The sequence below is a fragment of the Haliotis rufescens genome, unplaced genomic scaffold (assembly GCF_023055435.1).
Source record: "Haliotis rufescens isolate VD_foot unplaced genomic scaffold, xgHalRufe1.0.p SCAF_11, whole genome shotgun sequence".
In the NCBI taxonomy this organism is placed as follows: Eukaryota; Metazoa; Mollusca; class Gastropoda; order Lepetellida; family Haliotidae; genus Haliotis; species Haliotis rufescens.
This window is the reverse complement of record NW_025963791.1, coordinates 979,787-1,051,875: the sequence shown is the minus strand read 5'-3', so window position 1 is coordinate 1,051,875 and position 72,089 is coordinate 979,787. Positions and strand designations below refer to the sequence as shown.

Sequence of the window (72,089 nt, the reverse complement as noted above, 5' to 3'; positions counted from 1 at the left end):
GCGGGCCTGGCCACCCGATCCCGTTAGTCGCCTCCTACGATAAGCATAGTCGCCTACTACAGCAAGCACGGGTTGCTGAAGATCTGTTCTACCCCGGATCTTCACGGGGCTGTTCTTCGTAATGTCTTGTCTTTGTAGCACTTTGTTCCAAAGCATTGAATTGGTGCATTAGAAATGTGCAATTATTATCATTAATGTTGTTGTTGTTATTGTTGTTGTTGTTAACTTCGAATGTGTTGCTCACGCTGCAGTGTATGTCAGAAAATCGATGAACAATCATATCAATCCGTAAATATGTGTAAAAATATGCAATGTCAAGACGTGCGATATGCAGGTAATCAACACAAATGCATGACGTGTGATTCTGGTTTTTGGGTACCGGAGTATTTGATGTAGGTCAAACAGAAGTTGTTTCTGCTGCCTCAAGATTCCCTGAGTGCGGAGGGCCTTTAGCAGATGGGGCTGCCGAGAAGAAACAGTTGCTGATCATAAATATTTATAATAATATATGCCAGGGATGAAAATTAACATGAAACATTTACCAGCTTGAACATCGTGTTGCTGACAACAAAAGAACACCCCTGAAATTCTACGAGATTCTAGCACTCAGAATGCTTTGAACATTAGACATTGGTACCCGGTCCATGTGCACTCAAATAACATTATCAGCTCCCTTAGGAATATACAGATCAGGATGTTTTTAGGCACTAAAATGTTTTGCAAACACTTGCATACTCATTTCCAACCAAAACACTTTCCTAAGGAGACACGATGTATAACGTGTGTGAGGCAGAACCGAAGCCTTGTAGAGGCTTTTAAAGGTCAAGTCTTCCGAGCTATGTCACATCCATCAAGCCATTCTCCGCTGTCCGCGTTGTTGAACTTCATAATACTGTTATTAATACACACCATTTTCAATTTGAATTTGTATATTATAAAATTGGGGTCATTTCGCTGAAGTGCAAAAATGTCGGGTATAGATAATATAAAAACATGGCATTCATAATTGTTCTCAAAGAGGGTTACCAACAACTACCTCAGTTGTAACGTTAACATTGAATTCAGAAATTCAATTAATAAATAGTAAATAACACGAACTTATTATACGGTACATAATCAACAAAGGGAATAGGTTCGCCGTCGCTCGTGATACAATTTTAATAACGCTGTTCTTCCTACAGCTCGACATTTCCGGTACTGCATTTCACGTTGCTATGGTGACAGGCCCAGATGAGGAAATGACACAATATGAGTCGGCGAAGAAAGTGCGTGTAGACTTAGAGAGATAATTATAAAAGCATGTTCGTGTCGTGTGTGTCTGTTTAATTTCACGTCACTAACTGACTGCGTTAATAAGTGTTATAACGTATTTTCTCGTGATTCACAAAAGCCAATCAATCACCTATCATAAGATTTTGATGAAGTTTCAACTGTCAGCCAATGCGCATACTGTATAGTGGTTAGTTACCACTAAATAAATACTACACCAAAACGTTAATGTTGTTTTACCCTATCAACAGGTATGTTGCTACAAGAGAAGGTATATGGTTTTCTTCTCGCAGTTTTTAGAAATTATAATGACTTTTGTAATTTTTCATCCACGTATGACAGTTTCATGCAAACATATCATGACATAGTTAAACACGCGTACCGCTGAGATGTTTTGTCAATCTCCTTCTGACAAAAAAATTCATAAACCTTCAAGCCCTATCTTCACCCACACCATCCTGACACCACCAACCCCAGTACCACATCGACAACACCATACACCAACCCTACATCACCCACGCCATCCCGACATCACCTGGCCAAGTACCACATCGGCAACACCATACACCACCCCGACATCACCCAGCGCCAGCCCCGACACCAGCCCGAGTACAACATCGGCAACACCATACACCAACCCGACATCACCCACACCACCCCGACACCAGCCCCAGTACCACATCGGCAACACTATACACCAACCCGACATCACCCACACCACCCCGACACCAGCCCCAGTACAACATCGGCAACACCATACACCAACCCGACATCACCCACACCACCCCGACACCAGCCCCAGTACAACATCGGCAACACCATACACCAACCCTACATCACCCACACCACCTGGACACCAGCCCCAGTACCACATCGGCAACACCATACACCAACCCGACATCACCCAAATCACCCCGACACCAGCCCCAGTACAACATCGGCAACACCATACACCAACCCGACATCACCCACACCACCCGGACACCAGCCCGAGTACAACATCGGCAACACTATACACCAACCCGACATCACCCACACCACCCCGACACCAGCCCCAGTACAACATCGGCAACACCATACACCAACCCGACATCACCCACACCACCCCGACACCAGCCCCAGTACAACATCGGCAACACCATACACCAACCCGACATCACCCACACCACCCGGACACCAGCCCCAGTACCACATCGGCAACACCATACACCAACCCGACATCACCCACACCACCCCGACACCAGCCCCAGTACAACATCGGCAACACCATACACCAACCCGACATCACCCACACCACCCCGACACCAGCCCCAGTACCACATCGGCAACACTATACACCAACCCGACATCACCCACACCACCCCGACACCAGCCCCAGTACAACATCGGCAACACCATACACCAACCCGACATCGCCCACACCACCCCGACACCAGCCCCAGTACAACATCGGCAACACCATACACTAACCCGGCATGACCCACACAACCCCGACACCACCAGCCCCAGTACAACATCGGCAACACCATACACCAACCCGGCATCGCCCACACCACCCCGACACCACCAGCCCCAGTACAACATCGGCAACACCATACACCAACCCGGCATCGCCCACACCACCCCGACACCAGCCCCAGTACAACATCGGCAACACTATACACCAACCCGGCATCACCCACACCACCCCGACACCACCAGCCCCAGTACAACATCGGCGACACCATACACCAACCCGGCATCGCCCACACCACCCCGACACCAGCCCCAGTACAACATCGGCAACACCATACACCAACCCGACATCACCCACACCACCCCGACACCACCAGCCCCAGTACAACATCGGCAACACCATACACCAACCCGACATCGCCCACACCACCCCGACACCAGCCCCAGTACAAAATCGGCAACACTATACACCAACCCGACATCGCCCACACCACCCCGACACCAGCCCCAGTACAACATCGGCAACACCATACACCAACCCGGCATCGCCCACACCACCCCGACACCAGCCCCAGTACAACATCGGCAACATCATACACCAACCCGGCATGACCCACACCACCCCGACACCACCAGCCCCAGTACCACATCGGCAACATCATACACCAACCCGGCATCGCCCACACCACCCCGACACCAGCCCCAGTACCACATCGGCAACATCATACACCAACCCGGCATGACCCACACCACCCCGACACCACCAGCCCCAGTACCACATCGGCAACATCATACACCAACCCGGCATGACCCACACCACCCCGACACCAGCCCCAGTACCACATCGGCAACACCATACACCAACCCGGCATGACCCACACCACCCCGACACCACCAGCCCCAGTACCACATCGGCAACACCATACACCAACCCGGCATCGCCCACACCACCCCGACACCAGCCCCAGTACCACATCGGCAACATCATACACCAACCCGGCATGACCCACACCACCCGGACACCAGCCCCAGTACAACATCGGCAACACCATACACCAACCCGGCATGACCCACACCACCCCGACACCACCAGCCCCAGTAACACATCGGCAACACCATACACCAACCCGGCATGACCCACACCACCCCGACACCAGCCCCAGTACAACATCGGCAACACCATACACCAACCCGACATGACCCACACCACCCCGACACCAGCCCCAGTACCACATCGGAAACACCATACACCAACCCGACATCGCCCACACCACCCCGACACCACCAGCCCCAGTACAACATCGGCAACACTATACACCAACCCGACATCGCCCACACCACCCCGACACCACCAGCCCCAGTACAACATCGGCAACACGATACACCAACCCGGCATGACCCACACCACCAGCCCCAGTACAACATCGGCAACACTATACACCAACCCGGCATGACCCACACCACCCCGACACCACCAGCCCCAGTACAACATCAGCAACACCATACACCAACCCGACATCGCCCACACCACCCCGACACCACCAGCCCCAGTACAACATCGGCAACACTATACACCAACCCGACATCGCCCACACCACCCCGACACCACCGGCCCCAGTACCACATCGGCAACACAATACATCAACCCGGCATCACCCACACCACCCCGACACCACCAGACCGAGTACAACATCGGCAACACCATACACCAACCCGGCATGACCCACACCAACCCGGCATGACCCACACCACCCCGACACCAGACCCAGTACAACATCGGCAACACCATACACCAACCCGGCATGACCCACACCACCCCGATACCAGCCCCAGTACCACATCGGCAACACCATACACCAACCCGGCATCGCCCACACCACCCCGACACCAGCCCCAGTACAACATCGGCAACACTATACACCAACCCGGCATCGCCCACACCACCCAGACATCAGCCCCAGTACAACATCGGCAACACCATACACCAACCCGGCATGACCCACACCACCCCGACACCAGCCCCAGTACAACATCGGCAACACTATACACCAACCCGGCATCGCCCACACCACCCCGACACCAGCCCCAGTACAACATCCGCAACACCATACACCAACCCGGCATCACCCACACCACCCCGACATCACCTGGCCCAGTACAACATCGGCAACACCATACACCAACCCGGCATCGCCCACACCACCCCGACATCAGCCCCAGTACAACATCGGCAACACCATACACCAACCCGACATCACCCCGACACAAGCCCCAGTATAAGATCGGCAACACCATACACCAACCCGGCATCACCCCATCACCCCGACACGACCAGCCCCAGTACAACATCGGCAACACCATACACCAACCCGGCAGCGCCCACACCACCCCGACACCACCAGCCCCAATACCACATCGGCGACCCGGTAACAGACAGACTCTGGAAATAATACTTAAGAAACTTTCTCTACAGAGGAGAATAAGATACTCCGATATCTTTGTGGCACAATTTATTTATGAGCAGCTTCATGGCTCAGGGAGACTTCATGGATACAGGTGGATGCATAATATAATTAAATGTATTCAAGCGGGATTTCCTGTACTAAGGGACCACGTTTATCTCCCTCTTAAAACACGTGACCCTGGAGGTATTAAAGCTCGTAAAAGACGAAGACTGAAAAGGCGACAAAATAGAAGCAAAGGCCCCAGTTACGTTTGGATCTGGATTCGTATAAGTTAAGCCATTTGGAATATGTACAAATGGCTGTATAGATGGAATTCCGAGAAAATGTTTTATGGCTGGAAGCAAACAGGACCAACTTCATCGCTGCAAAAGGAAGGATGTCATTTTGAAAAAGGGAGGATGTCCGCAAAGGATTCGAGCGGACATGGGAACCGAGAATAGCCATGTTCAATAAATTTATATTTGAGACGAGACCATGAAGATCATCTTGCGGGTGACTCAAGTTTTCGTTATGGCCAAAGCGGATAGAATGGTTTGGGGGAATAGTTCGAAAGCACTGGATGGATTTGCTACGATCACTTCAGGCAGAGGAATAAACACTGTGCTGTGGCGACTTTTCTGACAAAATCATTGTACAAGTTTGCTTCATGAAGCTCATTCGGGTAACAAGAAGAATTAAGGACCAAATGTAACCTGACATCACACTTCTACATCTATTTTAGCTATTTTGTAATGAATGGTTTTAAAGATGTAGAATAATGCAAGATTTAATTACAGTATGGGTAATGACGAAGTCTGCAGTGTTGTAAATTCTTCATGGTCTCTTGAAGGGCATGACTAGATCTATAAGGCAGCTTTCAGGCTGCGTGAGGTGTTTGTTAGTATCCTTGGGCATGATGGCCATTAGAACCCCACATGCTACATTTTGACGATTACACTGTAATTATTATAATATCGATACTTTGTTAATTGACCAGGACAACCTAAGATACACTTTGAAAACCCTCATCACTTCTCCTCAAGGAACTCCGGGAGTCAAGGCAACCGGCATCATGATGTATTCACGTCCAGAACTATATGACAAGGAAGACTGTTTGTGTCAAGTTGACATGAACGAGCTTTATTTGTGTGAGGAAGAAACAACTCCAAAACGTGTTTGTGATGAAAACGTCAAAGAAGTATGTTTGCTCCTCATGGAATACCATGGTGATATCCAGTTCACAGCTGTCTGAAGGTGAGGTGAAATGGGATTTAACGTCGCGTCCAAGATTATTGCACTTATATAGCGACGTGCATGTACGTGCACGTGTTTGTGTGGCTGCTTGTACTAGTCCGGACTGATGCCGATTTATAGTGCTAGCTCACTGAGATACCATGCCGCAGTTTAACATGAATACCCAACTCAGACACAGTATACTGACTCCGAGCCGACCAGTCCTTGATTTAGCCCCTTAATGCCGAGCGCCATACAGGGTAACAACAAGTACCATCTTTTAACGTCTTTTGGTATGACGCGGTCGTGGATCGAACCCCGAACCTTCCGCTCTCCGGGCGGACGCTCTACCACTAGACCACAGAGGTGGTACAGCTGTCTGAAAGTTCCTCATGGAATAATATGGTGATATCCAGTTCACAGCTGTGTGAAAGTTCCTCATTGAATACCATGGTGATATCCAGTTCACAGCTGCCTTAAAGTTCTTCATGGAATACCATGGTGATATCCAGTTCACAGCTGTCTTAAAGTTCCTCATGGAATACCATGGTGATATCCAGTTCACAGCTGTCTGAAAGTTCTTCATGGAATACCATGGTGATATCCAGTTCACAGCTGTCTTAAAGTTCCTCATGGAATACCATGGTGATATCCAGTTCACAGCTGTCTGAAAGCTCCTCGCGGATACCCGCAATTTCCATTGCGGTTGTTAACAAATCTTGAGAGTGTGTCACTGATGGCAGGTTAAGGATTGTGTGAACATTATGTTGAGCGGCGGATGAAAGTTCCACGGCGATGTGTTTATTAGAGGTGGATGACGTATCAGTTGATGAAATGTCCTGAGGCGTAGATAGGTATGTTTGAGATGTAGATGATTGATATAAGAATCTCGGGTTGATGATCTGGTGGAAGGTGGATATCGCCTAGTAATGTGGACCTCGGGTAGGTGTCCATGTCAGTAGCAAAATAAATACTAAGCATAGTCATGTTTGTTTGACTATACATGTCTCCAATGGTTTAATCATTGCTGACAACTCGCTCACCAAAGCCCCATATCATGTGTGAAGTCGGAAATATACCGTCAGGAAAGAACAGCTTTTTTCGTTTATTCATAAGCTCCACTTTTGTTGCATCTTTCATTACGTTTATCTTTTTTGTCCCCCCCCAAATTCCTTCCCTCGAATCTGTTTACCTCCGACTTCTGTCCGATAGATCCACCCTAGCTAGATATCTCATTTCTTCCTCTTCCTCTTCCGTTTCTATTTCGATCCTCCAATTTCCTCTTCAAAATAGACAACAATCAGCCGTTTTTAGTTTCTTGTATACTGCTATCCTGCTTATGTGTAACAAAATGCTGAAGCCTCAATCTAGCTCCGTGGACGGGGATGTACTTAGCAAGAGTGAGTGAGTGAGTTTGGTTTAACTCCGCTTTTAACAGTATTCCAGTTATATCACGGCCTGACAGCTCAATGTGGGAGGAAAGCCCGAAGTGATGCAGGTCTCAGACGTTTACCACTTCGCTGAAACCCACGAATACGGGTATGGTGCTGACAAACCTAGAAACATAATCGGGGCGAACCGGGATTCGATGCCACAATCATAGGTTTCTGGCGTGCCCAAGGGACGCAACTCTGTACAACGAATTGCGGCGCCTTAGACGACTGGGCCACCCGTGCCCCCACTTAGCAAGATCTTCATCTGACGTATGATTGATAATATCTGGACTAATCTGAAGGGATACTAACTTCCCTAAAAGAAGTTAATCTTAAACTGAATCGTCAAAACTGTTGATGGTGAAGTATTACTCGGCGCCTTTAAACTTGCCTTGGTGTTAAGTACTATGATAGCTAAAATGGATAGAATTATCATTAAACCGCCCGCACGTTATCAAAAATGAGCGGGCCACTGTAACTTGATAATGCCCTCATATTGCTTGACGACGGGCCATTATCAAGCCCGTTGTTAGGTGACGTCATATGGTAGAGAAAATGACGTCACGTATTATAGTGACGTCATCTGGTTTGTTCTATGACGTTTCCATATTTTTATAAAAACTTCAAAAATCAAAACTATCAAAACATTTTTCATTTTACTACATAACAGAAAAAAATATCTATAAAATAAAAGCTCATGTTGTCAAGGTGATTGGTTCATCAATATGTTTTCATTAGAGATGAACTGTAACCAGGGATCTTTACACATCAGCGCCATGACAAGGTCTTTAGGTGTGTCATTATCAGCGCAATGACAAGGTCTTTAGGTGTGTCATTATCAGCGCCATGACAAGGTCTTTAGGTGTGTCGTTATCAGCGCCATGACAAGGTCTTTAGGTGTGTTGTTATCAGCGCCATGACAAGGTCTTTAGGTGTGTCACAAGGCAGTATTGCATTCGGGCAGTTAGCAGCCATAGCGTTATTATCACCGTTTTAAGAAAAAAATATCGGAGTTTTGCTTCAAAACGTTCCCACAATGATGGTAGATATCGACACCCTAATACCAGTGTAAGTGACATTTTGTGATAGCGGCTTTGCTGTTTGAGGTGTTCGTCTTGACGCGTTATTTCTCGCTTCGTCACCATTGTTGGCCATTGACAATTTCTTCGAGCAGGATGAGATAAAGAACGGAACATAACAAATTTCAAACTGCATTATTATCTTTTTAAATCGCGGTTTTGATGGAATACTTGTTGGAAATACTATTTTTAAGTTATACTTTTACCTTATTTAAAAAATAATGTTTGTAATAATTGTTCAGCTTATCTTTAATAATTCTTTGGGATATACCTTTTCTTCTTCCATTTGGACGACAACGTCTTCAGCCACCAAGGCTCGAAAATGCTTTCAAAAGTCCTCCATATTGAAGAGAAACGTAGCAAAAGACCCGACTTCTGTTGACGTATAAATAAACTCGTAATTACGAGAAATAAAATCGTAATTACTAATTACGACAAAATGAAGTCGTAATTACAAGAATTTAAGTCGAGATATATATTTATATTTACCCAACGAAAATGGAAACACTAGGCTTTCGTAAAATAAGAAATTTCGATTTAAAACAAAATTAATGCTACCAAAATGACAAAATTAGGTTTTCGTATTTAACACACATTTGATAGCACAAGTTGTCGACAACACAATCAATACATCCTTGCGTCCATATGAATATCAATATATTCATTTGAATACAATTTTTCATTTACTTTAAAACAAACATTTGTAAAACATAAGCCACATGGGATACAAAACGTTACTTTGGTCAATGAGTATATCTTGTGTTTGGATATAAGCACAATTGTCCTCAGGACTCACCGTCTACAACTACCGCCTGGCAACATCAACCTTTTACTAGCGCTTCAAGTGCATGCACCCGCGCTGTTCACACCAGGCATCTGTTAATAAACAACGCCAGCTTAGATGGGGATATGAACTTGTAAACCGACCAGCCCTCATCGTCACCGTACAGATGGGCCTGAAACGAAACTGTCACTATCCCGATACCCGATATGTGTCGACTCGTACCCATGAAAGAAGTTTTTACCCATTAAAAATGACTTATTTAGAAAAAGGTTTAAAGATCCAAAATGCCGATGTGGCAGCCCATGTAAAAATATCATATCATTTTTTCATTTAATGTCCTTTATTCAAATCAGCTAGAAACGATTTGATGCACTCACTATTGTTAATTGTGAAATACACTTGTGATGTAAATATTGACCTAAAGCTAGTTGGCAATGCAGTTTTACCTAATCATGGGAACGAAAACATTTTTAGGAATGTACATACATATATAAAGAAAACAAAAAGAAACACACAATGTGAATGTACATAAGTTTTTCTTTTTCTTTCCATTCCTTTCTGTCATTTAATTTATTAACTGTAAAAAAAGAATACATGTAAATCTATGGGAAAGGGTTTCTAAGTTGTGATAACTTGTGCCCAATCCTTTTCATGAGAATAAAATATGTTTAAACTAAAAAAGAAGTTTTGACTTTGTGCATCCAGCTGAAGGAATGAGACACTCAAAGGGAGGTGCATATAGTCAACTCATATCTTGGAGAGAGTTTGTCATAGGGCTATATAGTTTTTCATAAGGTTACCATTGATTAATGAAAACAGGGAATCTATCGACTCCGTGGTGAAAATAATGTTATGTCACACTGTCCATTGTGTCACGAGATTAAACTGAAGTGTTAGTGCTGTTCTGTTACGCATAACCCGTACTGTGTCTCTTAACGTGGGGACAAGGATTCAGGCAATTAGTCCGGGCGTCCGTTCTGTTATATGCTTCTCATCTCCATGGTTTTCAAGAGGAAATGACAGATGAACCTGATCTCCCTGATTCAGTCAAGTTTAAATTTTACAACAAAAAAAGCAAAATATCCTTTCCTTGGTGAATCAGATTTCATATTTTAAAAGCATTCATAAAATAAATTCCAATAATATTTACATGGATATTTATATAAGTTATGGTTAAGATTGTCACAGCTGAAGAAAAACAGGACAACTTAGTAACATAATTTACATCTCACAGAGGTCTCGCACATTCCAGAACTATTTAACATTATCAGCAGCATTGATTAAACTGAGGTTTCTGCAGAGGAAAATATGAATCGGAATGTCTGGAATCTTCTTGAAATAAGATATTAGATCGAAGCACACACTGATGTTTATTTTTTATAGTGGTAACTGCCAGTAAGTTTTGGTCATCCTATCGGTTTTCTATATATTTGTATATTAAAAGACAAAATATGTGTACGAATAGATGGAATGTTACCACATTAATACATTGAACCGGGCGTAAAGGTTGATGTCGGGAAACATGTTGGCTGAAATCAGCAGCCACTTTAATTCTCTTATCGCGGAGAGAATCGCCGAAGGTCGTAGTCAGGAGGTTTTCAAAGGCTATTAAACTTTATGTCTGCTTTAGCGACCCAGGTTGAACCAGGTTAGCCCTGGTTACTTCACAAATAACAGAGAGGTCCACTTGTGTGATTGCCATTGTTGCATGTTTTCAGGCCATGTGCTTTCTCAAACAGCAACACTTTTCCGCGCTTTATATGTGAACTATAGTAGAAGTGAATCCTATGTGAAACACAGAAATAAAAGTAGCCAAGAGTTGCTTCCATTCCAAGTTCCAACAGTTCGCTTTATGTACGTCAACTGTCATTCATATATTTGACCGTGGTTTTCAAAACGTTTCAATTGTGAAACTTAATATTTTTTTCAAGAAGCGGCAAACAAATACAGATGGACCGTGGATAATAAAGCATTATAAAAATATGTAATTATATTCTTTCAGCGGAAGGGAAATTTACAGATGGCGGGAGATGAGAAACGCAAGAATATGTAAGCTGGACGCACTTGGCCCTGTTCGAGGAATTTGCTATTCACGGTACCGCTTGTTATAGACTTGATTTTAAAACGCACTCATAATACAACACAAGGTTAGTCTTAAATCTCAGCATCGTAGAATAGTAATAAAATTTGCTCCATGTATAGAGTAATAGAGCTCGTAAAAAAGATGATTGTTGTTTAACGCCGCACAATCCAGACATTCCAGTGATTGGCATCATAAGCATTGATCTACCTAATTGGGATACGATGACATGCCTCAAACCAAGTCAGCGAGCCTGACCACCCGATCCTGACTAGCACCGTCGCCCCTAATGACAAGCATGATTTGCTGAAGACCAATTAAATGCTGATACATTCATAATGAATAACTAATTAAATTAATATATATTGAGCCCGTGAGCCTAACTTTCGTAATTATACAAACAATTTTAATTTTGTAGCAGTCAGTAAACGAAAAAAATATCATTACTTACACAAAACACAGGGTAGAACAGTAACTCAAATTTAGCTTGTCTGGCAGTTCTTTACTGTTGAGTTTTTCTTCAGATAATGGAACAATGCAACGCAGTAACAGTGTGAAAGATACTCATTAAAGTTTAATCACTGTAGTTCCCAATTGAAATTAAGTGTTATTAGTGCACAACGTAAGCATTGTAAACAATATTTCACAACAATGTTGGCACTTTCTACCTAGATCTAGTAGGAATGCCTATGTATCGTTTCAAAAGCAGTCAATGAGGTTTGTTTCCGGTGAATTAAAAACTGTAAATTGTTTGAAAAAAAAAAAAGAAATGTGGAAATTGCAGGAAGCCGCTCCATTTGTTTACGAACGAACATGTAGACTTGGCACAGTGTGTCGAGACCCTGCAAGGTGTGAAGACTCGGACTCTTTGTATTTGTAAACAATTAGTAGTTTTCATAAGTAGCGAGGCTCATACAGTGGTGCCATGTTTGGGACTACATACAGACGCGCACCACCACCCGGGTACTCATCACAGCTTCCACTGGAGGAAAGTAGTTATGTTACACTAGACACTGAGTGTTCCCCTGGTAGAAACGGACAGAAGACTTAGCAGGAACTTGGTGTTATCCTTGCAGAAACTGTGAGAGAACTTGGTTGCACCTGGGAGAGAACCTGCTAGAAACTGGATGTGAACCTGCTAGAAACTGGATGTGAACCTGCTAGAAACTGGATGTGAACCTGCTAGAAACTGGATGAGAACCTGCTAGAAACTGGATGTGAACCTGCTAGAAACTAGGCGTTATCCTGGCTGGTAGTAACTGGGAGAGGACTGGGCAGAAACTGAGGAAGGACTAGGCAGAAATTGAGGGAGGACTTGGAAGAAATTGTGGAAAAGACTAGGCAGAAATTGAGGGAGGACTGGGCAGAATGTGAGGAAGGACTAGGCAGAAATTGAGGGAGGACTTGGCAGAAATTGAGGGAGGACTTGGCAGAAATTGAGGAAGGACTAGGCAGAAACTGAGGAAGAACTTGGCAGAAATTGAGGGAGGACTTGGCAGAAATTGAGGGGGGAATTGGCAGAAACTGAGGGGGGAATTGGCAGAAACTGAAGGAGGACTTGGCAGAAACTGAGGGGGGATTTGGCAGAAATTGAGGGAGGACCTGGCAGAAACTGAGGGAGGTCTTAGCAGAAATTGAGGGAGGACTAGGCAGAATTTGAGGGAGGACTTGGCAGAATTTGAGGAAGGACTGGGCAGAATTTGAGGGAGGACTTGGCAGAAATTGAGGGAGGACTTGGCAGAAATTGAGGGAGGACTTGGCAGAAATTGAGGGAGGACCTGACAGAAACTGAGGGAGGACTAGGCAGAATTTGAGGGAGGACTTGGCAGAAACTGAGGGAGGACTTGGCAGAAATTGAGGGAGGACCTGGCAGAAACTGAGGGAGGACTTAGCAGAAATTGAGGGGGGAATAGGCAGAATTTGAGGGAGGACTTGGCAGAATTTGAGGAAGGACTGGGCAGAATTTGAGGGAGGACTTGGCAGAAATTGAGGGAGGACTTGGCAGAAATTGAGGGAGGACCTGGCAGAAATTGAGGAAGGACTTGACCATTCTTAGAAAACTTCAAATGGAATAGTTTTCTCTCATTGTTGTTATTCAATACAATGACACACATTTTGCAGGTTACTATCCAATCGCTAGTATATACTACGGACAAAAAAAGGGGATTAATGATTTGAATGTAGTGATCGTTTAGATGTACATTTACAATACCGTAGCGTTGCGTCGGAACGCAACATCTAATCACAATGAAATTTCACTTCAGGCATGAACAGCGCGTGATTCACACAGAAGCCAAAGTGTGTGTGTCCATAGGGGTACTCACAATCATGAATGCATTTGCGCCAAGTACACACTTAAAATGCCTCCGAGACAGTTTCTCAATGAACAGACAAAATAGCGAATTGTGGGTACGATAGATAGGGAAACGTCCATATCCCAAGTTGCCTACATGTTTGGCAAATCAAAAAGTCATTTCACGAATGCGTGACAGGTACCGTCAATCAGGTATGGTTGCAATGAGACCTGAGCATGGCACCCAGACAAGATCGTCTTATAACATTAATTGCACTGCACAATATATGTTAATCTGCCCACGTTATCAATAGAGAATTTCGCGCAAAAACAGGAAGGCGAATTACAACATCTACCTTTAAGAACCGGCTCTGTCAAAGGTTTGCCTCCATTCACAGATGGCAGAAAACGTTGTTGGCGACGTAGCGGCTAGCGGTATGCCAGGGCAACAATTCCTGACCATGATCGGTATGGGGGCGGTTGTGTCATGGTGTGGGGCGGTATCACACATGACAGGCGGACTGATTTTGTGTTTGTGAATGGAGATATGACAGGCCGGCGGTATGTTGATGAAATTTTGCGTTCTGTCGTTCCATTCGCAAGAATTATCGGCAGAAATTTTGAACTGCATCGGCAGATTACAATGGCAGACCACAGGTCGTGCACAGTTCTTCACCGATTATCTCCGACGAGAAGGCATACGGACATTCGACTTGGCGGGCTGTCCCCAACAGAGCATCTGTGGGATGGGGGAGAGTGTGCGCCAGAGACCCAGCACACGCCCCGTGGCCCAGCTTGTTGCTCTTTATGGGCAATGGCGGGCAATGCACGTATCGACCGAAATAAGTTTACAGACATTTATCGTCATTACACATTCCCTACCATTTCATCAGTTCCCTTATTTTTTGTCGGTAGTATATTTCATCTGTTGGAGTACTGCTCCCACTACAAAAACAATCACCGCACATTACCACAGGTGCTAGTAATATCTTGAAGCGCAGTTTATGTTTTGTTTTATTTTGTAACCAAAATCACTCTTCAGTAAAATATAGTCTAAATAAGAAAGCAAAATATGTGTGCTGTTAATGTCGCGTTTGTGTGGGATTCGACTTTTCTCACTCCATCCAATGAATTCGAAGCTGTAAAAAGATAGAAGTAGATACTGTCAGTGGCCATATATATAATTTCATGAAAACTGAGCGATAGCCCCTCAGCCTCAGGAGCCCGCCCTTATACCCATTGGTGCTTTAACGGCTGTAGATCTATAGGCTCCCGTGAAGATCCGGGTTAGAATACGTCTTCAGCAACCCATGTTTGCCGAGGCGACTATATGCTTGTCGAAAGAGGCGACTAACGGGATCGGGTGGTCAAGCTCACTGACTTGGTTGATGCATGCATGTCATCGTATCCCAATTACGTGGATCGATGCTCATGACATCTATCACTGGACTGTTTGGTCAGACTAGATTATTTACAGACCGTCCCAATACAGCTGGGGTTAAACAACAAACAAACAACATATAAAGGTCATATTAAAAGACATCAGGTGAGGATAAATGGGGTTTACGTCGCGTTAGAGATTATTTCACTAATATATCCCCACAACGTACATGCACGTGTGTATGTGTGCGTGGCTGTTTGTGGTAATCCGGTATCAGAGAGTGGAATTTCCCCCTTGCCTAATTTCCCCCCGGAAAAAGGGCTATATAGCCAAATTTCCCCCCGGAAAAGGGGCTATATAGCCAAATTTCCCCTGGAAAACTGGCTATATTGCCATACTTCCCACGGAAAGCACACTATATGGCCGTATTTCCCACCCGGAAAATACACTACATAGCCAATTTTCCGCTTTGGAGTCAGATTTCCCCCATAATTAAATATATGTCTTTTATCAAAAGTACCTAGATGTACAGTTGGCTGATGGAGTAATTTACAAGAGAAACCATGACTAAAATCTTGTGGTTTTTTTGCGCAATACATTCTTAATTTTAATAAATAGTGGATAGATCATTTCGACAGTGAGATATGGCGGATCTGTCACTCCGCCAGATCAGCCTTTTGTCACTGACGAAATGAAATGTTTTATTTATTATATATTTATTTAGTAGGGTATGTGTTGTTTTTTGGTTTTTTTATTTTGTTGTTGTGTATTTGAGGTAAATCGGCGAATCTAAAATCTTCCAACTGTCTTCAGTAACAATACGTCACATTGCTGGTTGAAACACACTTTGCTAGTTGATTTCTATCAGGTCTGCACTGTAAACTTGAACGGCAGTCGTTCTCCTTATCATGGTTGCAGTGACATATCACTTTTCTGTCATCGAGAATCCTCAGTCGCTCACTGCCAAGTATATTATAAAGTATATTTACAACGTATATAGCGCATATATCTGTGCGTGCTCATGGCGTTTCTTGCCCCGATCAGAGGTCCAACCAAATCACTTTTTATACCCTTGTTATGACGTTTTACCATCTGGAAGAAGATATCGTGTACCTTGTTTTAAATCAAATAGAGCCAAATCTTCATTTGTTCCCGTTAGTATTTTATTTTTAAATGATGAACCAAGTCAACCTGTCACTTAATCATTGTTTAATTCTTATGTGCTAGTGTTAATTCATATTTTATCTTCTTTAATAGTGCATATTGTGTTGCTTTATGTTATACATGTATGTTCTGTGTGTATGTTTGTATGCATGGAGTGTTATGTAAGTTTGCATGGAGTGCTATGTATGAGTGCAGATATATGTGTTGGTCTGAATTGTATTGTTCGTAATGAGTGTATGTATACTCTTTTCACTTCAAATATACTTCCTGGGAACGTACAATTCGGATGAGGTTTGGAGTTCAAGCTGGTCTATTGCGCCAGAAACACAGGACAAAACTTTGTCCAGAAATTCTAAAATATAACTGTCTTCCACTGTTTTGCTGTTTATTGATTCCAACACACCCTTAATCACTGCATTGTAGAAAACCACTGACGTGAGGTATTTACTAGTATCAAGCAACAGTTCATAAATAAGTTCTCTGGCATGAATAACAAGTCGGAATCGTCTGTTTTCAACACTAAACTTGTTATACAGGATTGCTAAAAGCTTGTTTTTAATTGAGACACGTTTAACTCCAATTTCTCTGTCAAATATGGCATGCAAGAAGTTCGCTTTTGCCATTGCTGTTTGATCAATGTTTGTTAAATGGTGCAATAGGTTATGTTTTTTAATACTGCATTGAAAAATCTGAGGGATATAGGGGAAATTCTGCTATATAGCCATACTTCCCCCTTATGTTGAGGGGGGAAATCTGACTCTAAAGCGGAAATATGGCTAAATAGTCATTTTTCCCCTGGGGAAATTTAGCTATATAGCCCTTTTTTCCGGGGGGAAATTAGGCTATATAGCCCCTTTTCTGGGGGGAATTTAGGCTAGGGGGGAAATCCCACTCTCTGACACCGGCCTTGCACCGGTTTTACAGTGCTAGCAGTCAAACATGCAACGGTTGAACATGGATACCCAACTCAGACACAGAATCCGATCTGGCCTCCCCCCTTAGCCTGTTACCGAGCGACATATACTATTGGGCTGAATAACATGTACAAAATATTTTCCAAGTTTCAGAATCCCGCCGGGGATTCTGCCTGTGGATAGAGCGATCATAGCTGCGGTAACCGTATCTACATGTGGCGTCTGTGTTGCTCACTGTATTTAACGATTTCGATACATTGACTTGTCGCTGTGGAGCAGCAGAGATGCGGTTACCTAAACTAGGTCGGCAATAAATACCTTACAGGTCTTATGTTTTGTGGTTGTATACTTTTACGTCAAAATATGAGAATCGATGGCGACTATACTGTGCATACAAAGTCAGGAATTCAACCTTAATGTAACATGGAAACCAGCTATTTTCGACATACGTGCTTAAAAATACACTCACCTCACAGTAAGACGATACTAACTCTTAACTTCAAAACCGCACGTGTGCTCAATGATCGGCCTTATAATAAACATGAACTGACGAGACAACGAGAGTCGAATGATAACACTAACCGGTAGATGTCTCCACTATTACTGGAAATTATTTTAGAGACAAGTCACTTTAATAGTATTGGTCTCAGTTGTTGTTTTCTATTGTTCTTTGCCTGAACCATTTACACCATATAAAAGTAAACATATTTATTCCTGTCTAAAACGAGAGTACTTTAGTAGACCCCGGCTGACCAAACACATCTAGTTGTATATAATGTAGCACTTATGTTAACATATGTTTAGAATAGTATTTGAAATGCATTTGTAAAGCCTAGATCTAACTTTGCTTTTTATTGGCGCGTTTTACATTTCGGTTACATTAAGGATCTATGAAGTTGACATCAGTAAACTGGTGTAAAAAACAACAACATAGTAAAGAATTAAATTATATCTTAAAAATAACAATATCTCTACATATAAATGTAAATGTTTATAACTACTGCTGCTTTCGTTAATAGCATCGTGTTCAAGCACAGGAATTCGTAGCTGTACACAGTTGTTTTTTAAATCGACCCATGTAACCAAGGAGGACCTGAATACGGTACATGCGTCAATAAAAAAATACGTTTATTTGTCTACAGCTACGTGTCGTTCAAATAATCACAGTAGACTATAAATCACATGACACGGTGTGGTTTAATGCATTAGAACTTATAGTTCTAATTTGTGTAATATTGATGCACTTTGTCTCCTGTTTAACCAATGAAATCACACAGAGACTTATTATAGGGGGCTAGTTCAGGAAGGTCAGGAAATCTCTTATGGACTCGTTAACATGGTTGTTAATATATAAGTACACTTCAGCGATTCCGCCAAGACACGATGCCCTTCAGTAATAACCTGGATATATATTGAGGGGCTATGTTTAGGTTTGCCTACTATTTTCGCAAACAGTGCTACAAGAGATAGACAAGTAATACAGACCTATACTACTGAATACATCCTTATGGTTGGGTTATTGTGTTTTTTATTTTATAAAACTCCTGACAATATCGCGACCTTTTTATACAGTTACAAAATCAAAATATATTGAAAACCCAACTTAAATTCCAAACTTGTCTGGCTATATGAACATATGATTTCTCACTATATGACCCTCACGGTTGAAGTTAATGTAATTGACAGAGCTCCAGATAAGCTTTTGGTGTTGTGGGTATTTTACCCATGCATTTTAAAATCATTGGGTATCAGTAATTCTATCTGCGTATTCAAATTTCTGTTACCCACTAGTTTTTACACATGTGGGTATTTAAGTTAAATATTTAAAACCACTATTCATCTAGTCCCTGCAAACTGGTGTCGTGTGGGTTCGAGAGCTTTATAGGACTCAAAAATACCACGATGCTTCCACAAGAAAGTGTGATGGAAAATGATCATGATGTAACTGTCATCATGGAGTTTGGCAAGGTTGATGGAATGCCCGTTTATAATTTCAAAATAAGTTGCTGGTTTGCTAATCGAATACGCAAGGTTACTTCACAATATTTTGATGATACGCACAAGTTTTATTTTTGTAGCGTATCTGTAATGTTCGTTGCGTATTTGATACGCTTGGATTATATTTTACTGTGTATTTCTGCATTTCTGCTGCGTATTTCACGCAGATACGCAGCTTATCTGGAGCTCTGAATTGTAAATATGATTACGAATTATTGTTGCTTATATTTGAATATGAAAGTTATTGCTATGACGATTGAAAATAAAAACTTTGACCATTTTCGACAAGGATATGTTTAATATACCAAAATGCTAAAAGGCATCATAGACTCACGTGCGGTTACCCCCCGCATAGTTTTTAACTGCGATGCCTGTGTGTGCATTCTATCATTGTCGTCGCTTCGAGATGTCTATAGAGGATGAATTAAGCTGCAGGTGCCCTTCACAACAGTCATAACTTTCACAAACACAATAATAACCTGCCTGGTTGGTATTACATATAGTTTAGAGAGGATTGGAATAACGATTGTTCAAATGCTGTTTATGTGTTTGATACTTCCATTAACATATCCATTATATTTATTGTTTTATTAAGCAGACAGTCTACCATACAAAAACAAACTAGAAATGAAAGATATTTATTTTATGTTCTAAAATCATGAATAAATAAAAAAAACTAGTAATCCCTTGATGTCCTTATTTCCAGCTTGTGTATCCTACATGTAACACGTGCAGGAAGGTATGTGGGGAGTCATATAATATAACACAGGAGGTTAAATAGGATCATATACAGAGACATATGACAATAAAACATCAATAAAGAATTGAATATTTTGGTCAGCGACTGTTTACTGTGTCTTGCTAGTGTTGTTAGTTGTGTCTTGTTGATGGGAAAACAGTCAACTTAACATGGTGGTCAGTGACCGCCATTTATTGTCAAATTGTCAATGTTTTCCTTTCTTTAATCATTACAAATGTAAATCTTTTAGTCTCCTAAGAAGGAACCAATATTAACCCACTTCCACAAACTGTTTTTTATATTTATTTTGAATTTTTAAAAATTCTAGCTGCGTAACGTAAACATTAGATGCATACTTTGTTCAAATGTTGAACTGCAACACCTTATTCGGCTAATGTATCATCCGATTTCACCAGTGCTTTTTGTGCTTTTTGCACATGTGTCATGATATAGTTGGCGTTAAATTTGCCTTCCGTATTTATTTCTGTCATAATTAATGTAGTTAAACAATAGCCTAGTGTTTGACAAATATGATTAGTCAGCATATTAAGCCTACCTGGCGCTCACGGGGTCTGGCTTGATTATTTGCGACCCTAAATCTAGGGCTTGGCCGTGAGCTTAGCTAAAGCGAATATTATGCTAACTTTCGCCTGTTGATATAATACATTGGCAACGAATAGGTGTCCTTCATGAATATGCATTTTATGACAACTGTCCAATGAATGTCGTCGTACCTGTGACCACAATGTCCATAATGAATCATTAAAACCTGCACAATGGACGGAATTAAATACATCTACTCAGTATTTGACCGCCACACACACAAAACATTATTTTCACACAGAATACATACAATGTGTATTTATAGGGCATACCTGTCACTCAGTGTTCAATATCCACGACATGACTTGTCTTCGTAATCAGGTACGTTTCTGTGACGCTTGGGTTCAACAAGGTCAAATCAAGCTTTGATGTCACGTGATAAAAGACGGGGAATCACCTAAAACTAACTAGGTCGATTCTAACCAATCAAAATTGATTACGCTTGACGTCACATTCGCGTAAAAACGAGGAAGAGAGGTAGAGCGTTGTTTCTATTTTAAACAGAATGGCTTCATTAAAGCAGCAACAACGGTAGTATTATCAATATTATGATTGTCATGTAATAATTGTGTATCTAGTTTGGCAATATTGTCGTTTGCATTAATAATTAATATATTTAGCTTGTTCATTAGTAATCGTTTTATCATTGTTCTGTGAAATGTCTGGCAGTAAAACAATTGATCAAATTAAATTCACATATAGGTTTGCTACTGAAGTCAGTATTCAGTCATGTGTTATATTATTTATATCTAACTGAAGGATACCTTTCAACCATCTGATTCCTCTCAAGGCAATTACATATACTTAGAATTATTTTGAAAGAATTTAATACTTTCTGCAGACAATTATCAAATATAATACACTACGGATCCACAGAGAGAGAGAGCGTGCGCGAGAGAGAGACACACACAGAGAGAATCTATGTGTTCGGATAACATAATATCAGCACATAAATCGATCAGTAAATATAGTATATTCTTTACATACATGTACACTAAGAAGTGACTAATGAATCAAACGTGAAACGTTAACATTCAAACATAGAAAAGAGCAATAAATATTTGTTTACTGATGCTTGTAATATTTCTTAGTATCTACATACTAATAGAGGAGATGTTTTATAGCATTTGTGAACTTGCATAGGTGTGAGAGGGTAAATACAAAATGAGAATAGGTCACATGTAATCCGATCCTCAAGTCGACTTGATTAACCAGATATGTCACTTGTAATCTTATTGCCATTGTGGTATTCTGGGTATGTTATCAATACAGAAATAATGGATTATGTACAATATGGGATTGATAAGTAGTAAATTATAGAGAAGAAATACGTATTCACATATCTGAACAATTATAACAACGATAACTGACTAATAAATAATTGATGTTGAAAGGAAAGCACTCTGAACTATTGTGCGCTCTAAATAGTGCTTTCTAAATATATCGACTGTCTAGAAGTCCACAACTAACTACCCTTTACCTTCACGCGTTGCTCACTGCTACACGGGAACGATAACAAGCTGATAAATAAATACAATAGACAAAATAGTTACAATACACAAAATATATAAAATAGATAATAGACAAAGCTGTGATACCCTTCTGCTATATAGTTTCTGTAAATAACATTGAACTACTAAATGATACTATTTAACTATTTATCGTATATAGCAAGGTCACAATAAATTGTAAGTATGTGCTTTCCGGAAATGTAACGCAAGTTATCAGTCTAAATGAGCGCATTATTCATTTTCTATGTTATTTAAGTCTGAAAGAAGTTTCTCTCAGAGTATTAAATATTTCTTCCACTGACAATCAAGAGAGTCAGTGGTAAGATGGGACTAATTTAGTTACATCAGCGTCTGTATATTAAGTCTGTTCTTCCAGATGTGCATAAAATTTGCTAAAAGTAGACTACAAATATTAATGATTTCATCTGCCATGAATAATTCATTAAAAAGAGTATCCTTTCGAGTCTTGATCTTGCTATCAGTGTTGTCCACTGTCAAAACTTATTAATAAGTTGCGCAATTTAATTTTTAAACAAGATACGGGACACGCACCAAATATTCCTACAAACATATAGGCACAGCCATAAATTATACATATTTACAAAGATATAAGAACGTCTGAATTTTATAAAGTATCTCAATTAAGTATAAAATTTTAGTTTGGGGGGAAGGGTGAGGGAAAACGTGGGGAGGGGGTAAATACTACAAAACTGCTTTTATAATTTCTTTTATGTACAAATCAGTCTTTCAACTGAATCTTGGGTCCACAAACAGAATATATTCTGTGCGGTCCAAGCGTGTACAGAACGTACAGGTTATTGAAAAAAATTTTTTAAATACTTTCAACTAGAATCTATCCTCGAATCCTTATAGTGATAAAAGAATTTCTATTAAGGATTTTCTGAAAAATAATATATTAGTCCTTACTAATTACCTGTAAATAATTGTAATAATTTACACACAGGAATTGGAGGAACATTAATTAGTGATGTACATTTAAAATCATAGTTATATTGAGTTTTATTCATTTTTATAAATATTAAATAATTTTATAAAAAGTTTGTGGGCCAAGATTTAAATCGCTTAAATACCGTGATACATGATTTGGCATGGCCTATTGTTCAATTATCTGACATTGGTTTGCTTGTGAAAACTATTTAAAACATATTGTATCATTTAATATACAGCAATCCTCTAGATCTACGCCTGCGCAACCATGTAACAGACCATTGAACACAATATTGAGTTATGGCCATTCATTCATTCATTCTACAAGAAAACGTAGGGCCGCGAGAATCATATACCCGCCTTGGCCCTCCTCTCGACTACCAGATTAGCATTAAAAAATTGGGCTGTTAGTTTCTGAGAATAACACGAGCCGATTATCTTTATGAATGTAACTGCCGGTTGACTCACGCTGTTTCTTTGAAATATGATTGCTTTCGAACCAAACCTCAGCGTGCATGGACTGGGCATACCTCGTATAACCATACAGGTATGAGAAACTGGATAAATGACAAGGAAGATGGGGAGACAACTCCGTTTCATCGGCTGTCCTACCTTGTAACTTTCTTTGGATGCAACTTATGACCAGAGATATCTGTTTTGACGAAATAGCAAGATAGAAGAATTACACAATTCCAGAGCTCCAGACAAGCTGCGCATATCCATAGGTGAGCACCACAAATCTCCATTACCCAATTTATTTGGAGTCGCTTGCACACAAATACGTAGGAAGAAATAGCATACGTTACGTAACGTGTCTACATATCTTTATTGACTGAACGAATACATGCATGGCGTTTAATTCCCCGATGCAAATTATAAGTCTCCTCAAACCACGTTTTAGCAGATTTATGTTCACTTATTGGTTTAAAGGGGCACTGATCTAACGCAATTCCCCGGACTGGTTGTTGGCTTTGTTATTGTTTTTTCCCCCGTGAGTACCCGGATGATACGCAACGCAACTGAGCGTGACCAGAGACTGGGATACCGTCTGCAAGGACAGCTAAATAAACTTGGAGGCTGGAGGCTGGAGGCAATGTTTGTTTTACGCATTTTTGCATAAACACTGATTGGTTAACCGTGATCTATAAAGATTTCGACAAAGGGCGCATGTTAATTAATTTCTTCAGCCTAAACTAACAGACAAAAAGAACGGCGGAGCTCATCGGATGTCGTCATTTGGAAATACCCCAGATGGTTATAGTTAACACTAAAAAAAAGTATCCATGCAGTGAAAGCATTTTCGGTTTTTGGATTGCGTCGATAATAGATTACTACTCCCTTGATGTCATCCACGTTTTCTCGCATAACCCTATACTTGTGTATTTGTCGTCATTCACTTGATGCTCAGTTAATGAATTTATTACAGGTACAATTAGTGGTAGCACCACTTAGATTACCTGACAAAGGTTCCCATTTGGCATTTATTGTGTCTGGGGTAATTATTCAATCTAAATCCAGGTTTGAAGTGAGGTGAAATGTGTGTTATGTAATATACACGTGGCAGACCAGCAAGAGGTGAATGATCAGTTGATTTACTTTTTTTGTAAATCAACGGATCGTTCCTAGTCATCAAAGGATTAACAGAAAATACGTTGATTGATTAATCACTGTTATCTTGCAGTGGATATGTCAAAAGTCTAGGTTTACTAAAACAAAGGGAATACACACATATTCTTGCGTGAAGTGCCGATGTAAAAACAACATACTTTGTTCAAAGGGTTAACTGATAATACGTTGATTGATTGATCATTGTTATCTATCACTCAATGGATTTTTTAGGAACCGTCGACATTATGAAAATAGTTGTCACGTGGGCTTTCTCAGCTGACCCTTGAGACTTGACACCTATGTGAAACACCTGAAACAATCCAAGTGATCAGTTGAGAAACGAACACGGGTTATAATATCCCAAAACGATATATATCTTTTAAAATATGTGATTGTTACAGAGTCACGTGACATCAAATAGGTTTCTTTGTACAGCTGCAGACGAGTGGGATATTGTTCCTTTGTATGGATATTCACGGATACATTCCTCGAACAAGGAAGCTGCCTAAAATTTATACACATAAATTTGGTAGGTTGTAATTATGGTATTTGCATTTTGTTTTCCTTCATTTGCTGTAGCATTGAACCGATTCCTTCTTTGTTTCTCTACGTCTTGGTTGGGAAATTCTTCAATGCGCGATAGACGTTGTTTTCACAGGCCTTTTCCCTTGTAAGCGTGTATATATTACCGTCAATTTGTAAAATGTAATTCTCTCAGGCAATTTATAAAATGTGTAAATATTTCAGTCATTTTGACTAAAAAATCTGTCCAGATTGATTAAGGCGATCAAAAGGGCCTACAAACATCACAACAGATTATTATGTAGGATTAGAAGCCAAACAACGTAGAAATGTACTTTTCAACGTAACATTTTCAGTCTCTTGGTGATGACATTAAACATCAAAATGTTTGGAATTCGTTATCATAATAATACAGATGGAAATGTTTTTCAGTCACTTTGTTAAATAACTGAATATTAAGGCGTTGAATAAATTTGAAAATGTTACACATTTTGACAGTAAAAAATATACACACTATCAAAAAGCAATGCTCAGGTGAAATATTTACTTTGTGTTGCAAGTCAAAATAGTGTAAACGAAAATCGCAAAATTACCAAGCAAGTGACTTATCAAAACTTCGTCACCATTACCGATGCTAACCACAAAGATACCTACATTTCCTTATTATCTCCAAAACTGTATTTCATTTTGTTGATCAATGTGACCATACGCCCTCTATATTACTACCCATACAAGTGACTAATGCGCTTACGAATGGCGCAGCAGAGGTACGAACTAGTCTAGATTTCTGCTATACATCCGGGTACTCACTGGGAAAAAACAATAACAAAGGCAACAACCAGTCCCGGGGAATTGCGTTAGATCAGTGCCCCTTTAACTATACCCAATATAGATCTACTTGACCCCAAGGAGTAAAACTATAAAAGAAGACTACCCAAAGTGGATGAAAACATATGTCGTAAATACTCAAAACATCATCAGCAACCCTGACATTTGGTATGTAATTATGATGTATTAATCCAGGTCAGTCACTTTGGACCAGCCATTGACATATATAATTATACTTTGCGCCCATATAAGGGTAGATCTAAAAATGAAATTCACACATTTGATGTCATATAAACATGTGCATGCAGATCTTGGTTTTTATGATTTTGAGGTTGGTAACCGCCAGTTATATCTCTCACCATGTTCCTCTAACTGACATCAGAGTTTTCAGACTTTGTTATTTACTGGCTGCGTCATAGAGCAGTATTCATTATAAACATGATATGATGTATGGATATCATACAATACAACACCCCAGCCGAGAGCCGTCCGACAGCCAAGACAAGGCCCGCATGTCTCACAGGTCTTTGCTAACAAGGCCAATATAATGACTAGTGCATTGTGGTGGGATATGATATATAGCATGACAAATATATCTGTATGGCGTATAAATTATAAGTTGTAGCAGTAACATGAGGGATACATGTGGCTTTATGCGTTCCGCGTTAGGTTTTATACTACAAGCCAGAGGCAGGTGATATAAAACCTGATGCAGGACGCATAAAACCCCATGTACCCTGAGTAACACTGCTACATCAAATTTATCCTACCGACGTGTTATTATGACATTGTAATGGAATTAAAACAAATTCAAAATTGATAGAAAACAGCTGTTTGATTGAGCTGAGGTTAACTTGTGCAATGTCACATGACCTTCATTGACTTAGAAAAAGCATGCAGCGTTTTGCTTTGAAGCATGGTATAAATGATTTATTCTACCTCTCAGAAATCATATTTTATCAAGATCACAAGAACCAATCAGATCTTATCATTCTGACATGGAGATATGATAAGTATATTTATGCATACTGTCTACAGAGCATCAAGTGAGTTGCTCAGTTTAATCAAGTGACTTAGCCATGGTGGTTTCAAATGTGAAGCCCAGGTGGAAAATGTAAAAGATATGTAGAACAAGAGAGCCAATATCATCCCTAACATATTGTGTTGAATTTAAAACTTATGTTGATCTGAATGAAAAAGCTCTGTCAAAAGACTAAAAAAAACAATCAGTATCTCACTTACCTGTTTTACTCATTAATTTCCAGGTTAATGCTTCTTGAGGAAAAATGAGCCAGGAAATAGAACCGCTGAAGTCTTTAGAAGCTGTGTTGTCATGGCAGCCATCATCAACAACTGAGCTGGCCAGGAGCAGCATTGAGCTTTCCCGCTCCTTCAGTAGACGTGGGGATGCCCCCAAGACACTGGTGTGCCATGACATGAAAGGGGGGTACCGCAATGACAGGTGAGTAGAATGGGTTTAAACACAGGGGGGGGTGTTAGATGGAGGACAGGTGAGTAGAATGGGTTTAAACACAGGGGAGTGTGGTAGATGGAAGACAGGTGAGTAGAATGGGTTTAAACACAGGGGGGGTGGTAGATGGAAGACAGGTGAGTAGAATGGGTTTAAACACAGGGGGGGGTGGTAGATGGAAGACAGGTGAGTAGAATGGGTTTAAACACAGGGGTGGGGTGGTAGATGGAGGACAGGTGAGTAGAATGGGTTTAAACACAGGGGAGTGTGGTAGATGGAAGACAGGTGAGTAGAATGGGTTTAAACACAGGGGGGGGGGGGGGGTGGTAGATGGAGGACAGGTGAGTAGAATGGGTTTAAACACAGGGGAGTGTGGTAGATGGAAGACAGGTGAGTAGAATGGGTTTAAACACAGGGGGGGGGGGGGGTGGTAGATGGAGGACAGGTGAGTAGAATGGGTTTAAACACAGGGGAGTGTTGTAGATGGAGGACAGGTGAGTAGAATGGGTTTAAACACAGGGGGGGTGGGGTGGTAGATGCAAGACAGGTGAGTAGAATGGGTTTAAACACAGGGGGGTGTGGTAGATGGAGGACAGGTAAGTAGAATGGGTTTAAACACAGGGGAGTGTGGTAGATGGAGGACAGGTGAGTAGAATGGGTTTAAACACAGGGGAGTGTGGTAGATGGAAGACAGGTGAGTAGAATGGGTTTAAACACAGGGGAGTGTGGTAGATGGAGGACAGGTGAGTAGAATGGGTTTAAACACAGGGGAGTGTGGTAGATGGAGGACAGGTGAGTAGAATGGGTTTAAACACAGGGGAGTGTGGTAGATGGAGGACAGGTGAGTAGAGTGGGTTTAAACACAGGGGAGTGTGGTAGATGGAAGACAGGTGAGTAGAATGGGTTTAAACACAGGGGAGTGTGGTAGATGGAAGACAGGTGAGTAGAATGGGTTTAAACACAGGGGAGTGTGGTAGATGGAAGACAGGTGAGTAGAATGGGTTTAAACACAGGGGGGGTGGGGTGGTAGATGCAAGACAGGTGAGTAGAATGGGTTTAAACACAGGGGAGTGTGGTAGATGGAGGACAGGTGAGTAGAATGGGTTTAAACATAGGGGAGCGTGGTAGATGGAGGACAGGTGAGTAGAATGGGTTTAAACATAGGGGAGTGTGGTAGATGGAGGACAGGTGAGTAGAATGGGTTTAAACAAAGGGGAGTGTGGTAGATGGAGGACAGGTGAGTAGAATGGGTTTAAACACAGGGGAGTGTGGTAGATGGAGGACAGGTGAGTAGAATGGGTTTAAACACAGGGGAGTGTGGTAGATGGAGGACAGGTGAGTAGAATGGGTTTAAACACAGGGGAGTGTGGTAGATGGAGGACAGGTGAGTAGAATGGGTTTAAACACAGGGGAGTGTTGTAGATGGAGGACAGGTGAGTAGAATGGGTTTAAACACAGGGGGGGTGGGGTGGTAGATGCAAGACAGGTGAGTAGAATGGGTTTAAACACAGGGGGGTGTGGTAGATGGAGGACAGGTGAGTAGAATGGGTTTAAACACAGGGGAGTGTGGTAGATGGAGGACAGGTGAGTAGAATGGGTTTAAACACAGGGGAGTGTGGTAGATGGAAGACAGGTGAGTAGAATGGGTTTAAACACAGGGGAGTGTGGTAGATGGAGGACAGGTGAGTAGAATGGGTTTAAACACAGGGGAGTGTGGTAGATGGAGGACAGGTGAGTAGAATGGGTTTAAACACAGGGGAGTGTGGTAGATGGAGGACAGGTGAGTAGAGTGGGTTTAAACACAGGGGAGTGTGGTAGATGGAGGACAGGTGAGTAGAATGGGTTTAAACACAGGGGAGTGTGGTAGATGGAAGACAGGTGAGTAGAATGGGTTTAAACACAGGGGAGTGTGGTAGATGGAGGACAGGTGAGTAGAATGGGTTTAAACACAGGGGAGTGTGGTAGATGGAGGACAGGTGAGTAGAATGGGTTTTAACATAGGGGAGTGTGGTAGATGGAAGACAGGTGAGTAGAATGGGTTTAAACACAGGGGAGTGTGGTAGATGGAAGACAGGTGAGTAGAATGGGTTTAAACACAGGGGAGTGTGGTAGATGGAGGACAGGTGAGTAGAATGGGTTTAAACATAGGGGAGCGTGGTAGATGGAAGACAGGTGAGTAGAATGGGTTTAAACATAGGGGAGCGTGGTAGATGGAGGACAGGTGAGTAGAATGGGTTTAAACAAAGGGGAGTGTGGTAGATTGAGGACAGGTGAGTAGAATGGGTTTAAACACAGGGGAGCGTGGTAGATGGAAGACAGGTGAGTAGAATGGGTTTAAACATAGGGGAGCGTGGTAGATGGAGGACAGGTGAGTAGAATGGGTTTAAACACAGGGGAGTGTGGTAGATGGAAGACAGGTGAGTAGAATGGGTTTAAACACAGGGGAGTGTGGTAGATGGAGGACAGGTGAGTAGAATGGGTTTAAACACAGGGGAGTGTGGTAGATGGAGGACAGGTGAGTAGAATGGGTTTAAACATAGGGGAGTGTGGTAGATGGAGGACAGGTGAGTAGAATGGGTTTAAACACAGGGGAGTGTGGTAGATGGAAGACAGGTGAGTAGAATGGGTTTAAACACAGGGGAGTGTGGTAGATGGAGGACAGGTGAGTAGAATGGGTTTAAACACAGGGGAGTGTGGTAGATGGAGGACAGGTGAGTAGAATGGGTTTAAACATAGGGGAGTGTGGTAGATGGAGGACAGGTGAGTAGAATGGGTTTAAACACAGGGGAGTGTGGTAGATGGAAGACAGGTGAGTAGAATGGGTTTAAACACAGGGGAGTGTGGTAGATGGGGGACAGGTGAGTAGAATGGGTTTAAACACAGGGGGGGTGGGGTGGTAGATGCAAGACAGGTGAGTAGAATGGGTTTAAACACAGGGGAGTGTGGTAGATGGAGGACAGGTGAGTAGAATGGGTTTAAACACAGGGGAGTGTGGTAGATGGAGGACAGGTGAGTAGAATGGGTTTAAACACAGGGGAGTGTGGTAGATGGAAGACAGGTGAGTAGAATGGGTTTAAACATAGGGGAGCGTGGTAGATGGAGGACAGGTGAGTAGAATGGGTTTAAACACAGGGGAGTGTGGTAGATGGAGGACAGGTGAGTAGAATGGGTTTAAACACAGGGGAGTGTGGTAGATGGAAGACAGGTGAGTAGAATGGGTTTAAACATAGGGGAGCGTGGTAGATGGAGGACAGGTGAGTAGAATGGGTTTAAACACAGGGGAGTGTGGTAGATGGAGGACAGGTGAGTAGAATGGGTTTAAACACAGGGGAGTGTGGTAGATGGAGGACAGGTGAGTAGAATGGGTTTAAACACAGGGGAGTGTGGTAGATGGGGGACAGGTGAGTAGAATGGGTTTAAACACAGGGGAGTGTGGTAGATGGGGGACAGGTGAGTAGAATGGGTTTAAACACAGGGGAGTGTGGTAGATGGAAGACAGGTGAGTAGAATGGGTTTAAACACAGGGGAGTGTGGTAGATGGAGGACAGGTGAGTAGAATGGGTTTAAACACAGGGGAGTGTGGTAGATGGAGGACAGGTGAGTAGAATGGGTTTAAACACAGGGGAGTGTGGTAGATGGAGGACAGGTGAGTAGAATGGGTTTAAACACAGGGGAGTGTGGGACTTGCCAAATATTATGGACTTCCATAGGCTGTATTGGATATATTTGTTTCTGGGTCTGTATGACAGACTATGATTCCCCAAAGAGTACAGTTTACCCCCCTCCCTCACTAACACACAAATAATTCATAACATAACATTAACAAATAGTAATTAAACATTTGATCGACATGATAATGATGCATCAGCACTTATGCTTGTGTTGAGTTTGCATTGACATTTGTTCCTGCTGATTTAAGCTTATTTTCTGTTTTAAGGTTTGTTGCAGGCTGTGATGAGGATGGATACCGGTTCTACCACTGGCAGTATTTGGACATGTTTGTATACTTCAGCCATAACCTGGTGACCATCCCGCCTCCATGCTGGACTAACGCAGCTCACACACATGGAGTCCAAGTACTGGGTGAGTTCTTCCTCTCTGACTTACGCAGCTCACACACATGGAGTCCAAGTACTGGGTGAGTTCTTCCTCTCTGACTAACACAGCTCACAATAATGGAGACCTAGTACTGGGTGAGTTCTTCCTCTCTGACTAACACAGCTCACACACATGGAGTCCAAGTACTGGGTGAGTTCTTCCTCTCTGACTAACAAACCTCACACACATGGAGACCTAGTACTGGTTGAGTTCTTCCTCTCTGACTAACACACCTCACACACATGGAGACCTAGTACTGGTTGAGTTCTTCCTCTCTGACTAACACAGCTCACACACATGGAGACCTATTACTGGGTGAGTTCTTCCTCTCTGACTAACACACCTCACACACATGGAGACCTAGTACTGGTTGAGTTCTTCCTCTCTGACTAACACAGCTCACACACATGGAGTCCAAGTACTGGGTGAGTTCTTCCTCTCTGACTAATGCAGCTCAAACACATAGAGTCCAAGTACTGGGTGAGTTCTTCCTCTCTGACTAACACACCTCACACACATGGAGACCTAGTACTGGTTGAGTTCTTCCTCTCTGACTAACGCACCTCACACACATGGAGACCTAGTACTGGGTGAGATCTTTCTCTCTGACTTTAGACACTTATTTAATATATTTGGTCTGAATCACAAACTCATGTATGAATCTCTACATGTGTTGCTCACAGTTTTTGCCTTTAAAAGATAAATGATGTCTGAATTTCACAAGAATTTGTTTCCTCTGCAGGGACATTTATCACTGAATGGAATGATGGGAAGAAGATATGTTCGGAATTCCTTCAATCGTCACGTGACTACCGCGGCTTGGCCAACAAGATGGTGGAGATAATGAAGTACTATGGCTTCGATGGATGGCTGATCAACATAGAGAATGTCATTGAGGTGAGTGTACAGAGACTGCGTGTGGAGTCTAGGTGGGCCTGGTCAACTCAAAGATGGACGCATTGTTTGTAACACTTTATGGAGTTACCTGCCCCTCTGTTAATGTCAGCCTGGGTCCTGTACAAAGGGAACTTTGCACTAAGACGATCACAACTCCCATACTTTAACATAGATTTATGACAGTCGTAGCCCTAAGATCACTTTGTAGAACGGGGCCTATGTATGTGAAAATGTGTATAGATTTGATTTATGATTGTTTAAGATACTTTGTAACCATGGTGATGCCTCAGGTGAATGCATATACATACTACACATCTGTAATTTCACTGGAGTATTCTGTTCCTTAGTCATGCCGTGATCTGCTTGTCCCAAAGGAAGAGGTATGATAGGGGCCCACTTCCACCAACTGGAAGAGTCAATATTATGACCCTTGATCTGTGAGCTCCATATACGGCTCATATGTTTCACAAGTCAGTTACATGCGTTACTGTTGGCTTTCCTCCCACATTCATCTGACACACGGTGATACAAGTCTTGTCATTCATTCACTGTATATTTACTGACAGAATCATACTGGAACGACTCAATTTGCACCTGAACTGTCCTGAAGCAATATGTTCCTTCTGCCACCCTGTTTATATATGTGTTTGTATGTTTGTCTGTAGGAGGATAAAGTGAGCCATCTCAGGGAGTTTGTCGCCTATTTGACACAGAGATGTCACTCGGAGGTCATGGGGTCAAAGGTCATCTGGTATGACAGTGTCACAAGGTCAGGTGAACTGAAATGGCAGGATCAGCTGAATGAGGAAAACAAGTAAGACAATCCTACTGCACACTCGTGGTGAAGAGAGTGACGAGATGCTCATGAAATTAATGCAAGCATGAAATCATTGTGAAAAAATGCAAGTGTCACATGCTCATATCAATAAAGTGATGCAATATTATCTGGACATATTTGAGCTTCATATCACACATGGTTCACGACTGGAAACAATGATATGCTCCAGGTGGACAATATGGTAATTGAGCCCTAGATTTAGATGAGACAGTTGGGTAGCAAAGTGGTTAAAGTGTTCCAGCATCACACTGAAGACCCATGTTCCATTCCCCACATGGGTACAATGTGTGAAGCACATTTCTAGTGTCCCCTGCCGTGATATTGCTGGAATATTGCTAAAAGCAGCGTAAAACCATACTCACTCGATCACTCACTCACTCACTCACTCACTCACTCACTCACTCACTCACTCACTCACTCACTCACTCACTCACTCACTCACTCACTCACTCACTCACTCACTCGATTAAGTGCTTCTCACCAAGTGTCAAGTGTGGTCAGTTTGTTTCACAACTCATCTCTGACTGTCACCAACCATGTATGATGACTTATTTTTCTTGAGAAACTCATCATATTGTCTTAATTTATTATAATTATGCCGTGAATGTTCAATATAGCATCAGCAGTAATGGTAAATACATAATGCTGCTCATTCACATCTGTGTAGCATCTTCCCAAGGCAAGGGAGTTAACTGACTATAAAAGTCCAGTTTTCACCTTTTGCCGAACTAGGCTGGAATTATGGAGTTAATTTTGGCTGGACTGACATGTCTATGCATAATCAATTCAAATTGGGTAATGGGTTCGTAAACTGGCGTGCAGATATCAGTTGATTGTAGGATTTGCAAAGCATGTGTACCGCAAACTCGGCCTCAACAGATATTTTCCAAATCTTTAGATGTTTTTAATCAAGGTGCTCTTTGCGAAGTAAGACCTGTTTTATTACAATATAGATTTTGATGATTGATCAAATCTTGACCGTGCGCCGCCATTTTGTTTGAAGCAAATGCAAGTGATATGAGAAATGGAATTGTGATTGGTCAATAGTAGAGACACAGAAAGGACATAAATCATCATACGATCGAGCCAAGAAATTCCAGCCTAGTTCACCACGAGCGGAAACTGGACTTTTAGGGTCAGTTAACTCCCTTGCCAAGGGAAGATGTCCATGTAACAACACTTGGAACCGGTACAATCTTCGTCAGCGACCTGGCCAATCCCATATAATATGCCTTTTTTGAATTTACTGCTATTTATTCCATGGAAGTTAGATCATGTATCGGGCTGGAGAAGTTTGGTTTGTGAAGAAGGAAAACAATTATGTTCCATTGAACTGCTTTCTTCCCATCCTATGTAATGGAATTCTGAGTCAACAGTCCTGGTCTTGTCACTTACTTATTTATTAGTGTTTAAGTTCAAAGGTGGGGCTACTTGCATTCATTTCATGACACATTTTAGGCCAGGGGTCAACTCCCACTTTAGTTTGGTGAAACTTTAATTTCATGATTGACAGCAGGCCAGATATATATGATTACATTATGTCATAAACACTTAATGGCAATGCTGTTTATGTTTCTGATAAACGTCATATAATACTTGTGCCCTTTTTCCTAGGATGTTCTTCGATGCATGTGATGGTATTTTTCTCAACTACAACTGGGATGAGTCAAAGCTACAGAACAGCTACAACATGGCTGACAGCAAGCGTGTCCATGATGTGTTTGTGGGTGTGGACGTGTTTGGGCGTGGCTGCCCTGGGGGTGGAGGATACAACTCCTGCGAGGTGATCACTGCTGAGGAATTTGTATTATACAGTTCTTTTGAAATAGATGCTCTGTAGCTCATTAGAATTTTTCTGAAATGTAATATTAGATCCGAAAGGTGTTACAAGGAAAAGCTGAAAATGCAAAATAACTAACAGAATTTACTGACACAACAGATATCCTAACTGCATGCAAGCTATTATATACATTGATACAGGAATAGCTTGGTGAGTTGAGGGTCCAAACTAGGTCACAAAATGTGTTCTTAGGTATACTACATACTTACTCCATATCACAATTTTAATTAGTTATGGCAACACTTCGCAATGCTTAGAATTTAGGAAAATAAGAATATTAAAAAAATCACAATTGTGAACAAAATAATGATTGCCCAATTAACCTCCCAAGGGCACTCCGTCTAGAATCCTAGATGAATCCGTGACGTGATAGTGAGTGCAGTAAACTTAGATGAACAGGGGTATGTGGAAGTTAAAACTATGGCAGAGGCATCAAGGTTAAAAATCAAAATATGCCAAGAAACATATTATTTTTGTTATTCCAAATACATGTACCACATATCTGCTGCATATCAAGTTTCATTATGGTACATTCAGGAATGGCTGAATAACAGCCAGAAATGACATTTTCAATATGGCTGTCATGCCAGCCATGTTTAGAAGAAGTTTGTGAACACAGCTAAGAGACACCCTAGCCGGGATCATACTTGCAAAGTTTCAGCTTTAATGCAAATGTTTCTGACAAACAAATAGACAATCATTCCACCACGCACAAAACACTCACTTGAAAGCAAAGGTCATGAGAGCTATAAAACAAATATTCTGTCTTACTATGTATACTGTTCACAGGCAATGATGAAGATTCGTCAAGCCAACTTATCTGCAGCAATCTTTGCTCAAGGGTGGGTGTACGAGACACAGGGTGTGGAAAACTTTACAAGGAACGAAGACAGGTAGGACCACACAGAACTATTATACAGAGGACATCAATGCTGTGTGTCACCATTGACGTATATCATTGTTTGGTGGTCTGCAGGTTCATGTTTTATGATATGTGCAAATTGTTTGCAAAGTGTCGACTAGGTAATGTTAATTATCATCCAAAACTGGCTCCAACAGGAGATATCGCTTGGGTAAGATCCAGTGAAATTACATCACATTGCTTTGCAGACCATTGTGACATCATTGGTTACCATGAAGTCACAATCAAATGACATCACTAATGGCTCTGCTACTGAAGCTGTCAGCAGTACTTTTTACACTTAAGACACTGCTTATTACTGTCTACAAACTGCAAAAGTTGGAAGAATGATGTTGGATGATAAATATAATCTCACCCTCGTGTCTTTTGATATCAAATATATCAACACTCGTTGATAAAAGTGGAATAACTCCTCGACAAGCCTAGGAGTTTTTCCACTTTTATCAACTCATTTTGATATCAAAAGACACGAGGGTAAGATTCTCTATTTAAGGTACTGACACATGAAACTTCAGAAAGTTTCCACAACCTGAATTCCTAGATTGTTTAGTTTGTTTCAGGTTCTGGCAGCTGTTGCATGACTACTGTTCCACCCCGACCTTCACCAGTCCCCTTCTGTGTACATCCTTCTGCCAAGGTGAAGGACAAAAATACTTCTGTAAAGGGAAGGTAAGATCTGATTCAGATTGATTTACAGCTAGGGATAATTGGCGTTTCTTGTCAGACAGCATGTTTATCTCTTTCAGTAACCAGACAAAATTGATATTAGCATGAGTGAAAATGTCACCTTTTTCTGGACACAAGTAAAGACAATAGTTATTGTATTTATTATGAATTTTCTCACTGATCTTTCATGAAAGATGTCATAATGACAGTCAGGCAGACTGAAAGTAGTTCCTGCCAAAAGTGTTATTTCACTCGATTGATATTGATTATATTTCTTAAGATAAATTATAGTACTTCATCTAGAAATACTTGATAGCCTCTTACAGTGTCCTCTTGCAGATAATAGTCCAGTGACAAGATTGGGAGGTAAGCAGCATTGTCTAGACTGAGGAAGGGATACAATAGTTTAAGGTATGATAAGGATAGTAAGTCAGGTTCAAGTGTAGGTATATCTCTTCACAATCAAGTCCAGACTTACGCTATTTGATTTGAATTAATTCAGGAGAGAGTTCCTCTTAACTTCAGGTTGTGAAAGACCATCCATGGTACAACTTGAGTCTGCAGCAGCTGCAGCCAACCTTCAACTTGCAAGGTCAGAGGTCAGATGTCAAGAGCTTAGAGTTTACAGCGAGTGATGGGTACTTGGGGGGCGGCTGTCTGCTCCTGCGGGGCAAGGTGGAGAAGGAAGCGCTGTGGTTCAAGTAGGTCACATCTGGCTGGTCATCACAGTGATGACTTTTAGTTCCTCTGGTCCTCATAGACTCTCATCTGTAAACATTAACATTGTACTTCTTCCCAAAGACTGATGGATGGAATTTGCTGAAACATTTTGACTTGTGTACAAAACCAGTTTGTAAAATCCTGCAATTCCCACTATTGACATGTGTAACTCATGATAAAGTTTGATCCAGGTGAACTGCAGAACCCTGGACACAATTATCAAATTTCATACCTGTGATTAAAGTATTACGATTTCTGTAGTTCAGAATCCACGTTATCAATGTTCTACAGAGTTGTGTCCTGGAAGAGGACTATACCCACATACAGTCTGCATGAGAACAATATAACAGTTTGTTCCAGCTTGATGCCCCAGTCTCTACAGCGCTGTATGTCTCCATCACCAGCAAGTGGGAACCGGACAACATCCAGCCTATTCTCAAGTTGACTCTGTCCAAGGGAGACAACTCTCGTGTCCTGTATCTGGAGGAGGAAGAGGGTGGGGAAGCAGGGAGGAAGCAACTGAAGACCAAAGACGTATACGTCCGTGTGAAGACCAATATCGAGAAAGTGTCAATAAGACCCCATGAAGAAGACACTAGAGTTTACAACTCGCAGAACATGAATAAATGGAAGACAAGGTTTGTATTGATCAATGTTTTCAAAAGTTTGTGATAGGAGTCATTTTTGTTAAATGTGTATTGGATAGTACTGGTGTATTGTAAGATTGTATGTTGAACTAGGATCCTGCTGTTTGAAAAGTCATTTTCTGAGGATCTTTTTTTTCAGGAGATATATGTATTTTACATGTATATCTATGCATCAAACTTTGTTATACCCTTAACTATAGCAGGGTAATAATATTTTGTTTAATATGGATTTGATTTTCTAAATTTGATCAGGCAACGTAGAGTTTTTTAAGAGATTATTCATTTGCACATATGGGACGGCTGAAAAGTTCTGAGCTTAACCACGATGGAATGCATTGGTTGCTAATTATTTTTCTACATCGTCCCCACCAAGGCCCAAACAGTTATGCTAAAGATGCAGGAGTGCCTGGATCCCACTGGTGTAGAAGGCCTCCTCCTGGTGGTGTTCAAAGTCGTCCACAGCAGAAATGACATCATCATCATTTGCATAATGCTTGCCAGACAATTTGGGAAGAGGTGGAAATCTTCCATGCAAAGTCTGGTGCATAGGGAGGATGTTCAATGAGTTCAAAGCCACAGTTGCCATGGTAACAACAGACTTTTGTTCAGGTGCATTGTCCTGGTGGAATGATGACCCTGGAGCGTTTCTGATCAGGAGTCAGAAGCCTTTGAACCCAACCTGCTGTAACCTTTGTTTTTCCCAGTTCATTCCTCAGAATGTTCTAAATTCTCTTATGAGAGATGTCTACTGTATTGGCTATGTGACATATGGTAACTCGTCAATCATCCATAATCATATCATGCATTATGTCAACATTTTCGTTAGTTGGAAGTCTTCCTGATCTTGGATCATTTTTGAGGCTCTCTCTTCCTGTCTTGAACTCTGTTGCCCTCCTCATGAAAGTCGCAAAGGAGGGAGCATCATCCCCTGTGTCTGCACAGCTGATAATGCTTGGTGCCAGCTTGGTTGCCACTTGTGTCCATCTTCATCAACAGAGAATACCCCGTTACTTTGATGCCTGCAGAAATATGCTGTTGTGTATTTGTTTCAAATGTATCCTGTAAGCATGGAAATACATGCAAACTGTCAGGGTGTACTACAAATTCTTCCTATTCAGCCACCCCTGATACTCAGGAACTGTTAGTGTTAGTCGTACCAGCAGTAACTACCAGTGCTTTGTACAGGTGTTTCAGGGTGGAGGAGACTCAGGTGTGTGGATGGACGCTACAGGCGGTCAGTGTGGGGATATCAGCCCGGGACAAGGAGCTGAACTCTGTCTGTCTTTATTTAGGACAGATCCAGGTGGGTCGATTCATTCAGTCATAACAGACATGGAACTCATGTCACTGTAGTCTAACACTGTTTGTAGCAATCTGACCCCATGGGTTTCCGGGGAAGAACAGGTCTTCGAGTTTACCTTGCTTGTTGTAAGAGGTGACTGAAAAGCATTGGGTGGGAAGACTCCGAAACCTGCCAGGTACCCCTTATCAACCACTGGTGGATCAACACTGGTTGAGATACTTGTCAAGACTGAGTTCGAACATTGGTGCCATAAATTATTTTTTGACACATATAAGGCACTTGATCCATGTCATTTTACGTTGTGCATAGTGTCTACATTGGGGACAAGAGTTCTCAAAAAGCTACTGAAGTTACATGAATGAAAGTTTGCAGGGGTATCTGAGAGATACTTATCAAGACTAACTTAAGAAAATTGGTGCCATTAATTTTATTTTTTTCAGAGTTACATCCTTTGGAACATGTTTTTAGATTTTTATGCATCCTGTCTTGAATGGGGGACAAGTTGCCTGAGAAACTACATGAAAGTGTATATACATACTTATGAGAGATACCTGTTATACAGTTAAGAATGACTTCCATAGTATTCATGACTATATCAACAAACAAAATTCTAATATGCCCCGTGGTGGGGGATAGTGATAATGCTGTTGTCTTGATTAGTGTGTTTGTAGTACCTGGAGTGAGTGAGTGAGGGAGTTTTAACTTTGTAGAGTATTCCAGTTACATCACGGCATGTCAGCGTACTGTGGGAGGAAAGCCCAAAGTGACGCAGGTCTCAGATGTTTGTAACCAATCTGTATGGAAGGACATGTATCTCCTACATTACTGGGGGCACAGGTGGCCCAGTTGTCTAAGGCACTGCAATTTGTTATGCAGAGTTGTGTCCCTTTGGCACGCCAGGAACCCATGTTTGTGGGTTCGAATCCCAGTTCCAAGTGGTAAATCTGAGACCTGCATCACTTCGGGCTTTCCTCTCAAATTAAGCTGACACGCCGTGAGATACTTGTAACACTGTTCAAAGCTACAATAAACGAACTCACTCACTCACTCACTCCATTACTATTTCGAATGAGAATCTTTTCAGTAGAAATGTTTAGCAACATGCTTTACAATGATGCCCAATGCTTTGATTTCTTTGGGAACACTAACTCTCAAAGGTTTATTTCAGATTCTCACTAAGCCTCCATCAAATCCTTCATCGGGTGTACAAAAACTTACATGCTCACATCTCAACCAAGAGGAAGATGATTCAGGGGGAGATCACTCCTACAGCTTACAGTGGCAGGATGCTGGGTGCAGCTACCATGTGCAGTATTACAATGTGTACCAGATGGCAGCGGACACTGTACTGGTGGGGCAGAGTCTCCCCCCCAGTTGTGTCCTCTCCCTCAGCCGCAGCCATGATAGTGAGCTGTGTGTGCAGACTGTCATGACAGATGGCTCCGTTGTACCCCTGACAGACTGCCCTTCCTGCAGCCTTCCATGCTGAATGTGTGTGTTGTGTTTTGAAGAAGTATGTTGAGAAGAAAAGGCTGATCATGTCGGATTTGGAGTAAAATGTCATTAGGACATTTCCATTTTTTTAATTCCTGATAGAACATTCTTCCTTATCATCACTACTTTAGCTCACAGCAAACAAGACTGGTCAAAGGTTAAACCATCCATTAGATTGATTTGTTGGAATATTATGTATGGACAAAGCTGAAACTTTAGGACGTCTAGCACCATACTAGCACTCAGTAGCATTGAAGTAAAAAAACAACTTTTTTTAAAGACTAACCATGTGATTCACATGAATTAATAGCAGTTAATGAAAAGTGAACATTATTTTTATCATTGATGGGACCTTTTGACATGTAAACCCAGCATCAGAAACCCTGCATTATACAAAAAAGAATTCTTCTATTTAGGGTTTGTACTTTCTCAAAGAACTGAATTATGACTTCCACCACCAAGTGCCTTAATCACTCTTGGGCAAATGGCATGACTACTAGTCAACAGTATAGACAGGTCCAGTAGGTTTGGACAGACCAAGTTACCGTCAACTTTACTGTGCACAGTTGCTTCCCTTAGGATGAGCTGGGTCTTGGTGTGGAGGGATTTACCCTGGTCTATATATGTGGGAGTCCTGGGGACTCGCGGGAACTTGTGGGGACCCAGGTATCCCTGCTGTGTGACCACTGTACATAAAACACAAACTCTGTGTGATGCCTTACACTTCTTTCAGAAATGGATTTCCTTGTTTGATATTAAACTAAAAGCCCCAGAAAAGAAAATCTGACTTTGACTGTCCGTGTTATTGTTTTATCATTCCAACGTCCATAATGTTTTGCGTCCAATGGGACTCGCAGTGGATGTTATTTCAATCCATCCATAATTACTCTGCATATAGGATGCGTCCGGTAAAACTTGGGGTTTTAAGTTCCAGAACCTTGGTCTGTCAGCTGCAGCCCATCCTGGTGGGTTGCACCAATGTGGAGTACGCAATGACCTGTCACCGTGGGCTTTCGTCCTACATTTAGGTGACACACTGTTGAAGCAGCATTGAAGCCAACCTCAGATTGTTTCCTCCTGCAGAGTTCATCTCTGCATGAAGACCCTCCGATCAGCATCAAGCTTCCAAATTCTCAGTACGTGCGAGCAACGCATTCAGACCAGCATATCTGATTCTGTGTCTCGAAAACGAACTTAATCACCCTGTTCCAAATGAAAATGATATTTAATTCACCCTGTCATTTCTTAACACCATGGCAGCCAAAATATTTCTGTATGGGTTCTGAATTTCTGAATCGAGGTAAAAAAATATATTAAGCCAAATTGTTTCGGTACATTACATATGATTGTATTTACAAAGATCTTATTTTAGATAGGTTTTTGTTAAACAAAACTCACTTGCTATCTCATATCAGCTTCATTTATTTTCCACAAACGTAGGAAAAAAATCATCAATACACAAACAGTTGTTGTATGATTTATTTACAAAAAGATATTATACAAGGTTTGTAAAGATCAGAAATGTACAACCTGTATATTGAAAATGTATTTCTCACAAAGTCAAGCATGTGTTCATAAAGCCTTACATACAAAGTCAATAAAACCAAGGTATTTCAAATAACAATACCCCATTATCTGTCATGACAGTGTTATATTCAAGTAGAATACCCACAACTCACAAGAAGGGGGTGTATGTGAAGTATAAATGGTCCACATAAAAATTGTGTTTCTTATTAGCAGGAATTGATTACAAAGCATTACAAACTTTAAATAATCTGAAACAAAAGGCAAAGCTATTGATATTGTTCAGGGGATCTTCACATAATATTCAATAAAAAAAAGCACCTGTTGAATCAACACATTTAATCCAGTCTCACCCAACTCATCCTTACCTTATCTTGTTCTCCTTTTCCAAGTGGCGATACTAGGTCCCCAGAGGCTGCATATTGGAAAAGCAACTAGGGTCGGCGGTTACAATGGAAGGCAGTTCTATATATATATACTGCTTGGATGGGGGTCCCTGGCAAGACTATGTCTTAACTATCCCTTGTTAGGGCATTGAACTTAATACATACTGTAGTGTTGCAGGCACAGGCTCATCCTCAAACACTCGCTCTGGCCGGGGAATGCATCTTGTCTTGTCTTGTGGTTTATACCCCACGCTCTAATATACTCCAGCAAAAAAGTTAGGGATCATCCATATTTTTGGGGATACTGTTTTGTAATGAAAACTGAGTTTCTGTTTAATAAATTATTTCTGCATATAAATATATTTTGGATCCCTAACTTTTGTTCAGTATATGTAAAAACAGGTCCATGCACAGCGATGAGTAGGGAGCCACGTGCAGAGCAGTCTATTCAATTAAGGGATATACAGTATGGACTGTACATTGTTTTCAGGGCCACAATGTTCTTACTGTGAACGTTATTGATCCCCTCCCCACCCCCCCTGCTTTCTCCAGTCCTGACGTTACATTGGGGTGAGTGAGTACCGGTATAGCCTCATCAGTTGGCCTCTACAACAAGCATGGGGGTACTGGGGACCTAGTCTGCCCTAAATCTCCAAGGGGTCATAGCCACCAGGATATGGAGTCAACTCTGGATATAAGCAACTCAAGAGGCAACGTGGGGGACACTATTTGCCATCAGCAATTCCCATGAATAATAACAATGGTTGGGTGTTACTCTTTTGGCTCTCCTAAGGTATCTGACTAACACCCAGGTGCATCACCTGAATGTCACTCCGAACTGACATTAACAATGTCCATCTGACACATCTCTGTTCATCACTGCCCTTAGTCAGATTCGGATTCATCACATATAGGTCGAGTAGCCCATAACCTGATAGGCCAGGCATCAGAAATACAGGGCCAGGGACAACATAGCTCAGAAAAGGAGGCACAGTTTGCATGAATATATTAGTTATAGCCAACTTGTTATATCGGACTTGTTATACCAGACTTTAATATCCAGGGCTGACTCTACCTGTCAGTATTGCTACATGTAGGAAAACTATTCACTCATTCACACACTATACCCATGATTATCACTGACAACAAATATTATGTCAGAGTATTATTTTTGTGATATGGCAGAGCAGTATCTTGTGACCCTGACCTTACTGTAGTTATGCTGGTGGGAAAATGTAATTTGTAAATGGCAACAAATAATCAGTCATAAAAAACTCACCAAACATAATCATGATACCTGTGAATGGTAATAACCAAATGAAATCTGTGGTAATAAATAGTGTCCCAATTCTATACACTTCAATACCAAAACACACAACTAATTAACCATAGCACTTCAGTGTTCAGGGATGTGACAGCATATCTTGGTGGTCTGATGATGTCATCACATAAAGAATAGGCAAAGTGAATATTTTACAACAACACTGTAATTATATGCTCATGCGTAAAAAGTACAAACAGTGGTCAGTATTTCAAAATATTGGCTAAGTAAAGGAACCTATTGTCCTAGTTACTTACACTTCTCTGTAGCACTATCTAGGGGACAGACATTCAAACAACGAGGAATATCTTATAAAAGATTTTACAATTTTATTCCAACAGAAGATTTGTTCAAAACAATTGTAAAATAAACTTGAAAAAGCTTGATAAGAAATGAAAAACAGTTTAAATCTCAAGTCATTATGGTAATTACGTGTGGTCTTATCATAAATTGTGGACATTATGTCTTATAGCTCGTCTATGAAATAATCCTAACTGCTTTTAAATGATAATGGCTAAATATGCCAGTATTCAATGTAGGAAGAACACCATTCTCTTATGTTCATAATGTAATATAAGAGGTGTCCATGAATTTACACAATAGCTGGATCTGATCAGCAGCCACTGTACTGCTGAAACATTGCTGATGCAACATCCAACATCCAACTCAAAACAATTACACAGTTACATACAGATGCTGATATCAAAGTATCAAAAACTCAGTGAGTCCTTCAATGTGCATATTGCCTATATTATCAACTGCCACTCTTATTTTCAATTATGTTAAACTATGTATCCACAATCTGAAAGAAACAGTTATTCATATTGCCGTTTCCCTGCCTATGGTGTGGGTTGTCAACATCACTTAAAGCATGCACTGTTCAGATTTACCATAGATATGGCAGGACTAAAATAATATTACAATAAAGAAAAAATCCTATACCTCCAGGGTTCGCATATCTGGTAAACCTGCACTAAACCCCTGGATCCAGTCCTGGGTTCTAGCAATCTCAAATTACCCGCCTTTGATTTGCTACGCTATTCAGTCTAATGGACCAATCAGAATGCAGTTACAACCCAGTCTAAATATTGGGTTTGCGATATCAACATGGTGACCAGGCCCACTGATTACAATAGACTTTACGAGAAATTCAACATTGAAAAACTGACAGACATGCAAATGAAGACCCTCAAAAATCTTTTTGATAGAAAGGTTTCTTCAAGTCCATTTAAACGGGGGTGGCTTTGGTTTCTAGGCAATATGTGTTACCTCCTATACCTGTTTCCTTATCTTGACGTTTGATTGGTTGATAAAATGTGACCGGGGTGGGTAATTTGCAATCATGAGAATCACAGGAATGGATCCAAGAGTTTGTGTAGTTTACCCAAATGAGAGCCCTGGAGAAAAAACATGTACCAATAATAAAACTATACATAAAATCATCAGAAATGTGGTCAACATGATCAATCAAGCACAATTTTTAGGTAGGAATGTAAAATATATTGAATGTATGACAAAAAACAAATAATGGAAAAACAACATAACACATGGTTTTGATTCCACTACATAGTTTGAAGGAAGATTACAGTTGACGAACTGAGGCCCCAACAAACGGCACCAAGCAGGTCTTTCATACAAATAATCTGACCTTTAAACACTTAAACTTTCATTATATGTAGACCTCACATACTAAACATTTCCAAAACCGAAATTATATTTCTAGTGCAAAGTCACACAATCAACGATAACATGTCTGGGATATCACTGAGCACCTACCTCTGTTATAAGGATTACTTTTTCAAAGTTATTTGTCTTTAACCTCAGTGCAAAGGTATCTCAGTAAGACAACATCTTACAAACAGAATGAAATATCAATGAAATATCATTGACTTAATTACCTTGTAGTTAATTGCCTTGAGAAGTATGTTTAATACATATTTACATAAAAGCTTGAATAATGTGACTGGCCTCACTTCTAGCATATGCACATTGAGGTATGTATGTTTGTAATTTTACAATTATGTAAATGCAAGTAATACTTGGTTGATGTATTGACTGGTACATAACTTCATAGGATCACGGTAAAAAAATAACATGGGTCATTAATAGTCTCTTGTGATTTTGAAAATCTGCATTGATGTTAATTCATGTTACAATTGTGTGACTTCAAAATTAAGCACTTTCCTAATGTTAATAAAATGAAGAAGATTGATGATGATTATTAAATTATTGTAAACTACATCATAAAATGACAATATGGTCAGACAATTTGATGTGTTGGTTTACAGAAATTCCAGGGTGGATTTAAGATTAATTGTCTCCAAACATTCTTGGACTAGGTTTTAAAAATATAACAAAAAGATGTTTGAAATAAGAACATTGTCAGCTAAACACTTTTGTAAAAGTTGTGGTTATCTCCAAGCCCAAGAAACAAGAACTCTGATTGGCCTGACACAAACACAAGATGAGTCATGGTCACTAAAGTAACTGATCAGAAAGAAATATTTCCCCCATTCACTTGAAGTCTGTGAGCAGAGATCAAGTGATGTGTTGTTTGAGAATAGAACATCACACAACAGAACAGTGCTCTGGACCTTCAAGATTTCAGCAATGAGTAATTTGTAAATTTGAATTAAAAAATGGCAACTCTGCAAATGACAGGACACTACCGAAAATCATTTTAATTATTTTAGGGAACCTGTCTCAACATAAACCTACATCTGTACACACCGCTGCCCGATGTATGAAAGGTTACCTTTCAGAACGACTTTCTCTTAATTGGGACAGTTAGTCTATATGTAGTCTTATTCAGGCGAGTTGCTAGAATTATCAATGTTCATTAATGTAGCCGGTACTCAACACAGGACAGGCCTGAAGTGCCACATTCATTTACTGGTGTGTAAACATGGTAAAGGAACCTTTAGAAACCTGTTCACATTTAGGACATGCTCATCTTTAAAATAAGACAACAATGGCCTGTCAGAATTTTAGGATTTGATGTTGTGTCATATTCATACTGTCTACCAATAGACTAGAGAACCACAGTATGGAGGGTCCGATATGTAAGGAGGTTAATAAGGTAGACACATTAACAATCAACTCACAACCACTACTGCCGTACTAACATCAGCCAAAGGACCTAGCCTGACCCGCCTATCTTCATCACAAACATTGGAGAAAAACAACCAACTTCCCATACATTTCCTGACAGCATTGTTATCCAGGCTGATGTGCCACACTGTTCCTCTGTCTAGAATACGGACTGTCCAACTACAGCAAAATGTTACGTCTGAATAACTGAAGTGTGGTTATCATGTGTTGGAAGATGGAGCCAGGAGTTCGAAGGAGGTAGTTTTGTTAATCTTCCCTATGGCCATTTAATCAACTCTGTGGTGGCAAAGCAACTTATATTTAATGAAAAGTACCTATGTTTAAATACTGACAGTTTTTTCCTCCAATGTTGTTGGGAGCCCTTCTGGGTCTCTCCACACTGACCCTAACGGAAACTCAGCACGTCAGGATTGGTCTGCAAATGGAACCATATCTGTGCTGTCCTTGGCTTTGCTATTCCTGCTCAACATTCAAGCTAGGCCCTTGAGTATTGTACAAAGAGTCAAAATGTCACAAACACTGAAAGGGATATAGATGTGATAATAAATATGGCACCATTGGAATTATGAATAGCAAATCTTGGAAACACAACACATTGCATTGGTTTTGAAAAGTACATGAACAAGACATTTACAAAACATTTGTCCCGGTGATTACACTTCCTTTATACAGGTTCCTCTGATAGTGCCTCACTCAGATAGTCATCAAGTTATCTTTGATTCCAGTGTGATTTAGTGACATTAAACTGAAAGACTGGCCACTTGACAGTCTACATGGTATAAGGTGTATCTGATACTGGGTGTGATGTACTTGCTAATGAATTCTATTGAGTAAACCCACCTAAGTATAATATTAGTAAGTTTTGTCTCATTTCTAACTCCGAGGAAGGACATATTTCTATCTGTAGCATTGGTCTTAAGCAGACATTGTAAACCAGGCAATACAAGAACTTCATGACTACATCAAATACTCACATATATACAGGAGAAACATTAATTTATATATACAAGAATGACATATTCCAATCACACAGATTTCAGATTATATTTTTACACTGTAAGGACATATCATTTTAGAAATATGTTCACTTAAATAATGTAAACAATTCAGGGTGATCAATAATTTTAGTTTCCTTTTGGTGAACATCAGGACTTGTTACTAGTTGTCCAGATTGATTGGGGAGCAAACAGTTTTCTCTCCTTGTTTTAATATATTTTCTGCCTACAGAGAAAAAATGGAGTTAAAGCCTTGTGACCTGAAAATCACCTTTGTTATTGCCTACCATGATAATGTGAAATAACACAGTCATAACAAAATACTGGAAAATACATGTTGTATGTAGACAGTATGGTTCTTACAAATCCATAGCCATCTAAATTCTAAGAATGTGCCAAGACCCTGTAAGCCTCTCTCCTCAGATGTACAGAATTAACTGTGACATTTAACATGCATTTCCAACATTAGCAAGTAATTGTTATATGTATCTACACAATAACACAATGCATAAATATAGTAAGTTTTGTTTATCCACATCTCACATCCACCACCTCTTCACACCAACTGTAAATAAGTAATCTCCTTCTGTATATGCCACCCAAATTCTGGACACTTTATCAAAATACCACCATCACGGTCACAATTTCTTACTTCAGACATGTTTATCATGGCAACATTTGCTCCTATTTGTTACCATGCTGTCCATGTTGCCCAACCTGTCAAGGGAGATCACTCCACACATTAGTGGTTGTTGACCTCAATGTCTTGACTTCGATATGATGATAAATAGTAACAAAACTCAGGCTTCTACCGCTTAATAAGCCGAATGGAGTTGGACTTCTTTGGAACAAGAATGGCAGCAACTGGAAAAGAACAATAGCCGTGTAAACTTTACACATATTGTCACCAAGGATACTTGTAATGCCCGAAGGTTAATATGGACAGTTACTTTATGGTAGAATATTGAAAGTGTAGTGATCATGATAATTTTTATAGAAAACTACTTTGGCACAATGACATCCTAAGAAATAGATGGAATAGCAGTTTGTTAGGGTCACAACTGTAAAAACATCCCGGTGTGGCAAAGTTCTCTTCCCGAGGCCATACTGAATGGCAGGTCCGTTATCTATCTTCAACCTACCATTAATGTGTCAGACAACGAAATTAAGTATTCTGTTTGATAAATCCCTTATTGAAAGGTAATGTACCAAGTACACACATTCATAATCCTGGGGAGCTCAGATGGCCCAGTCGTCTAAGGCACGCCTGAAACTTTTGATCATGGGTTCAAACCCCAGTTCGCCTCAATTATATTACTAGGTTTGTCAACACCATAGTGGGTGGGTTTCACCAAAGTGGTAAACATCTAAGACCTGCATAACTTTGGGCTTTCCTCCCACATCAAGCTGACACACTGAATAAGTGGTGTTAAACCCAACTCACTCATAATGCAGCATGACATCCATAGTCAGAGAAAGTACCCTGTCCATGACAAGCCACATCCTAATCCTTCAGTATAAGGTGAGGTGAGGTGAAATTGGGTTTAACGTCGCGTCCAAGATTTTTGCACTTATATAGCGACGTGCAGGTACGTGTGTGTGTTTGTGTGGCTGCTTGTACTAGTCCGGACTGATGCCGATTTATAGTGCTAGCTCACTGAGATACCATGCCGCAGTTTAACATGAATACCCAACTCAGACACAGTATACTGACTCCGAGCCGACCAGTCCTTGATTTAGCCCCTTAATGCCGAGCGCCATACAGGGTAACAACAAGTACCATCTTTTAACGTCTTTTGGTATGACGCGGTCGTGGATCGAACCCCGGACCTTCCGCTCTCCGGGCGGACGTTCTACCACAAGACCACGGAGGCGGTCCCTTCAGTATAAGCTGAAGTGTAATTCTGCATGATGTCCTGAAGCAATGACTACTTACGTTTACTGTCCTGGGGGGTAAGGGGCATGTCGATCACTTTATTGAGCATGTCAACCCATTTGTCCATCTCTTCTTTAGACTCGGCCTTCAACACAAACTTCCTGTCTGGCGTGTGTAGTGTGAAGCAGAATGGACTGCCCCCTGTTGGCTTGTCCTCCGTAGTCCCAGTAGTCACATGGTACCCTGCGTCACGATGACCAATGAAAATCTCTCCTTTAGGAAAAGCATTCTGCAACAAGAAATGTCATACTACCATGTTATAGACATGCATTATTTTCCACCAGTGAGGTTTCAAGATTTTATGTGCCTACATATAAGATGGCACAGGAAGCTAGACACAGTTGTATGCATGGTACAGGAGGCTAGATATGTACCTGTATTCGTGGTACAGGAGGCTAGATATGTACCTGTATTTATGGTGGTACAAGAGGCTAAATGTACCTGTGTTCATGGTGGTACAGAAGGCTAGATATGTACCTGTATTCATGGTGGTACAAGACTAGATATGTACCTGTATTCATGGTGGTACAGGAGGCTAGATATGTACCTGTATTCATGGTGGTACAGGAGGCTAGATATGTACCTGTATTCATGGTGGTACAGGAGGCTAGATATGTACCTGTATTCATGGTGGTACAGGAGGCTAGATATGTACCTGTATTCATGGTGGTACAGGAGGCTAGATGTGTACCTGTATTCATGGTGGTACAGGAGGCTAGATATGTACCTGTATTCATGGTGGTACAGAAGGCTAGATATGTACCTGTATTCATGGTGGTACAGGAGGCTAGATATGTACCTGTATTCATGGTGGTACAGCAGGCTAGATATGTACCTGTATTCATGGTGGTACAGGAGGCTAGATATGTACCTGTATTCATGGTGGTACAAGAGACTAGAAATGTACCTGTATTCATGGTGGTACAGGAGGCTAGATATGTACCTGTATTCATGGTGGTACAAGAGACTAGAAATGTACCTGTATTCATGGTGGTACAGGAGGCTAGATATGTACCTGTATTCATGGTGGTACAGGAGGCTAAATATGTACCTGTATTCATGGTGGTACAGAAGGCTAGATATGTACCTGTATTCATGGTGGTACAGGAGGCTAGATATGCACCTGTATTCATGGTGGTACAGGAGGCTAGATATGTACCTGTATTCATGGTGGTACAGGAGGCTAGATATGTACCTGTATTCATGGTGGTACAGGAGGCTAAATATGTACCTGTATTCATGGTGGTACAGGAGGCTAGATATGTACCTGTATTCATGGTGGTACAGGAGGCTAGATATGTACCTGTATTCATGGTGGTACAGGAGGCTAGATATGTACCTGTATTCATGGTGGTACAGAAGGCTAGATATGTACCTGTATTCATGATGGTACAGCATATAGTTTCCAATGCAATAATATTTTAGAAAGGAACATTTAAGCAAACCAAATGCTCCTACCAGTGGGTCTTCATAATACATGAGTTTGCGCTTGTCTAGTGTGAACCACCGCCTCTTGAAAGGTTCATTGCGTGGTCCCATCTTGTACAGCCATCCCTCTAACATGAAGTCACGTGTCAAGTCCTCTGCCAACTGGGAACAAAAGATTGAGAGTATATGTACCAACACATAAAAACATGAAATGAGTCAGCATATAGAGGGCCACCTACAAGTCATTAAACTTTATACATCATGGCTTCACTTCATCGTCATTTCAAAGGCATTATGCATAGATATGATGTAAATTATTGACACTACATGTGTCTCAGAAGGATAACAGGTAGGGGTGTCACAATAAATCGAAATATCGATATAAAGTCAATAAATCGATTGTTAAATCAGTTTCTGATCAATAGTATTGATTTGAGTTAGGAATATTGATAGTTTTGATCGTATTTACCATATCAATAAAATATATGCAATGCTGTTCAAGTTTGTTTTTCTTTTGATCATGAGTGGCAGTAATTTACACATGGTAATGAGGAAGTTTCTTTTTCTTCAATTCTTTGGGTATAGAAAAAACAAATCAGTCGTACTCAAACTTTACATTTTATTTGTTGTTATGGTTATCACATTCAAAGGAAACTTCAGTTCCAACGTTTAATTCAACTCTAGAACCATCTAAAATGATACACTGAAAACTATTGATATTTATCGCAATAGCTGCTTGCAATATCAATAGGTATCACCATAGTGATTTCCAGACCAATAGTCACCCCTAATAACAGGAAATGTTTTCTATGGTACCAAGGACTTCATGCTAACAAGGTCGGATAGTATGCCAATCAATGCAAAAGTCAGATGAATCTAGGAATCCAATTTCATAGATGAGTGAGCATATGTTGGACTAGACACTGCCTTAAAAAGTACCATTAACATATTGTAACCCTCAAAAATGGTGTCTAATGGTGACATTAATAGAGTGAAGAACTTTATCAGGAAATAGTCACTGGGGGCTAAGTTTGGGCTGTACAGTTAAATCACCCACCCTACATAAGTGTATTGAGGTGAATGGAGATTACATTGAAAAATAAAAGTGCAAAAGATATTCTGCGACTTGGTCTTATATTGAAGTTGCAAAACTTATTGAACGCCCCTCGTAACATGCACCAATGCAACCTATTATTAAAAACTGCAACCTAATATTCATGTCTACATGCATCAGGTAAATGTAAAAGAAATTTCAAATATGTGTCAGACTAACCCTTAATTGTTCAGACAAAATTGATCATTGAACACACTCAATACCTGTAAGCTCTATATCCACACTACTAATCCTAGCGTTATGTGTAATATTTCCTACTTTCCTGAGCATGGTATCATCAAACTGTGGCTGTATGTTCCTATTACGTTTTACAGCAATGCGTTATTGATTAAAGCTACACTGGCAGCGGACCAGCCTATGTTTCAACTTGTAAGCTAGTTTTGTTTGGTACAACTTGGTTTTCATGTCAACATGCACCTGGAGCAAATTAAAATCTAGTTCCTTAAATCCACCCTGACTCAATTTATACTTTCTTAAGTCTGTGCTAACACTTGCAGCCTTGACAAATACAATCATTGTTGGTTCCCCTGACCTGACCTGACCCATCTAATTTGAATATGCCTCTCTTGGAATTTCATGTTATTGATTTCCTGGAAGGTACATAACATGTTAAATGAGAGAAGTTAAGTTTGCTAGAAAAGTAGTGAAATTATTCAATCTTCAATCTTGGTGTTGCTGATTTCTGATTAAGGACAAAGTGTTAATATCAAAGGTAGAGGTACTTTATTTCAAGTTCTGGACATTTACCAGTTCAATGAAAAGCATTAACAAAGGTACACCGTCAAGAGAACAACTGCAAATGAAGGTATCCGTTTCTCTTTATTTGTCTGAATACGCCACCACACTATGCATGTCATGCCTTCCCAAAGACTCAGCACTTTATATTGACTCACAGTAAGCGAAATTTCACATTTAGAGCTACCTACAATTAGACAGGCTGATAGGCAAACATCCCCCCACGATGCTGTACTAGCACTTCACAAGCACCTAACTATCCTGCATGACAACATGACATGAGTCAACATGAGGACAGTCACAGACATCCCTGAAATGCAATTGGTCAAAATTGTTTTTCATCTGCTCACAAAATCCTCAGGAAACATGTTTAGATTTTACACACGGTCTGCTGAAGCTCAGTTTACCTAGCCCCAAATAAAAGTCAGACTAAGACCTAAGACACATACTATCCAACTGATTTAGAAATGTTAATGAGTTAAAATATGTTTTAGCTGAAGCCACATGTTTCTTGGTTCACTCTCATGTACATCCTCACTTTCCTCCATGTGAAAGAACCAGCAAGTAGATACAAGTTTATTTATCAATGAAAGGGAACCACAAATGCTCCGATACTTACTGTGTCGAGATCTCTGTCTGGGAATGCTATCCTCCTGCGTTCCAGCTTGGCTGCGCGGATAGCATGATACCAGTCAACAATGTCCTGTAAATACATGGCTTAGTATCAACAACAACGTTTCCATCAATATACTTTGTGCCTTAAAGAGGCATATCTGGTTGTATATGTTTAAAAGATCACACTCCTTGTGATAATTAATATGTCTCATCTCATAGAACCTGACATATCAAGCATGTTTAAAGGAGGGGACATTGATTTGAAAATAATAGATCAGTACCAGAAATGATGATAATATATGATAATGGACTTATTCATGTAATCAGTTCATTAGCAGATCACCAGCATAAACCGTTTTCTGAGTTAAAAACCTCTGGAGTTTCATATAGTGAGTCATGAATCTCCATACAGTCATCTACATTCGTTCCTTTTCCCCGTGGTCATACAGCTCTTATTCTCATTTCCCACCATCATCCCGAGGCAAGGGAGTGAACTGACTAAAAAAGTCCAGTTTCCTCCCTTGCTGAACTAGGCTGGGATTATCATGATTATGGCAATTACAAGTGATGTCTATTCCATGTCCTTCCACTGACCAATCAGATTCACCTCTCTTTAAAACACTTGCATTTGCTTCAAACAAAATGGTGGAGCCAAGTCAAGAAGATCTGGTCGATAATCAAGGTCTATATTGTAATAACACTGGTCTTACACCGAGAAGTGCTTCAGATCACTTGAGCACCTTGATTTAAAACATGACAAGATTTGCAAATAATCTGTTGATGCCCAGTTGAGGATACACATGCTTTGCAAATCCTGCAGTCAGCCACAATCTGGAAGTTGAAATCCGTGTTGTTTACAAACTGCACGTCTAGTTCAGATTTTGATTTGGCTATGCATAGACTCGATTGGGAGAAGGTGTCCTTAGTTGGAGAACTTGTACCCAATCCCATTCACTTTTAGTGAATAAAATATGTTTAAACCAAATCAACTCATTTGTCCAGCCAAAACTCCGGAATTCCAGACCTGTTCGGCAACGGTGGATCCAAACTGGACTCTTATAGTCAGTTAACTCCCTTGCCTCGGGAAGATGATTTCCAATGAGTCAAAGTTAAAAGTTAAATATTTTTATGATAAAACTGCAATCAAAGAGTCTATTTAAGTGTCTACATCCCTATTCCTTCCAGCATGACTAAATGTCTGAAGGACATGTGACACTGTAGTCTGACCACTGAACATACCATAGTATCTTCCTATCACTCATGGTATCTAGCAGTAGATGAGGACTTACTTTGGAGCTTTCTGAATGTACAAATAAGCTTCTGGTTGAGCCATCCTTGTAGAAGGTGATCTGCATGCCATAGGGGTGACCGATCTTCTCAGGTACAAACACTGCGTTGACCTCATCTAGGTCTATCTCTGCCTTGGGTCTAGGTTTCTAAAACAACAACAACATCAGCTCAAGACTTATTTCAAGATGGTATGACCTGTAACTCCACAATCTGGGCACTATTTCTATGTCTTCTAGTCTAGTGCCAAGTATCTAAATGTTCTCCATGTGATATATACCGATAGAGTAGTCATTAACTGCTTGATTCTTACAATTCAAATAAGCCAACACTGTGAATGACTTGAATCACCTTGCTGGGACAAACCTGATGGCTGATAGGCCCTCTGTCACATAATGTAAGGTCATGGATGTAGCAGACCTGTTTTCTTTTAAACACAATTTATGGAACAATAAACCTACAGATTTCGAACATAGATTTCATAGTGTAAATATCAGTACAAACGAATATGTACATAGATATTATAGGACCTACAACACAGCTTTTCGCAACATTTATTCAGTAAAATTATTATTTGAAATTGCCTCAGGGTTGGAAATTTGAGGTTGGGAGAACAACGGAAATGGATCCAGGGGTTAGTGTAGCTTTATGAAAAGCCCTAGAGATACAGAGAATGAGGGATCATTCCACTTGAAATAAAGATTGCAATCTTAGCTAAGATCAAAATCTTCAATGGAGGAGATGCGATTATCTTCAATTTAGCTCGTGTCTACAGTTGTCTGCAAATGTGCATAGCTTGCTGTGCATACCAACAATGGAACCGGTTACGATATACAACATGTACCTCACTCTATCACACCTTGCACATTTATAAAAAAAAGTCCCAATTATTTGAAGGGAGCGACTACTAGGATGATGGCATATAATTTCTTCCTGCACTGCTACTGTCATGGCTTAGGTGAGAGTTTCATACAGTGACAAAGGAAATACCCCACCCATGTTTTATGAAAAATATTGAAATACGAACAAACATGTCCACAAATTGGGATCCAGATTTTGTGACATAATTATTATGAAAATTAAAACATACATCAATAATATTTTTGTATAATATAACATGAAAGGGAAACCACTCCCATCTAGAATATGAACTAAGATTAGCTGCCCTTGAGTTATTCAAAAGGTCATGGCAATTACTACATAGCTTGCAGGCGCCTTACGTTTTCATCCTTCCCTTAATAAAGGTATGTTTCACACTTGTATCAGCATTGAGTCGACTGGGAAATGTACTTTTTGCTATCGACTATGGTTATGCGGTTCACTATCGTCATTAACGATATTTCTGACGTGATATCTGTGATTGTTTCTTGGTGTTGTTGAAGAGTCGATTTGAATCACCGACCAATTTCAAGTTTCAGTTATATCTTACAATGATCTTTCTCTACAACCCCTTTGTGCAAGTGGATACTGAAGCCTATGATCCCAATCTTGAAGATTTATAATATTTGTAGCGCTAAGATTGTTCTGTGCTCGTAGGTTTTGTCCAGTATTTCAGTTATATCAAGGTAAGCCGAAGTCATGCAGGTAGTACATGGGTTTGTTTATTTGTTTGTTTGTTGTTTAATGCCGCACTCAGCAATATCCCAGCTATATGACAGTGGTCTGTAAATAGTCGAGTCTGGACCAGACAATACAGTGATTGACATCATGAGCATCGATCCATGCAATTGGAATACGATGACATGCATCAACCAAGTCACTGAGCCTGACCACCTGATTCTTTTAGTCACCTCTTACAACAAGCATAGTTGCCTCTTACCACAAGCATAGGTTGCTGAAGACCTATTCTAACCCGGATCTTCACAGGTATGGTGCTGAAAAACCAAAGATCATCCAGCTATTTATTATTAGCCCTTATACTTTAGCCTCTATTTCGACAAAACTGTTATAATAGGTGCCCAGTAACCAGTAACCTATGTTTGTTGTGCGGTTGAAGTGTCGGTCATCTTACCCCGATGGTGATGGACGTTGTTCATAATATCATCCACATGTTTGTCTGGTCTGGACTCAACTATTCGGCATTAACAAACTGAGTGAAAGATGTTCGGGAGCTTTGACTGCCATGCCTGTGGAAGGCCAATACAGCTACATGCAGGAGATATACACTCACTTTGCTGGAGTCTTCTATCACAAAATACTGAAGTTTGTTTTCTGGTCTTGAAAGAACAAATTTCCTTTGTTGGAAGAGTTTTCTATCACGACCAAGTTTTAACAAGAGTCCTTCTTTCTTTGCACAATTGTAAGCGTCCTGCTTGTCTGCATCTGTGAATTCCAGGCGCTGGTATTTGGCAAATATCCATTCCTTCTTCAACACTCTGAAAGTAAAAAAATGTTATATTAATAACAGATGGCAAAATGATGAATTCTATGGTAACTCACGTTGACATGACCAGCCTACCATCAATTCTGTTCTCTCTGTTTGCTCTTCAACATGTTCAATAATCAAACCCTAAATACACATATACCACACAGCATGCACAGAGGCAACTGCAAATCAAGACATGTATGACATCTGTCAGCAGCCATCTTGGATGGTGTCATGTGACTAACACATGGGAATCAGCAGGGGCCTATCCTATTCTACATTATTTCATCTTGTCAGCCATCAAGGAAAAAGACAAAAATCTAACAAATCTGCTCACATCAATTTTGCAAATGGATTACAAAGACTACAAGAAGTTGTTACCCATAAAGTAGTGTCATGTATTCATGTCTGTGTACTGGAGGTACTTACTCCACACTCTCCTTCTGTGGCCGTCTGTAGAACGGAGGAACGTTCATTTCATACCTCTCCTTAGCCCTGCTGTTGCCAATCCCCTGCATCAGCTGAAGACATATCACATCACTGAATACAGATGATATAACACTATTTGACATTAATAATGTCAATGCTTGTACTTGCTTCACAAAAGTGGCACACAAAGTATCATCACATTTTGTAGCAGATGTTTGAAAATAAATCAGTTCAATTGGTGAATTACTACCAACTTTAAGGATATACCAGGATGAACCCTCAATATGTCTTAATTCCCTGTTTTCACAGTAATGCAAGGGTATACTACTGGTAATAGCTGTGTGCATGCCTCAATCATCTCTTTGCATTCAAGTTGTATAAATCATAATCATGTCACAGGAAATTAAAACAAAGCCCTAAGTTCAACAACACAAACTGTGCCATGACTGAATGACTGAAGAGGAAGGCGACTTCAAATTTACAAGCAAGTGTACAATGCTACACATGAATGCTGAATTAACAATGTGAGACTTGAAAGAGGAAACAACACTATCTCCCCCACTTTACTTCAGGCTGTTTAAACAACGTGATTAGTGACATTAGTGTTGATGACATAGGGAAATAGACACCTCCACTTGGTCAGAGTCCCAGTTGTCGAGGGTGACGGACTTGACTCGGCTGATGCTGTTGAGTGCCCGGTGCATCCCAGCACAGTCCTGACACAGGAAGATCCCGATTGTGGATGATGCCCATGACGGATCTGCAACAGCCAGAATGCATCAGGCATGTGCAAGAAATCCTACGTTAACTACAACTGTTTGGTTGTTCTCAACTGAATACTATAGAACATACATGCCAGCCAATATCAGAGTTCTAGTTCCAAGCCCAATTTCAGATTCATTCATCACTAACATTCAGTTGAAAGCTATTACTGTATTTGCCGTTTTAACCGTCCACTCCAATAAGCCCATTACAACTACCACACCAATCTGTATGTAATCTTTATGACTTCCCCCATATGAAGCCCGAAAATTGACATGACAATTGTTACTTTCTTGTGCATATTACAGATCTTTTTACAGTAAACACTGTAGTGTAGAACATGGTGCACACGGTAAGTAAATGGTAACCATCACTGAAAAAGTTTTAGTTTCATTGATGTTTGAACTAATTCTTTCTCTACGGCTTGATCTCTGACAAAAATTTGACTTGCATACTTTTTAATTAAGCACTCCCCATGTCAATTTTCTAAGCGCCTAGGGCACTTATTATACCGAATATGGTAAACAAGTCTAAACTTATTCCACACTTGCTTCATAGACATGACCTTCAACTACCATGCTATTATCTTGCCTAACATGTCGTAAGAGGTGACTAACTGGGTCGGGTGGTCAGGCTCGCTGACTTGGTTGATGTAAGTCGTCGGTCCCAATTGTGTAGATTGATGCTAATGATATTGATCACTGGATTGTCTGGACCAGATTCGAGTATTTACAGACCTCCGTCGATTGACTGGAATATTGCTGAGTGCGGCATTAAGCAACAAACCAATCTTGCCTTACACTTCAGTGTCATTAGCAGATCTACCAACGCAAATATTTGAAAAAGAGACAAAATAAATAATAAATACAAACCTTTTCTTATTTCTGCTAAACACAACATGTTCTACTCAAAAGATAACATTATGAAAGAGATGAATCCATAACAATGTAACCACTAACAAACTGTGTGCACAGTATAGTAGGTTCAATGTATTCTGGCCTATCGGTCTCAGAGAAAGAAATATGTGGCACTCCGTATCATCTTCATTGTAGACATATCTGAAGCATCCTATAGTTGTAAGTTGTGTGGACATGAAAGACTGACAACAAGGTGTCCTTCCATTAGTTCCAACGTGGCTCCTAGCATCATGTTCTGTACAGCATAGTGTTACCATAAGGACTATGTTTAGCTGTGCTTACACCTTTGAAATAGTGGCTAAAGTTGCACACTGGTCCAGTCAATCCTTAATTTCAAATTAGCAACGTAAGGGTAATAACACCTTTCAGTGTCTTTGGATCACGACCTTACACTTGTGAAACTCAAAACAGAGAAATATTATTTAATCTAGTTCCAGTTTCCAGCAGATACTTCTAGTGGATTAACATAAGCTTGTTTCTTCTATCCAAGATCCCTGTTCTGTAGAGGGCAGTCTATGATAACAATGTGTGACCTGGGTGCTGTTCCACAAAGAGATCTTAGCCTAATGACTGCTATAAGTCTGAGTGAAAGTATTGAAGTTACGACCATCTTTGCACTAAGATCACTTGGTGTTACAACGCAAGCTATGCATCATCACCCCTGGACGGTATGGAGCATTGCTCTTGCTATCAACCACTGGTTGGTCTGGTCCAAAGTTGCTTTTTTACAGGCCAACATGACATATATAACTAAGTAATATGGCTGACACAAAACAACATTCACTCACACTATCAAAACCGCCAGAGAGGGGAAATGGAAAGAACTTAGCAAGTTGTCACTGCCGCCACATATCTTCACACAATCAAGCTCATTATTCAGCAAGCCTACTGACTAAGTCACAGAGTCATATCTCTAAAAGAAATATTTATCAACTATCGAACATAAAACTTCTGATACTTTACAAAACTTTATGAATATGAACTTTATTTAGGTAAGATAACCTGATGTGAAAGTGTCCTAGAATTCTCTTATACTCAATAGTCTTGATGTTTTTCCAATTGTTTTGTACCAAATAAGTCATATGCTTGTTTTAGCTTAAGTAGCAGATTTTTAACGTACCAAAGGAATGCGGTACTCTCATTCCCTGTGTATTTTACAAGTAGTATCTAAGTGTTTCAGGAAAAAGAGGTCATATGATACAGACAGGGACACAGCATACTTGAGAAGTCAAGCATGTCCCTGAAGTCACAACACAATCATGATATACATACATATACTCGCCACCAAAAGAAACGCAAACTATAGAAACAAATAGAGAAGTATGTACCGGTACGTTAAGAAGAAATGTTTCCAATGTGTACCAATTATTGACAATACTACCAAATCAGTCAAGTGTCACCACAGACACATGGTCAACAGAGTGTCTTTATTCTTATCACGATATGCTGCACATACTTTCCAAATTTGACATGCTAGTCCTGCACAAGACGAATGGTGCATCTCAGGTCATGAATCTATGACGCCACATGTGATTCGTTCATGATAATCGGTTCACACAACATGTCAGCCATCGGTTCAAACAACATCAGCATGTTCCTTAGTGCATTGAACCAATCTTTATGAGAATATGAGAAGTCTTCATATATTAACCAACATGTGTGGCATTTCTTTTGGTGGTGAGTATAATTTAAACTGTAACTCAGCATGGTCAGTGAGTGAGTTCAGGTAGTGCCGCTTTGAACATGTAACTGACCAGAATACACTTGTAACTGTGCAGAATACACTTGTAACTGTCCAGAATATACTTGTAACTGTCCAGAATAAACTTGTAATTGTCCACAATAAACTTCTAATAAAAACAGAATTAAATTGTAACTGTGCAGAATAAACTGGTAACTGTGCAGAATAAACTTGTAACTGCGTAGAATAAACTGGTAACTGTGCAGAATAAACTTGTAACTGTGCAGAATAAACTTGTAACTGTGCAGAATAAACTGGTAACTGTGCAGAATAAACTTGTAACTGAGCAGAATAAACTGGTAACTGTGCAGAATAAACATGTAACTGTGCAGAATAAACTGGTAACTGTGCAGAATAAACTTGTCACTGTGCAGAATTAACTTGTAACTGCGTAGAATAAACTGGTAACTGTGCAGAATAAACTTGTAATTGTCCAGAATAAACTGGTAATTGTCCAGAATAAACTGGTAATTGTCCAGAATAAAGGGCATAAAACTAAAAGGCAACTATGTTTGATGTAAGAGGCAACTAACGGGATTGGGTGGTCATGCTCACAGACTTGGTTGATGCATGTCATTGTATCCCAGATGCGAGGATCAATGCTCATGATGTCAATGAACAACAAACAAACATAAATCAACTAAACATAGAATTTGTAAAAATCTAACGCAAGACGATCGATAACAGGCATGAACGAAACCTAAACCATCATGTCAGTGAATAAGATGGTGAGACAAACATGACAACTATTTACCATGGATTTTTATACTGAACAGTCAGGGGCATGTCGGGAGAGACAACACTGCCAGCATTCATCTCTATATCTTAATTAAGAGTCCTGCCACACATACACCAAATTTCATTACATTTTTAAAAAATAGCTTGGTGAGGCATAAAATCATAAATAGGTTTTTCAACACATGATATGGCTGCCATAACGGTGCACGATGCACTATGGATGAAAGACAAGCAATCCTCGACATAAACTCACTTGACCTATATATAGCTAATGAAATCAAAGTTCAAATGTTATCAAGAGTGAAAAGTCAAAGGGTTAGTTCCTCTCATGTCTATTGGCCTAGTCAAGAAAGTCAGTCCAATGATTAACTGTCTGAGGAGTTTCAAGTATCGTTTAAATAGAAAAACACTGGAAACTATGTATAAATCTTTCATATTACCGATATTTGATTATTGTTGCCAAATATGGGACAACTGCACAAAAGAACATGCGTTACTACTTGAAAAACTAAATCTAGATGCACTCAGAACTATTTGTAGGGCTGTTCGTGGCACAAGTCACGGTAAACTTTATAAAGAAACAAATCTTACGTCATTAGAAGAAAGAAGGCATTTTCAAAAGTTAAATATTTTTTATAAAATGGTTAACAATCTAGTACCAGACTATCTCTCATCCTTAGTTCCAAATAGAGTGTCGGATGCAAGTGATTATAATTTGAGAAACTGCTCTCAGGTGCAAACCCCAAAGTGTAAATAAAAAAAATTATGCCAAATCATTTTTTCCAGATACAGTTAATATTTGGAACTCACTACCTATTGAATACACCAATGCCAGTAGCTTAGGAAGTTTTAAAAGCAATGATAGGACTGGTATATACTTTGATACAAATTATGGATCAAGATTCTGTCAGGTTATACACTCCCATCTCAGGCTTGGCTGCAGTGATCTAAACGCCGACAAATTTGCCAGATTTATATCCGACAGCCCGAGATGTTGTTGTGGCTATCATACGGAAGATGCACTTCATTTCTTTCTTATGTGTCCCTTAAACAGTACAGTAAGGCAAAACATGTATTATTTCGTAAAAGGCTACGATTTAAATTCAATTCTAAATGGTAATTCAAATTTAACGACACTAACAAATTTTGAAATCGGTGCACAGTTTTATTCTATCTTCTTGCCAATTTAGAGATTTTGTCTGAGATGTTGGCTTTGCTATATGATACTGCAATGTTGTTGTGCTGAATGTAAATAATAACGTAACTGTAGTTATGGAAGATAATCCAGTAATTAAACACTTACAGAACAATACTTATCTTTAATGTCAATTATACAATGTATGCTATTTCTCATGTCACTATCAATACATTGCTATTTGTATATGTATCATGTTTGGGAGAGGCATTCAGATAAGCAAAATTTGCTTGTTTGCCAATCCCTCCACTTTATCATGTTTATGGAAATAAATATGTTTATATCCATTGGGCTACTTCACAGCGTTCTTCATTGCTGAAGTCAGTTCATAGATTAAGTGAGAAAAAAAACCCTCCAAATTCTGATTCTATTTCACATTTTTGAAATTTGGGTTAGTCACTTACAATTAGTAAACCGAGTTAGAAATGAACAAATGTCAAATCGGAATCTACATAATGCTATATTCATGCAGGAGATAAACATTCTGTATTTTCATCATTGAGCCTGGGTACCTGAAGATTTGATGACTCTAAATTGAATTTGGGTACAGTCAGGAATAAAGAATCGCCAAATGACAAACATCTCTGATCATGCTGATGTCTACAGATTGTCACAAACTATCTTATTTGATTTCTATCATGTTTTCTGCCCCTAATGTTGCACAACACATGCTGACAATGACTGAGAAAGAAGGGCTCTCAAAAGGGGATTAACTCCTGCAATGATGCAGTCATTGAATCAGAATCAAGTACTTTCCACAAGTCTTGGTACATGTATTACACAATATCATCAGTTGACTTTAACTTTGTTGAAAGATATATATGCATGACATTTGAATCATTAGAAAAGTCCTGCAGCATGTTATGATGGAAATATGCGTGGTGCAAATTGCATCCATTGCACCATGTCCATTACATCTAGGATTTCGGTTCACCTGGGGCAGCAGGGTATTAATTTCTGTAAAAGTGATGACTCTGTGTTAAGAAAACCTGGGTATGATTGCCCCCATTGAAACAATGTGTGAAGCCTTGCCCCCCCCCCCCCCCCCCCCCCCCCCAGTTTAAATAGTGATGCTTTGAACTAACTTGGACCTTTGTATGGTTGTGACATTCACACAAAGTTTATAAGAACAAGACATTTCTTCTTAAGTAAAAATTGATTTTGTAATCTTCTGTTTAACAAATTGCAATATAATCACACTATTTGAAGGTCAGAGAACATGCAATCCAAATTTCAACTTCATCAGTATCAGAGAAAAGACATTTAAGAGCATGTTGAAAGTGTAAAGGTCTTTAGTGCCAGAGGTAACTGGAGGTCACAAGGCCAGGTGCGTGTTAACTAGTCTGTCACAAGAAAGAGACCCTCTTGAAGTTCTGTATGTCCCTAGCCCTTCCCTCCACAGCCAAAGCAATGGCTGTTTTGGCTTTGAATAGCCAAAAGGTAGCCGACGAATAGGCAATAGGCAAAACACTGGCTTGCGAACTGTGGACAGTTTTGGTCTGCATACTTATTTTGCTATGTTCTCCTTTATCAAAATGTTTGGCATGATGAAACATTGCCACATTACTGACAACCTCTCCCAATGTTGCTTGAACCATTTCTAGACACAGTAAAGTTTTCCATCATGTCCTTGGCAACCATATGCAAAAAACTACTTTTTGCCATGGCTCCACAATGTATACAGATAATAAATGACACATGGTGGCAGGCTTTAACATATTGGTTTTCAAATTTTGCCCACACCTTTTATTGATCATGACAGCATTTTCAGTTTGGTGACACCAAACATTGTGTGATAAAGGTTGAAATTCAACCATAGAACATTTGTGGTAGGCCTCTCTACTAACTACACCAAAAACAACTTTCAATACATTTTGATAAAGAAATACTGATAAATAGGTTTTAACAAGTTTCTGATTGTTTTCTAGAATCAGAACGGAATTCAGAAAATTCAGTTACACTAGCAAAATGGTGGTTTGTAAAATCCAAAGGTAGTGACTGGACGAAAAATCAATTATGTCAAAACACATATTATATTTTATAACGAAGACCACATATTTGCTGCATATAACATTTCATAATGATGCATTCAGAAATGTACGAATTATGGCCAAATATGATGTCTCCAATATGGCTGCCATGGTTTCATCTCCAAAGGCCATATGACCGCCTCCGTGGTCTAGTGGTAGAGTGTCCGCCCGGAGTTCGATCCCCGGCCGCGTCATACCAAAAGACGTTAAAAGATGGTACTTGTTGTTACCCTGTCTAGCGCTCGGCATTAAGGGGCTAAAACAAGGACTGGTCGGCTCGGAGTCAGTATACTGTGTCTGAGTGGGGTATTCATGTTAAACTAGCACTAGCACTATAAATTGGCATCAGTCCGGACTAGTACAAGCAGCCACACACACACACACACACACGTCGCTATATAAGTGCAATAATCTTGGATGCGACGTTAAACCCCATTTCACCTCACCTCACCAATGGCCATATTGTTTCAGAGAAGTTGAAACTGCAAAATGTAATGACACGGTATGGTCAGTGTCACAGTCAGTTGATACACTGGGAGTTTGTCAATGTTGTTTCAAAATTTATATCCCAATCAGCAAAAACTAATATGGCCTGTAAAATAATAATAGTCACTGAAACAGACAAACAAAAAACAGCAGAGCACCACTACTTAATGGCCATGATTTTTCATCAAGCCATTAGAGTACAATGACACGGAATGCGGTGAATTCATAGACAAGGCCAACTCTTAGACATAACCTTACAGTGAATTCGTAGAAACATTTCTTTTTACCTGTACTATCAATATTATTAATACTTAGCAGGACCGCCTCCGTGGTTTAGTGGTAGAGCGTCCGCCCGGGGAGAGGAAGGTCGGGGTTCGATCCCCGTCCGCGTCATACCAAAAGACGTTAAAAGATGGTATTTGTTGTTACCCTGCCTGGCCCTCCGCATGAAAGGGCTAAAACAAGGACTGGTCTGCTCGGAGTCAGCATACTGTGTCTGAGTGATGTATTCCTGTTAAACTGTGACATGGTATCTCAGTGGGCTGACACCATAAAAATGGCATAAGTCCAGGCTAGTACAAGCAGCCACACACACGTGCATGCACGTTGCATTGTAAGTGCAACAATCTTGAATGCAATGTTAAATCCCATTTTCCACCTCACCTTAGCGGAATATTGATGTGTCATTCATTTACCTCAACAACAGATTTTTGTACAAGAATGCATATGATTGGTCGGGTCATTTCCTAAGTGAAAGACACATTTTCATCGGTTGCTATGTTGTTCATGTTTCTGATTGTTTTCTTTTGCAGTCACTTTTATGAGTGAGTGAGTTTGATTTTACGCTACTTTTAGCAGTATTCCAGCAATATCATGGCAGGAGACACCAGAAATAGGCTTCACACATTGTACCCATGTCGGGAATTGGAGTGATGAGTGAACGCTTTAATCACTAGGACACCCAGCCGCCCCAGTTCTTTCATGAATAAAAATTAAAACAAAAAATATGGTAAGTATCAGTATTTCTTTCCCAGGATCCTTTGAAAATACTATTTTAAATAAATAACCCGTTTAGTAGACCCATATCCAAGGTAAGAAGGACAAGGTTCATTCAGTAGGCCTAAGTGGTGAGCGGAGTAGGGGGTGAGCGGAGTAGGGGTGAGTGGAGTAGGGGGTGAGCGGAGTAGGGGGTGAGCGGAGTAGGGGTGAGTGGAGTAGGGGGTGAGCGGAGTAGGGGTGAGTGGAGTAGGGGGTGAGCGGAGTAGGGGGTGAGCGGAGTAGGGGATTAGCATAAGTTTTGATACAAGATTATAGCTTCCGTATCAAAATAAAAGATAGCTGATATCTGTAATAAATTAATTTTCATGTCTATTTCCCATTTATTTATTTTTTGTCTACGAGCTGGGAATGTCTACGAATTCTCCATGGCTACGAACTACTTTGGTTATAGGTGCGTTCACCTACAGCCCAAAGAAACATAACCAACACCGTCGTATCCCTATAAGGTTTGTGGTTGTGTTGGTGTACCAGATAATTACTCTTACCACTTGTCTCCCATTATGATAACAACTTGACAACAATGGTAACAATGATACCAGTGGTAACTGACTGGACCTACCGTCTCACTCTCGACTCAAACATACATCACATATTTCATTGGCTAACAGGTATTATGTCATTATCTCCTGAATGTACAAATGTCAACCGACAACATAGCTTAATACAAAAACACTCCTAATTTCCGATCTAAACTCCTTTTTGTACCGAACCTAGGAAAACGAGAATAATCGATTATACTGCTCTATGCTGCGTGGTGTCAAACCTAACTGGCTTGTTGTTCTTCCGCATGATACTCCCCATGTTGTACGGCCCGGGGAGTCGATATGTCGTCTGACGACGACAATCACGCACCTGCTACTTTTACAGACCAAACACAAATTATACTTGATATCTTACGTTCTGTTCCACAATCTGCACAAACTCCATTACCCGGCTCTCTGATAATCTGACCCAGCGCCTGTCTATATTTATCCGCCATCTTGTGTAGATTATGATTCACTTCCCTGTCAACTGTGACTGTCTTAAAATAGAACGGGGAACCCTTCTACGTCACCAACTTCCATATTAGGAAAGAGGAAGTAAACATCGTTCATCGACACGGTTTGGTGAGTTTTCTCCAACGGATGTATGTACTACGAACAGGTTTCGTTTGTATTGTTACATTCCACTGTAAGAAGTTCGTTCCATCGTGGTGACTGGAGTGATTTGACGTCCACTGTGGCCGTGATAACTTCAAACAACACACGATCTCCGATCTCTGATGAAGGCGCGGCAATTCGTAGGTGAGGAAAACACGATTCCTGATCAGCTGATGATTCATACGAAATGTGAAAATTTATTACACCTTTCCTCCCCGTGTTGTTGATCATATTCGTGAAATGGCATTTAGTGTATGCACTGTCTTAACAATGACTATGTATACAACATATGTATCAATCATTTACGATCTTTTAGGGACCGATCATGATCGGCCAACCACCACCACCACATAATAATGACCGGCGCATTATCGATTTTCTCGATGTACTATGAAATAAACTAAAGTACTTTAAAACCTGTGTTCTACAAATATGTTTATTCAGTGTTCTCTTTTCCTACGATACAACGAGCAGAACCTATCCACTCCGAGACGAGACCCTAGCAGGTGTTCTACACGTTCTTCTACTGGCAACACACAAGTATCAGAACCAATAACACACACCCCCTCCCCACACCCCACCCCCCACCACTGGCTCTAACAGCATATCCGCACAGTACGATACGGACGAACGCTCAACAGTTTTTACTGATACAGAAAAGGCAGAGAAATAACATATGTTCACTCTGTAATTTGATGTTCAAGATACAAGAACAATGCCCGATTTCACATTTCGTGCAGGTCAGGTGAGCTGGGGTTTAAACGTCGCGTTCGAGATTGTTGTACTTATATAGCGACGCGTGTGTGTGTGTGTGTGTGTGCGTGCGTGCGTGTGTGTGTTGTGTGTGCTTGCTTGTTCTAGTCCGGACGACTACTGTCGGTTTTATAGTGCTGCCCACTGAAATACCACCCTGCAGGTAGGTTAACATGGATACCCCACTCAGACACAGTATACCGACTCCGAGCCGACCAGTCCATGTTTTATCCCCTTAATGCCGAGTGCCAGGCAGGGTAACAACAATATCACCTATCTGCTATGCACTAGACCACGGAGGCGTTTCATTTCGTACAGAGACAGATATACAACATACAACAGTACTATCCCCAAACGAAACTGAACACATAAGACGATTGTCGAGTATAAACAAAGCCCCGGACTAAGCCATAAATTACTAAAGAAAAATGTACATTCTCTAAGCGAAGTATTGTGATTACTGTTCAATATGCATGTCAGTCAAGTGTACTTCCATCACAGTGGAATTGTGAAGATTGTAAATTCCAGGGAGAGGGCGATCTAAGTTGGACGAGCCTGTTCCCCAATCCCGTTCACTCCTTGTGTATAAATATGTTCAAACCAGTAAAAACAGGTTCGAGTTTCGTCATGGTCACATTTTTAAACCCATGCCGATCCTTTCTTCCCATTATTGTAGGTGTAGAAAGAAACATACTCTGTCACCCGTGCAGGGTTTAACAAATAGAGAATTTGAACTTTGGACCTTTACGCCGCCCCGTCCAAAAGTTAGGTGCCTAAACCATGTGCAAAGATGATTTAATTTCTTTATTTAGCACATACGCTATCTCTTTACGAAGGGAAATATTTCTGACTAAACGGAGTTAGGCTTGTCCAAATGTCCCTCGGGTGTTCTGAGACCACTTATCCCGCAATAAACGTCAGTGTGCAGAAATCGCATTGATCGGCAGTTATTAAACAAGACGTATGTATGTTGGATGATGCACGTTATACACTATACTAAATATATAGAAAAAACTGCCAGTGATTGACATTATAATATATCGATGAGAACGCCGATCGTTTATGCTTATCGTCTGACGGAGAATATCTTAGGCTTTAGGTTTTTAATGTCCTTCGACAGAAATTGAAAGCCATATCGACCTCATACAAAGTCAGATTTAAAAACAACAAAGAGAATATAATAACAGTATGTCTATTTTTGACAATGTAATCAGTTACTATTGGTGATGTGTAAGACTGAAAAGATGGAATATACACGTTCTTCGTCTTCATTTCAACAGCATCTTGTTCTATACTGCAACGTTTACACCATGTCGTATATTGAAAGTGAAACGTTTTGTTTTATACAACTTCATTGTCAATAAGGAAATAACGAATGACATACACCGTTGATCCTATGAGACATGTCTTCTTAACAAAAATATTTGTATAGGAGGTGAGTTGGACGTCGTATTTATCAACCCATTTGTTTCCTAATTCACATTTTACATTGTATTTCAATCAGACAGTTCATTATTAACTAGTTACAACTGGACGCCAATTAAACAGAGATAATGTCTCAATTTAACACACGGCACTTATTCGTCTAGAGCAAGGCTGGAAATTGGCGCCAGACCGTTTGACCTTCTTTCGAATTCGAATTACTGCACTTGGTTGTCAATAGCAGACAGTTTTACCGTGTGATAACTGTTTTGATACTGAGTCAGACACACGCACATACACTCACACACTACTATAGTTAATTATCAATAGTGTTTATGTGAATGATCTAAGTAATTTATCAATATTCAAGAATCAACACTCGAAACTACCCTGGGTATTTACTCCATAAATGTAATAGGGGCACTGTGAAATAAATCAATAAATAAACAAACAAAACTAGTTTGTACCAATATTCCTTTAGAGCTATATTCATGGTGTAATCGTGGCGTACAGACTATGATGCGACCGTCTTATTGTGTATGTTTGTCTATGTACGTTGTGATTGCAATAATCATACATGCGCTATCGTTGTTTTTAAATGTTAAACAATTAATAACGCCAAGGGGTTTCTGATTGACAGGGGGGCAGGTAACTGAAAACAATCATATGACCATCAAATTCTATGGTAACCATAACAAAGCTTTTCTCCAAATAATCCGCCATGTCACACACACACACACACACACACACACACACAAGGGAGTCCTATCGGTATGCCATTTACGGCGAAATCCTGAAATATCGCTAGTCGTTTAACACCATAAACCAAGTGGACCGAAAATTGGTTCCTCAGTCATTTTCTCTGAAACCAGATCCACTGCTTTAACAGGACATCGGTTACTCGACATTTTTGACCAAGTGGGTCTCGTATCAGTACATACCGACATTATGAAATATGTATCGGAAACAACATTTAATAGCAGTTTGGGGAAAGTCCTTCCCAGTTCCAGTATTCAGCTTAAAGTTGTTAACCCAGGAGTCCGGAGACTGACAGTATCGTCGGTGCAACGTTATAAACTTCCTCGTCCTGGTAACACGGAAGACCTAACATCTGACATCCCATTGCTTATAATATATATATATGCGTTGTTTTTATATTTTCATGTCCATTTTCGAGATCGCCGACCTTTATACTTGGTGACTTAGATCTGTATTTCCGAAGATCCCTGTGAATCCTAAGAGAGAAAATCCCTAGTCCACCATGCTGGTCGGATGTGAGGTGATCAATGTGGCAATGGGGTGATGTGTTGATCGTGTGATATTGTGGTTTATGTTAGCTTTCAATATTAGTCTAGCCATTACAGCGACGGACACCAGGGATGGGTTTCGCATCGTGTACCCCCGTGTGGAACCTTGGTC

General features: G+C 40.5%; 2 protein-coding genes across 2 annotated transcripts; one reads left to right on the top strand and one right to left on the bottom strand.

Annotated features, from left to right (window-relative positions):
* Positions 1 to 23,458: 23,458 nt before the first annotated feature.
* LOC124144584 (cytosolic endo-beta-N-acetylglucosaminidase-like) lies at positions 23,459 to 43,352 on the top strand. Its single transcript, XM_046514072.2, has 12 exons — positions 23,459 to 24,053; positions 27,552 to 27,748; positions 31,695 to 31,840; positions 32,598 to 32,752; positions 33,418 to 33,566; positions 35,205 to 35,373; positions 36,220 to 36,323; positions 36,913 to 37,021; positions 37,544 to 37,719; positions 38,089 to 38,376; positions 39,571 to 39,688; positions 40,857 to 43,352. Exons 2-12 carry the CDS (start codon positions 27,573 to 27,575, stop codon positions 41,175 to 41,177), a joined length of 1,911 nt encoding a protein of 636 aa, XP_046370028.2. The 5' UTR covers positions 23,459 to 24,053; positions 27,552 to 27,572; the 3' UTR covers positions 41,178 to 43,352.
* On the bottom strand, positions 42,648 to 68,380 carry LOC124144586 (arf-GAP with dual PH domain-containing protein 1-like). Its single transcript, XM_046514074.2, has 9 exons — positions 68,254 to 68,380; positions 59,058 to 59,188; positions 58,429 to 58,520; positions 57,805 to 58,009; positions 55,637 to 55,783; positions 54,352 to 54,435; positions 51,914 to 52,045; positions 50,456 to 50,684; positions 42,648 to 49,383 (listed from the first exon to the last, which is right to left on the bottom strand). The coding sequence occupies exons 1-9, from the start codon at positions 68,333 to 68,335 to the stop codon at positions 49,328 to 49,330; spliced, it is 1,158 nt and encodes a 385-aa protein (XP_046370030.1). The 5' UTR covers positions 68,336 to 68,380; the 3' UTR covers positions 42,648 to 49,327.
* Positions 68,381 to 72,089: the final 3,709 nt, after the last annotated feature.

Excerpts from the sequence above, each read along its gene's own strand:
- LOC124144584 (XM_046514072.2), top strand. The coding sequence starts at position 27,573 with ATGAGCCAGGAAATAGAACCGCTGAAGTCTTTAGAAGCTGTGTTGTCA. Across the intron at positions 33,567-35,204 it reads CAGCTGAATGAGGAAAACAA|GATGTTCTTCGATGCATGTG; the intron begins GTAAGACAATCC and ends CCTTTTTCCTAG. Across the intron at positions 35,374-36,219 it reads GAGGATACAACTCCTGCGAG|GCAATGATGAAGATTCGTCA; the intron begins GTGATCACTGCT and ends TACTGTTCACAG.
- LOC124144586 (XM_046514074.2), bottom strand. The coding sequence starts at position 68,335 with ATGGCGGATAAATATAGACAGGCGCTGGGTCAGATTATCAGAGAGCCG. Across the intron at positions 59,189-68,253 it reads TGCAGATTGTGGAACAGAAC|ATCCGTCATGGGCATCATCC; the intron begins GTAAGATATCAA and ends TGGCTGTTGCAG. Across the intron at positions 54,436-55,636 it reads TACATTCAGAAAGCTCCAAA|GACATTGTTGACTGGTATCA; the intron begins GTAAGTCCTCAT and ends ATGTATTTACAG.